This window comes from Crotalus tigris, unplaced genomic scaffold, assembly GCF_016545835.1.
Source record: "Crotalus tigris isolate CLP2741 ecotype Arizona unplaced genomic scaffold, ASM1654583v1 scf7180000024324.182252, whole genome shotgun sequence".
Taxonomy (NCBI): domain Eukaryota; kingdom Metazoa; phylum Chordata; class Lepidosauria; order Squamata; family Viperidae; genus Crotalus; species Crotalus tigris.
Genome location: NW_024100495.1, coordinates 111,670 through 182,252, shown reverse-complemented (window position 1 = coordinate 182,252; position 70,583 = coordinate 111,670). Strand labels below are relative to the sequence as shown.

At 45.3% G+C, this 70,583-nt stretch overlaps 1 protein-coding gene across 10 annotated transcripts; it reads left to right on the top strand.

The window, feature by feature from the left end:
• Positions 1-18,670: 18,670 nt before the first annotated feature.
• On the top strand, positions 18,671-65,983 carry ST8SIA5 (ST8 alpha-N-acetyl-neuraminide alpha-2,8-sialyltransferase 5). Of its 10 annotated transcripts, XR_005554508.1 has the most exons (10): positions 18,671-19,161; positions 19,790-19,828; positions 29,487-29,594; positions 32,575-32,667; positions 34,316-34,402; positions 35,585-35,729; positions 46,264-46,376; positions 53,520-53,612; positions 55,788-56,736; positions 65,253-65,983. XR_005554508.1 is itself a non-coding variant. In XM_039325303.1 (9 exons), exons 1-9 carry the CDS (start codon positions 19,031-19,033, stop codon positions 56,254-56,256), a joined length of 1,278 nt encoding a protein of 425 aa, XP_039181237.1. In that variant the 5' UTR covers positions 18,671-19,030; the 3' UTR covers positions 56,257-56,881. The 10 variants fall into 10 exon arrangements, 9 of the variants coding, with proteins under 9 accessions (XP_039181237.1, XP_039181238.1, XP_039181239.1 ...); XM_039325303.1 differs by lacking the exon at positions 65,253-65,983 and having other exon boundaries at positions 55,788-56,881; XM_039325309.1 differs by lacking the exons at positions 29,487-29,594; positions 65,253-65,983 and adding an exon at positions 31,752-31,918 and having other exon boundaries at positions 19,105-19,161; positions 55,788-56,881.
• The last annotated feature ends 4,600 nt before the right edge of the window (positions 65,984-70,583 follow it).

Here is a 70,583-nt window from a genome sequence, read left to right as displayed (position 1 = left end):
TCTTTTGTTCCTCTGCTATTGGGGCGGTTTCCTTTTTGCTCAGGTGGAAAGAGATTGTTTTCAACTAGATGCTGTTGTACTACATCAGCTACCACACCAGTTAGTAATTTGAAAGTTGTTGGTAAGCAGGTAATTGGCCTGTATTTACCTGGTGTTGCCCCTTTTTCTGGATTTTTCATTATTAGGTAGGTTTTCCCAGTTGTTAGCCACTTTTCAATTTCTCCTCATTGTAGTATATTGTTGAATTGCTTGACAATGAATGGGTGTATAACAGTTAGATGTTTCAACCAAAACCCATGCAGTTCATCTTCACCTGGTGCTGACCAATTTTTGATTTTCTTTGCTCTTTTTTCTACCATTTTTGTTGTTATTACTAGTTCTTTCATTTCAACTTCTTTTTTATTTGTATCCACCTCTTTTAACCAAGCTGCATCCTTGTTGTATTTCTTTGGGTTATCCCATATCTGCTTCCAGAATTGCACTGTTTCTTCCTTGTCAGGTACTGACTGATTCCTTGCAGTTTCTCCATTGATGTATTGGTAGAAACGTTTCTGATTGGATTGAAATTGGAGGTTCTGCCTATAGTTTGCAATTCGAGCTTCATATCTACTGATTTTCCTGGCTATAGCTGTTATTTGTTGCTTTATTATTTCCAATGCTTCCTTGATCTTCCTTGTGTCTAAGTGGTATTTCTTGATTAGGTATTCTTTGGTCTTCTTGTTCTTCAGCTTCTTTTCTTTCATCTGTTCTAGCTTGCTTGCATGTGATCTTAACTTGCTGATCTTATTTTCTAGTCTAACCTTCCATTTTTCTGGTGCACTGTTTGTTTGTTTTTCTTTTTGTTGATTTTGCATCCCAGGTATTCTGTTATAACTGCAGCTGTGCTGTACATTAGTTGGTTTGTTTCTTGCAGTGAATTGGTGCTTAAACTTGCTATTGCAGTATTTGCATCTTTTAATGCTTGTGCTAGCTGTTTCTTTGGAACAAGCTTCAATGCAGGTAGCCTTATTCTGTTGTTTTTGTGCTGTTCTAGATGCTCAGTTATTCTTTGTTTCAATTCTTTTATTTCTTTAGTTAGAGGGTTTTGTTCTTCCTGAGGAAGAGGTGCCTGGTTTCCAAATGAGAACATTTGTATATCTCTACTGGATTCTTTCACTGCCAACTCCCCCTGGTTTGCCTCTACATTCTGAATTACTTCTTGTAAGGCTTTGATTTCTTTGCCCTGGGTAAACCTTTGCAGTTCGTCCACTTCTGTTTCTGTGAATACTTTATTTTGTATTATAAATCGGCGTTGATCTGCTAGTCTCTGTTCTGTTATTTCTGATTCTGATGTTGTTCTTTCCAGAACTGGTGCATTCGTTTTAGATATCCTCTTCTTGTTGGACTTGATCTGTAGTAACAGATCATTATTTCTTTGTTTTCCATCACTGTGTATCTGCGACGGGTAAACACCTTTTCTTCCAGTAGTTCTGCAGCTGCTGGCCCTGGGTGCTCAGCCAACAGTCCTGAGTCCTGTAACCCATTTTTCACCAGATATCCAGGAACTCCAATATCTAGCGCGGACCTTGTTAACCCGGGCGACGTCCGAGCCGGTATGGCATTCTGCAATTTACGTCTCACCATATTTTTTTATGGGAGAGACACTCTTAACGCATTTTTCACCAGATATCCAGGAACTCCAATATCTAGTGCAGACCTTGTTAACCCGGCGACGTCCGAGCCGGTATGGCATTCTGCAATCTACGTCTCACCATATTTTTTATGGGAGAGACACTCTTTGTCTGACTCCTCTGATGAGACCTGTCCAGTATGGTTGAACCTCTGGCATAGCTCTCATCTTTCTCAGAGTACACAAGCCCCACAACCACGTCAAGGTAGTGCCTCACTGGGGGTTATTATTATTATTATTATCGATCATCGCACAGTCAGCCAGATGTTCAGACTGGATTTGGCATTTTGTCTACCTATCGAGTCCTTACCCAGGACCTGGGATAGGCAGATGTGGATGTTTGATGGTATTACAGATATCGTCACAGGATGGAAGCAGTTCCTAGTAAGGCCGCCTTTTGCAATTGACTAATGGCGAATTTGTCAATGCCGATGATGGTGTTTAAGTGGTGCTCCAGTTGTTTTGTGATGCCACCCAAGGTGCCTAGGACTATTGGTACTACTACTACTATTTCTTCTTCTTCTTCTTCTTCTTCTTCTTCTTCTTCTTCTTCTTCTTCTTCTTCTTCTTCTTCTTCTTCTTCTTCTTCTTCTTCTTCTTCTTCTTCTTTTTCTTCTTCTTCTTCATCATCATCATGTGAATCTTACCCTCCCCAGTCCTCTCATCCAACATCTTCATAGGCACCACGCCAGTTTTCCAATGCAGCTCTCTACCTGTGGATACCTGTGATTTAAAAAATGTTGTTGTTGTTATGGTGGATTGCACAGCCAGAGCTTTAGATAAGATAAGATAACCTTTATTGTCATTTTTTTTTTACTGTGGGCACAACGGCACACTTCAGAAATGAAATTTAGTTGCCCACTCTCGAAGTGAAACACAGATGGGATTTGGCCTTTTTATCCACTTATTCTGTCCTTGGGGAGAAGCAGATGTTGTTTGATGGTGTTAAAGGCATCATCGCAGGATGTAAGCTGTTCCGAGTAAAGCTGCCTTTTGCAATTGACCGATGGTGATTTTCTTAATGCTGATGGTGTTCAAGCGGTGTTCCAGGTGTTTTGGGACGGCACCCAAGGCTCCCATCGCTTTTGGCACTATCTTTGCTTTCTTTTGCCACATTTCTATTTGCAGGACTTTGCATTTTGTGATTTTTCTCTACTTCCTTCTCTTCTATTCTGGGCATTGCCACATTCCACGATCCAGACTTTGTCCTTTTTCTTATCCACAATGGTTAAGGCTGGGGTGTTACATGGCAGGTGTCTGTTGCTGGGGTTGTTATTATTAGTTTAAATTTATTGGTTACTCATCCACACTCCCAGCAACTCACTGGATTGTTTATGTTCCCTGTATCATGTCGTTGTCTCCAGTACTAGGCTGAGTCAATAACCAGGATACACAGGTTGATCAAGCAGCCCAGCTGTAGCTTACTCCGCAACCGCTTCTAGAATAGGAGGCAGACGAACGAGGGAGATGGGCTGATCAAAATCTTGGATCTAAGGATCTTCGGATAGGGCAGGTCCGAACAGCTTGACCGATGGACTTAATCATCTCACTCCGTAAAGAGGAGGTCGCATATTTCATCCTGGTGAACACATAAAGGGTTTGGAAAGCACCCAAAAGTGCCAGCCAAGATTGGCTCGCATTTATTTATTTGCCCTATTTATAAATCAAGCCAGATGCACAGGCGGTGAAGAACAAGAATATCTGACAATAAAATATCCTTCGAAGATGTCATTAACAGACCCCCCCCCCCAAATAAGGTCAGGGCCGCTAAAGAGCTTCTGCTAGAAAACCATTAAATCGCCGCGTATAAAGTAAAACCAGAAAAGTAAATAGAGGAGGTCATTAAATATATATATATATTCTACGTCCTTAAAAGCCAAAGGGCTATTATTTATTTATTTATTTAGCGTATAATGCGAACGCGACAGAAGAGAAGTAAACATACATTCACAATGCACGTAACTGTATACAATTTTTCAACAGGGGCCCCGTAACTTGACATCCAAGTCAGTTCTCCAGGCACATCACCTCTGGCATTGCTTCGTACAGATGTTTTAGGGCAGAGGTGTTTTAGGAGGTGTTTTAGGACAAAGATGATTAGAGGACTGGAGGCTAAAACATATAGGGAACAGTTGATGTAATTGGGTATGTCTAGTTTAACGAAGAGAAGGACAAGGGGGGAACAGGATAGCAGTCTTCCAGTATCTCAGGGGCTGCCCCAAAGAAAAGGAGTCAAGCTATTCTCCAAAGCGCCTGAAGGCAGGACAAGAAGCAACGGATGGAAACTAATCAAGGAGAGAAGCAACTAAGGAGAAACTTCCTGACAGTTAGAACAATGAACCAGTGGAACCACCTGCCTCCAGAAGCGGTGAATGCTCCAACACTGGAAGTTTTTAAGATTAAACTGGACAGCCATTTGTCTGAAATGGTATAGGGTTTCCTGCCTGAGCAGGGGGTTGGACCAGATGACCTCCAAGGTCCCTTCCAACTTTATTATTATGGATCAGGTCCCCAACCTTTTGGGGACCAGGGACCGGTTCCGTGGAGAGAGAGGGTTTTTCCACAGACCGGAGAGTGTGTGGTTTTGTGTGCTGCCTGCATCCCACAGAGGGGGCAAATTGGTACATAATAGCACAATAGTTTTTGAATCAAGGTAGCTTGAATCGGCTAACTTACAGAATGTGTCCAAAGTCAGGGACCCCTGACTCTCATGGGGTTGAAATTTGGCAAATTTTATAAAACGTTTTTATGACCTAAACATCTCTTGCTGTCTGCAAACCATAGTTTACATCTTTGCACAATATGTTGAAGTCAACAAATGTTGGTTATCCAAACGACATGATTAATGTAAATTGGCAGGGCGTGAACTCAGCCTGTAAACCATTTCTAGCATAAACTCAGCCTGTAAACCATTTCTGCAGCTCTTGATGGTATTTTATATAATCATCATTTACGTAGGACAATTATCTCATTTCATTCTCATGTTTGAAGCCTTTGCATACAAGACAGCTGCAAGAATCCCAAGTCTTCTTTTCTGTCTATTCATCCAAAACAAATTGTATTTTCTAAAGTAGAAGTGGCACTGAATAAACAGTGGAAACAGTAAATTGTTGTTAGTTGCGAAGTCGTGTCCGACCCGTCGCGACCCCATGAACAATGTTCCTCCAGGCCTTCCTGTTCTCTACCATCTTCTGGAGTCCATTGAAGCTCACGCCTCCTGCTTCAGTGACTCCATCCAGCCACCTCATTCTCTGTCCTCCCCTTCTTCTCTTGCCCTCCATCTTTCCCAGCATTAGGTCCTTCTCCAGTGAGTCCTTCCTTCTCATGAGGTGGCCAAAGTATTTGAGTTTCAACTTCAGGATCTGGCCTTCTAAAGAGCAGTTGGGGTTGATCTCTTCCAAGACTGACCGGTTGGATCGCCTTGCAATCCAGGGGACTCGCAGGAGTCTTCTCCAGCACCATAGTTCAAAGAATTCTTTGGCGCTCAGCCTTTCTTATGGTCCAACTTTCACAGCCATACGTTGCAACTGGGAAAACCATGGCCTTGACTATACACACTTTTGTTGGCAGGGTGATGTCTCTGCTTTTTAGTATGCTGTCTAGATTTGCCATGGCTTTCCTCCCCAGGAGCAAGCGTCTTCTAATTTCTTGGCTGCAGTCCCCATCTGCGGCGATCTTGGAGCCCAGGAAGATAAAATCTGTCACTAGGAAACAGTAAATAGTACTGAATAAAAATGGATGATGGTCCCTAGGGAAAATTGAATAAAAACGGATATTTTGTAGAAGTGGATTCTGATTATCACAGGTTCAATCTGAGTCCATCACCGGGACCAAAGATTTTGTCTTGTGCTGGAGCCCATCTTCAGGGAACGTCTCTAGCAGACTGTATGCTGTTGGGTATGGTATTTATAGTGCCTGCTATATGGGGCTTTTTAGATGTTGATTGGGGTGTGTTGATGGCTGGATTTTAAGTCGTGGGCTGTCATTTGTTTGTGCTGTCCAGCCCTCACATCCTAAGTATTTGATGGGCTGGTGGTAAATCAGCACTCCCATTAACAAGGGGCCTGTTTCCCAGGCTCCAGTCGCTTCCCTGGCTGTTTTTGTGCCTGCTCGTCCATCAATCTTAGTAATTGTGAAATGGAACGTGGTTTTCCTTGTTCATTGCAGAGCCAGGCTCCCAATGAGTTTGGGTGTCCTCTTCGCTTGTGTCCTTGCAATCTGGCTCTTGTGGAAAACGAAAGGACTCTTACGAATTCCAGAGGGTTTTAGCAGAGAGATTTATTGTGCAGGTTCAGAAGCAATAGCAACAAGCAATTCTGAACCCCAAGGGTGGGTTCAGACTTCAGTTTTATACTTTCCTTTTCTCAGGAACAAAGGAATACACATTGAAATACACATTGTAATACATTAGGTTCGTTTCTCACAGGTATACAATGGAGACTTTGCTACATACATTGTATCCAAGGGCAATGCACATTAGGTTAGTCACATACTACTAACACAGCACTATTCCAGTAATTATGCAGACACATCATTATTCTAGAGATTGTTCATTATTCCACATTATGGTGGTTAGCTTCCTCCCCGTCTGTCCCATATAGTCACAGAGAAAATCCATGCAGGGGGCTTGGTAGATTACACTGGAAGTATCTCCCACCTCCAAGTGAGCTTTACGATGCATAATTTGTCCTCATATAGTAGCCTCTGGGCAGTGTGCAATGCCCACTTGCAGATCTCGGCAACTGTGTTCTTTCTGATGATTATGGTCTTAGAATTCTGTGTTTTTTTTCCTGTACTTTCCTGCATTTCCTTTTCACCAGCATAGGGGTAGGCAACCGTGGCTCTTTTATGACTCGTGGACTTCAACTCCCAGAATTCCTGAGCCAGCCAGGCTGAGGGGAAAGGGAGAGGTTTCCAAGCTGAGCCATGGCTGACTCAGGAATTTTGGGAGTTGAAGTCCACGAGTCATGAAGGGGCCATAGTTCCCCCATGCTGGCTCAGGAATTCTGGGAGTTGAAGTCCACCAGTCATAAAAGGACCAAGTTTGAAGACCCCTGGTTTAAATATTTCAATATTTTTTCCTCACGGTCACGTGATCAAAATTCAGGCATTTGGGCAGGGGTAGGCAACCTTGGCTCTTTTATGACTCGTGGACTTCAACTCCCAGAATTCCTGAGCCAGCCACGCTGAGGGGAAAGGGAGAGGTTTCCAAGCTGAGCCATGCTGGCTCAGGAATTCTGGGAGTTGAAGTCCACAAGTCATAAAAGAGCCACGGTTGCCTACCCCTGCACTAGGAGATGCTCAAATATTAAGGACAAAAATCAGGATTTAGTCCCAAAACTGAAACAGGAAGAACCTCGCACAATTTGTAGCTCGGGAGGATGAGTCAAATGCAAGAATCTTAATATTGGTTGCCATGATATCAAAAAGATGCTGAGGCTCTAGAAAGACTGCAGAGAAGAGCAACAAAGATGATTAAGGGACTTGAGGCTAATACAGATGAAAAATGGTTGCAACAATTGGGTCTGTCTAGTTTAACGAAGAGAAGGACTAGGGGTGACAGGATAGCAGTGTTCCAATATCTCAGGGGTTGCCCCAAAGAAGAGGGAGTCAAGCTATTCTCCAAAGTATCTGAAGGAAGACTAAAAAAGCAACGGAGAAATAAGGAGAAATTTCCTGACAGTTAGAACAATTAATCAGTGGAACGACTTGCCTCCAGAAGTTGTGGGTGCTCCCAACTGGAGGTTTTTTAAGAGATTGGACATCCATTTATCTGAAAGGGTGATAGGGGTTCCTGCCTAAGCACGGGGTTGGACTAGAAGACCTCCAAGGTCCCTTCCAACTCTTGTTATTCTGTGAAGAGTTTAAAACCATAATATTAGTAAAAGAGGGATGCTGAAACTAAACAAACAAAACGTTTGTTTAGGAAGGAGTGGAAACTCAAGAGCTTCGCGGATAGATAAACATCATCTGATGGAATCCAACTTCTTAAGCAAACTCTATACACAGCAGCTGGCCTGTCCTTATTTCAGTTGATCCCAGTCTAAAAGAGTCAGAATGAGGCTGTGGGGAGGGGGGGCTCTTCCAGAACCGATAACGCTTTTCTTTGAGCTTCTGAGAGATTCTTCCAATATCTTCTCTGTCTTTTCCGGAGTCAGAAGCTTTTTTTAAACATGCAGCTGTTCAGTGCTCAGCCTCCGGTTGACGGGTCTGACTCAGCTCTGTCAGGCTTTCTTCCACGGCTAAATGCACAACCTTTAGAGGTTTGTCCTCAAGAGAGGAATCCATGTGTGGAGGGAGCTGGATGCAACTGGAGGGGAACAAATTGAAGAAGGGCTGACTTTTACCATGGAAAGCTGCAAAAGACCTGATGGAAAGCTGGAGGAGGCCTGACTTTCTCCATGAGAAACTGGAGAAGATCTGATATTCACCATGGGAAGCTTCTGAAGGCCTGCCTTTGCCATGGAAAGCTGGAGAAGATCATGTTCACCATGGAAAGCTGGAGAAGCCCTGACTTTCTCCATGGAAAGCTGGAGAAGATCTGATATTCACCACGGGAAGCTTGTGAAGGCCTGCCTTTGCCATGGAAAGCTGGAGAAGATCATCTTCACCATGGAAAGCTGGAGAAGCCCTGACTTTCTCCATGGAAAGCTGGAGAAGGCCCGATTTTCTCTATGGAAAGATGGAGAAGATCTGATATTCACTGTGGAAAGCTGGAGAAGCCCTGACTTTCTCCATGGAAATCTGGAGAAGGCCCGGTTTTCTCTATGGAAAGCTGGAGAAGATCTGATATTCACCATGGGAAGCTTGTGAAGGCCTGCCTTTGCAATGGAAAGCTGGAGAAGATCATGTTCATCATGGAAAGCTGGAGAAGCCCTGACTTTCTCCATGGAAAGCTGGAGAAGATCTGATATTCACCACGGGAAGCTTGTGAAGGCCTGGCTTTGCCATGGAAAGCTGGAGAAGATATGATGTTCACCATGGAAAGCTGGAGAAACTCTGACTTTCTTCATGGAAAGCTGGAGAAGGCCCGATTTTCTCTATGGAAAGATGGAGAAGATCTAATATTCACTGTGGAAAGCTGGAGAAGCCCTGACTTTCTCCATGGAAAGCTGGAGAAGGCCCGGTTTTCTCTATGGAAAGCTGGAGAAGATCTGATATTCACCACGGGAAGCTTGTGAAGGCCTGCCTTTGCCATGGAAAGCTGGAGAAGATATGATGTTTACCGTGAAAAGCTGGAGAAGCCCTGACTTTCTCCATGGAAAGCTGGAGAAGATCTGATATTCACCATGGGAAGCTTGTGAAGGCCTTTGCCTTTGCCATGGAAAGCTGGAGAAGATCTGATGTTCACCATGGGAAGCTGGGGTAGGCCTGGCATTCTCCATGGAAAACTGGAGAAGGCTTGCCCCATACCTTGTGTATAGTGAGAGGGAACTTTCTATTTATAAACACTTGTGTAAACTCATGCCTCAGCGGCTGAAAGTCTGTGAAGTCTAAAGGTCTCCAGAAGCCCAAGCAAGCCATTTTTTTGGTCATATGACAGAAAGAAAATATTATAATATGAAATGACAGGACAGTAATGTTAGCATCAGTATTTCAGTAATTAACTTCACATGCAATCAAGTCAAAGATTTTGTTCCGCTCTCTCAAGATTCCTGAATTGCAGTCCATGACATCCTTGGTCTAGCCCACGGGTAGGCCACCTTGGCCCTTTTATGACTGGTGGACTTCAACTCCCAGAATTCCTGAGCCAGCCATGCTGAGGGGAAAGGGAGAGGTTTCCAAGCTGAGCCAGGCTGGCTGAGGAATTCTGGGAGTTGAAGTCCACAAGTCATGAAGGGTGCCACCGTTCCCTCATGCTGGCGCAGGAATTCTGGGAGTTGAAGTCCACCAGTCATAAAAGAGCCAAGGTTGCCTACCTCTGGCCTAGTGGTTAAGGCACCAGGCCAGAAAGGAGGAAACTGTGAGTTCAGGTCAGCTGGGTGCCTTTGGGCCAATCACCAGGAGACTGTGAGTTCTAGTCCCGCCTTAGGCATGAAAGCCAGCTGGGTGTCTTTGGGCCAATCACCAGGAGACTGAGAGTTCTAGTCCCGCCTTAGGCATGAAAGCCAGCTGGGTGTCTGTGGGCCAATCACCAGGAGACTGAGAGTTCTAGTCCTGCCTTAGGCATGAAAGCCAGCTGGGTGTCTGTGGGCCAATCACCAGGAGACTGAGAGTTCTAGTCCCGCCTTAGGCATGAAAGCCAGCTGGGTGTCTGTGGGCCAATCACCAGGAGACTGAGAGTTCTAGTCCCGCCTTAGCCATGAAAGCCAGCTGGGTGTCTGTGGGCCAATCACCAGGAGACTGAGAGTAAGTAAGTAAAGAGAGACAGAGGGAGGGAGGGAGGGAAGGAAGGAAGGAAGGAAAATATAAAGAAACAAATAAGGAAAAGAAAGAAGAGAAAGGAAGGAAGGAAGGAAGGAAGGAAGGAAGAAAGAAAGAAAGAAAAAAGAAAGAAAGAAAGAAAGAAAGAAAGAAAGAAAGAAAGAAAGAAAGAAAGAAAGAAAGAAAGAAAGAAAGAAAGAAAGAAAGCCACTTAGGGGCTGGGGTGCCCTTGGTTTAAACAGTCCTGCAGCCTTCATCTCTCGTGACATTGTTAAATTTCGGTTTATTGCCGAGATGGCATTATTTATTCATGAAATGTCTCTCGCCACTGCTTCTAGTCACAAAGAACGCAGAAGCGCTTTGACCAAATTCTAAACCCGCCTAGAACATTTCGGGGGAGTGAAAACCTTTCAGAATGGAGAGCCAAACCAAAGGCTGGGGCGGACATCGCAATAAAAGCAATTGCCTCCACCCCCCATCCTGCCATAACTCATCAAAAGAGGACTGCTGGGGGAATTAATGGCCGAGGGAGACCCAAATAAATAAACAAATGGATGAAACAGGCCAGCATGAAAGCCCAGGGGAAGGAGGTCCGTTCACTTAGTGATATATCCCAGCAGCCCTTACCACAGAGGCCCCCAACCTTTGGGGCACCAGGGACCGGTTCCGTGGAGAGAGAGGTTTTTCCATGGACCAGAGAGCGCGTGGTTTTGTGTGCTGCCTGCATCCCGCGGATGGGGCTTTCCTTGTTTGTGTGGACCGGGTGCTGGCATGCCGTGGCCCGGTACTGGTCTACGGCCCGGGGGTTGGGGAGCCCTGCCTTAAAAGTTTGTTTTCAAATTTTGCCCCATTTCATGACTTCACTTGCCACGATTGTTAAGTGAATCACTGCTGTAGTTAAGTTAGTCACACAGTTGTTAAGTGACTCGGGCTTCCCCCCCCCTTGACTTTGCTTGTCAGAAGGTTGTAAAAGGGGAGTCTGTGTCCCTTTAAGAGCCCGAGTATAAAAGGGAAGGCTTTGCTAGTGTGTCTTTCTCTTCTCTCTTCCATTTTCCTGCTGTAACTGCTTTGTTGGATCCTGCTATATTAGCACGTGTATGTATATTATTCCTAGTGCATATTGTAGATAGTGTAAGATAAGTCACCAGCTTATGTAATGATGCAAGATGATGTAATGTAATGTAATATGTAATGATGGAAATGACTCAGCAGGGTCTGTGTCCCTTTAAGACAGTGGTTCTCAACCTTCGGGTCGGGACCCCATTTGGGGTCGAATGACCATTTCACGGGGGTCACCAAACCATGCTGTCCGCCATTTTTTTCCCTAGCTGTCCTACTCCCTCTTATTGGTGGCCACAGCCACTTGGGGGTCACCACAACATGGGGAACTGTATTATGGGGTCACGGCATTAGAAAAGTTGAGAATCACTGCTTTAAGAGCATCAGTATAAAAGGGAAGGCTTTGCTAGTGTGTCTTTCTCTCTCTTCCATTTTCCTGCTGTAACTGCTGTGTTGGATCCTGCTGTGTTAGCACGTGTGTGTATTTTGTTCCTAGTGCATATTGTAGCTAGTGTAAGATAAGCCACCATTTAATACAAAGCACTGTTTCCTGTGTTTACTCCTGGGTTATCACTGCGCAATAAGACTGTGCACGCTCTGACAAAAGTCAATGGGGGAAGCCAGATTCACAACAACCAGGTTACTAACTTACCATCTGCAGTGATTCACTGAACAGCGGTGGCAAGACAGGTCATAAAATGGGGCAAATGTCTCACTTAACAACAGAAATGTTGGGCTCAATCGTGGTTGTAAGCGAAGGACGACCCGTGCTTGTGAAAAAAAGCCTTGCCTATAAAAGAACTTATAGAGGTTTTCCTTATAGGGGGTTGCTCAAGTAATTTTTAGGTTCCCCATAAACTTTGCCAATTATCCAAATCGATGTTGTGCCCAAAATATTTACACCAAATTACCAACGTTTCTTTCACCTGTTCCTCGATCATAGCTTGCTCTAACAAATATCGATGTAGTTTACTTATGGTCTTGCCTTCCCTACTAAATACTGCATATAGTAACAACGGCATGAATAGCCTTCGCTCAAAAATGGAAAAAAAAAAGATATTCCAACCGAAGAGGAAATATTACTGAAAATTTTCAATTGGGCAGAAATGGATAGACTTATATTGGAACTCAAGGTTAAAAGTGAAACTATGTACTACAAAATCTGGGAACAATTTTATGATTGGATAGATAACAAAAGGGTAGCCAAGACAAATGTATAGTGTTAGATTAAAATTATAGATTACAGACAAATGTACCATATTTTCCAGTATATAAGACGACTTTCTAAAGCATGGAAATCGGGGGATGTCTTATACGCCGAGTCGTCTTATACGCTGGAAATTACGGTAGTTTCCGGCATATAAGACGACTTTCTAGGCATGGAAATCAGCACCGAAGTCGGGGGCTGTCTTATATGCCGAATCGCCTTATACGCCGGAAAATACGGTATATTTAAAAGATAAATAAATATACAGAAATAAGGGACAAAGTGTTAATATTATATTATAAACAGCGAGCAAGCTCAAGAACTATATGTCTATATGAGTACTAATATTACTGTAAAGCAGTGGTTCTCAACCTTTTTAATGCCACAACCCCCAACCGGTCGTAAGTCGAGGACTACTCAACTGGTCATAAGTCGAGGACTACTCAACTGGTGCAGCACCGTTTGCAGAATAGGACTTTTGGCGGGCTCAGCAGGGCAGAGACAGCCTGGACAATTCCTATTGGCTTTTGAAAGCCAATAGATTAGACTCTATTCAAGAGAGTCTATTCCAGTGGTTCTCAACCTTTTTAATGCCGCGACCCCCAACCGGTCGTAAGTCGAGGACTACTCAACTGGTGCAGCACCGTTTGCAGAATAGGACTTTTGCGGGCTCAGCAGGGCAGAGACAGCCTGGACAATTCCTATTGGCTTTTGAAAGCCAATAGAATTAGACTCTATTCAAGAGAGTCTATTCTATTGGCTTTAAAAAGCCAATAGAATAAAAGGAAGTAGCACAGCTAAGGAAAAGGGGAAAAAAATGGCGGACTGTGTTGTTTGGCAACCCCCGTGAAATGGTCATTGGACCCCAAATGGGGTCCCGACCCACAGGTTGAGAACCGCTGCTGTAAAGTGATGGAAGAGGTATGGAACCAGTGACATCATATCTATGTCCAATGTGTTTTTAATTTTGTATTATTAATAAAATTTAATTTAAAAAAAAAAAGCCTTGCCAAGCAAACTGCAAGGATTGTACAAAGGCAGCCTCCGAGAATCAGATGTGATTGAATGGGAGGAAAGAAAATGCATCAAACTAACTCACCGAAGTGAGTAATTGCTCACGTAAGCTCTTTACAAATCACGAGCATTACTCCAATTTTGGGCTCTGTCCCAAAAATTACGTTTGAACGCTGGCAAGGTGAGAAACACTGAACCTGAATACAGATGAGGAACACTGAAGGTGAGCGTGATGGGGTGATCATCATCAATCTATGGAGACTTGTCCGTCATCCAGGTCCTGGTTGTCCCAAAGGTGCTTTTTCACGAGGCAACTGGACTTCCTTGTTTTTCTTTGAAGGCATTTCACTTCTCATCCCAGAAGCTTCTTCAGTTCTGACTGGATGGTGGGGAACGGAAGGATTTATACTACTTGCAGACAGCTGGTCATTTGCATCCTTTTAGAGGGTCGTTGAGGCCACTTGGAGGTTTATCTGTGTCCTCAGGGTCACCTGAGTAGTGCAAAGGGGGGGGAGCCTTTTCTTTAAGACGTTTCCCTTCTCATCCAAGAAGCTTCTTCAGTGCTCCAATATCTCAGGGGCTGCCACAAAGAAGAGGTAATCAAGCTATTCTCCAAAGCAGGCAGGACAAGAAGCAATGGATGGAAACTCATCAAGGAGAGAAGCAACCTAGAACTAAGGAGAAATTTCCTGACAGTCAGAACAATTAACCAGTGGAACCACCTGCCTCCAGAAGCTGTAAATGCTCCAACACTGGAAGTCTTTAAGAAGAGACTGGACAGCCATTTGTCCGAAATGGTGTAGGGTTTCCTGCCTGAGCAGGGGGTTGGACTAGATGACCTCCAAGGTCCCTTCCAACTTTACTTATTACTATTATTATTATTATTATTATTATTATTATTATTATTATTATTACTATTATTACTATGCTGACTGGGTGGTGGGGAGTGGAAGGATTTATACGCCTTGCAGACAGCTGGTCATTTGCATCCTTTTAGGGAGTCATTGAGGCCACCTGGAGGCTTACTTGTGTCCTCAGGATCACCTGAGTGGTGCAAATGGGTGTGGAGCCTTCTTGGGACTGCTGAAAGGACGGGGTTGCACCATTCAGGTGGCCTTGAGGGCACAGACAAACCTCCAAGTGGCCTCAACAACTCTCAAAAGGACACAAACGACCAGCTGTCTCCAAGGAGTATAAATCCTTCCATTCCCCACTATTCCAGTCAGAACTGAAGAAGCTTCTTGGATGGGAAGGGAAACGTCTTAAAGAAAAGGCTCCACACCCATTTGCACCACTCAGGTGACCCTGAGGACACAGAGATAAACCTCCAAGTGGCCTCAACCACTCTCTAAAAGGACGCAAATGACCAGCAGTCTGCAAGGAGTATAAATCCTTCCATTCCCCACTATTCCAGTCAGAACTGAAGAAGCTTCTTGGATGGGAAGGGAAACGTCTTAAAGAAAAGGCTCCACACCCATTTGCACCACTCAGGTGACCCCGAGGACACAGAGATAAACCTCCAAGTGGCCTCAACCACTCTCTAAAAAAGATGCAAATGACCAGCAGTCTGCAAGGAGTATAAATCCTTCCATTCCTCCACCATCCGGTCAGAGCTGAAGAAGCTTCTTGGAGGAGAAGCGAAACATCTTCAAAGAAAAACAAAAAAAGTCCAAGTTGCCTCCTGAAGATGCACCTTTGGGACATGCTCCCGAAGACCCCTTCTTGACCCAGGTATCCCCTCTTTGCAAGACCTCTCTTTCCATCTTGCTTTCCCCCCCCCCCCCAAGGTCAATCTCAAGTCCTCCATCCAGGCCCTCAACTCCTTTCAGAGCATTTTTCGCAGGGGCGATCACTAAATGAATCAAGAGAGGCAGCAGCGAGGCAGGGACAAGGCCCCCGTCTTCTTTCTCTTGCGATTGCAGGCAGTCCTCAACTTAACGACCACAATTGACCCCACAAAATTTCTGTTGCTAAGCGAGACATTTGTTAACTTTTGCTCCGTTTTGCGACCTTTCTTGGCACCGTTGATAAGCGAATCCCTTGCAGTTGTTAAGCTAGTGACACCCTTCTTAACTGAATCTGGTTCCCCCCGTGGACTCTGCTCGTCCAAAGATTGCAAAGAACCGTCATAACTATGAGTCACTTTCCAAGTGGCTGAACGTTGATCGCACGACCCTGGGGGATGCTCCAACGATTGTTAAGTGTGAAAAACGGTCCAAAGTTACTGTTTTCAGGGCTTTGTAACTTTGAACGGTCACTAAATGAACTGCTGGTAAGTTGAGGACTATCTTTTTTAGAATAAAATAGAATAGAAAATAGAGAATAGGAAAGAAAATAGAATAGAATAGAATAGAATGGGATGGGATGGGATAAGATAGAATAGATATTGGAATATAGAATAGAATAATAGAATAGAATAGAATGGAATAGGATAGGATAGGATAGGATAGGATAGGATATATGGAATGGAATAGAATAGAAAATATGGAATGGAATGGAATGTGGAATGGAATGGAATGGAATAGAATAGAATAGAATAGAATAGAATAGAATAGAATAGAATAGAATAGAATAGAATAGATAATATGGAATGGAATAGAATGGAATGGAATAGAATAGAAAATATGGAATGGAATAGAATGTGGAATGGAATAGAATAGAATAGAATAGAATAGAACAGAATAGAATAGAATAGAATAGGAATAAAATAGGAATAGGAATAGAATAGAAAATGGAATAGAATAGAAAATATGGAATACACTAACTAGACTAGACTAGAATGAAGGAATGGAATGGAATGGAATAGAATAGAAAATATGAAATAGACTAACTAGACAAGACTAGAATAAAGGAGTGGAGTGGAGTAGAGTAGAGTAGAATAGAAATATATGAAATGGAATAGAATATATGGAATGGAATGGAATGGAATGGAATAGAATAGAATAGAATAGAATAAAATAGAAGCAGAATAAAATTCAAAATAACAGAATAGGAATGGAGTGGAGTGGAACGGAATGGAACAAAACAGAACAGAACAGAATAGAACAGATATTGGAATATAGAATAGAATAGAATAGAATAGAGCTGGAAGGGACCTTGGGGGTCTTTTAGTCCAGCCCCCAGCTCAAGCAGGAGAACAGTCCCATACCATCTCAGACAGGTGATTGGCCCATCTCTTCATAAAAATCTCCAGTGATGGAGCACCCACGATTTCTGGTGGCAAGCTGTTCCACTGGTCGATTGTCCTTACTGTTAGGAAGTTACTCCTTAACTCCAGGTTGCTTCTTTCTTTGGTCAATTTCTAACTATTGTTTCTCATCCTGCCCTCTGGTGCTTAGGAGAATAACGTGACCCCCCCCTTCTTGGTGGCAGCCCCTCAAATACTGGAACTCTGCTATCACGTCTCTCCTATTTCTTCTTTTCTTTAGACTAGCCAGACCCAAGTCCCGCAGCCGTTCTTCGTATGTTTTGGTCTCCAGGCCTTGGATCCTCTTAGTTGCTCTTCTCTGAACTTTTTCCAAGCTCTCAACATCTTTTTTGTGATATGGTGACCAAAAATGGCTTCAATATCCAGGTGTGGCCTCATTAGGGTTTTATTGTTGTTGTTAATTGTTAATTGTGAAGTCGTGTCCGACCCATCGCGACCCCATGGACAATGTTCCTCCAGGTCTTCCTGTCCTCTACCATCTTCTGGAGTCCATTTAAGTTCACACCTCCTGCTTCAGTGACTCCATCCAGCCATCTCATCCTCTGTCATCCCCTTCTTCTCTTGCCCTCCATCTTTCCCAGCATTAGGCTCTTCTCCAGTGAGTCCTTCCTTCTCATGAGGTGGCCAAAGTACTTGAGTTTCAACTTCAGGATCTGGCCTTCTAAAGAGCAGTCAGGGTTGATCTCTTCTAGGACTGACCGGTTTGGACACCTTGCAGTCCAAGGGACTCGCAGGAGTCTTCTCCAGCACCAGAGTTCAAAGGCCTCCATTCTTTGGTGGCCAAAGTTTTATAAAGCGGTACTAATACTTCGCCTGATCTTGACTCTATGCCTCTGTTTATACAACCCAGGATTGTGTTGGCTTTTTTGGCTGCTGCTGCACACGGCTGGCTTATGGTCAAGCGATCGTCCACTAGGACTCCGAGGTCCCTCTCCCAGTTGCTGTTTTTGAGCCAGATCTCGCCCAATCTGTACTTACCTGTAAAACACCTCAAACGTTGGACGTGGGGCGGGGGGAAGAGTTTCGTGTGGGAGTGGGAAAGCCTTGAAAGTCTCTCTAGTCTGACGCGGGTCCAGCCGGCGCCCTCCGAGCTAGGCGCCGTGAGCTCGCTCAGTTCCTCCGTGGCTGGATGGGCCGGCGGAGTCAAGGAAGGAGAGAGGAAGAAGAAGCGGGAGGCAAGGCGGGAAGCCCTGCGGAGTGGAGCCAGGTGGTGGAAGAGAAGCCCCCCCCTCCTGGCCTCCCTCTTCCCTGCTAAATGAGACCTTCCTCCCTCCCTCCCTCCCTCCCAACAAGACCCCCCCTGGCCTCTCTCCCTCCCAATGAGACCCCCACAGCCTCCCTCCCTCCCAATGAGACCCCCACAGCCTCCCTCCCTCCCAATGAGACCCCCACAGCCTCCCTCCCTCCCTCCCAATGAGACCCCCACAGCCTCCCTCCCTCCCTCCCTCCCAAGACCCCCAGCCTCCCTCCCTCCCAATGAGACCCCCCAGCCTCCCTCCCGAGACCCATGGCCTCCCTCCCTCCCTCCCTCCCTCCCAATGAGACCCCCAACCTCCCTCCCTCTCTCCCGAGACCCCCAGCCTTCCTCCCTCCCAACGAGACCCCCACAGCCTCCCTCCCTCCCTCGACCCCCGGCCTCCCTCCCTCCCAACGAGACCCCTAACCTCCCTCCCTCCCTCGACCCCCGGCCTCCCTCCATCCCAATGAGACCCCCACAGCCTCCCTCCCTCCCAAGACCCCTGGCCTCCCTCCTCCCAATGAGACCCCCCCAGCCTCCCTCCCTCCCAACTAGACCCCCCCCGTCCTCCCTCCCTCCCCCCACGAGACCCTCCTCCCTCCCTCCCCCGCCCACTGAGACCCCTCCCCTGTCCTCCCCCCTCCCTCCAAACCACACCCTCCCCCCGTCCTCCCTCCTTCCCCCCACCAGACCCTCCTCCCTCCCTCCCCCCGCCCACTGAGACCCCTCCCCCGTCCTCCCCTCTCCCTCCAACCAGACCCTCCCCCCCCGTCCTCCCTCCCTCCCCCCACGAGACCCTCCTCCCTCCCCCCGCCCACTGAGACCCCTCCCCCACCCTCCCCCTCCCTCCAAACCAGACCCTCCCCCCCGTCCTCCCCCCCCTCCCTCCCTCCCTCCTTTGGAACTGCGGCTCTCCGCGCCCGCCTCGGCCGGCCGACCGGCTCGCTCGGCACGCGCCGGCCCCGCTCGCCTTCGCTTCGGCCGCGAGCAGCAGCAGCAGCAGCAGCAGCGTCTCCGCCTTCCTCGCTCCCGCCGCGGCGTCTTCCCGGGAAGTTCGCGGCGGGGCCGGCCGCGCCGCTCCTCCGTCCCCGGCCAGGCTCGGCCATGCGGGGGCGCCGCGTCCTTGGCGGCGGCGGCGGCGGGGGCGGCCGCTGCTGCGCTCGGCGGGGCCGCCTGGCCGCCCCGACGGCCTCCCCCGGCGTGACTCGGGCTCCGGGCCGGGGCTGAACCGGACGGGTTTCTGCCCGGCTCGCCCACCCCGCCGCCGCCAGGATGGGCTACACGGACCCGACCTTCAACCGGGACCTGCTGGGGAACCGAACTTTGCTCTTCATTTTCGTCTGCGCCTTCGCCCTGGTCACCCTGCTGCAGCAGATCCTCTCCGGGAGGAACTACCTGAAGAGGTAACACGCGGGAAGGGGAAGAAGCTGGGCTGCCTTCCCACGACCCCCTGTGAACCCGGGTTACCGCATTCAACCCCCTGGCCGGCCGGCCGGCCTGCCTCCCCCGCCCCGCCTTCGCCCTGGTCACCCTGCTGCAGCAGATCCTCTCCGGGAGGAACTACCTGAAGAGGTAACACGCGGGAAGGGGAAGAAGCTGGGCTGCCTTCCCACGACCCCCTGTGAACCCGGGTTACCGCATTCAAACCCCTGGCCGGCCGGCCGGCCTGCCTCCCCCGCCCCGCCTTCGCCCTGGTCACCCTGCTGCAGCAGATCCTCTCCGGGAGGAACTACCTGAAGAGGTAACACGCGGGAAGGGGAGAGGCTGGGCTGCCTTCCCACGACCCTCTGTGAACCCGGGTTACCGCATTCAAACCCCTGGCCGGCCTTCCTCCCTCGTCCCCCCCCCCCGGGAGAGGAACCCTTCAGACTCAAAGGAGCCCCAAAGGGTGGGTGGGTGGTGGGCGCAGCAGGAGAAACAAACCCCATTTAGCCAGGGATGCTGGGATGCGTCTCCTTTTCTGCTTGGTGGCTGGTAACCTTGGTTTGTTCTCCTTCTTGTTCTTCTTGTTCTTCTTCTTCTGCGGTGCAGCCTGTGGTGTGAACGGAGCCTTGCAGGTCATCTCTCAGGGTAAGGCCGGGTTGGGGACGGAGAGAAAAAGCCATCTGGCTGGGGGACCCTTTTCAAGGGTCATCAATCCGAATTGATTCCCCCCCAATAACCTGGTTAAATTATACCAGCGTATCGCCCGAACCCGGAAAATGGGTTAATTCAGTAACTGAGTTAGTAGGCAGCTGTACTGCTGCGTGTGTTGTGCAGGTGCCTGAGTTTTATTTAAAATAAATAATAATAATAATAATAATAATAATAATAATAATAATAATAATAATAATAATAATATCATCATTATCATCATCTCATGTCCTTGGGAAGGACTCGATAGGTAGACAAAATGCCAAATTCAGTCTGAACATCTGACTGACTGTGCGATGATCCGTAATAATAATAAAGTTGGAAGGGAACTTGGAGGTCATCCAGTCCAACCCCCTGCTCATTCATCCCTAAGTCTTGTGGACAATTGCAGGCTGATCTAAAAAAACAAAACAAAAACCATGGATGGCTTTTGGGGTGCCTTACAACAGGGGTCCCCAACCTTCGGGGCACCTGGGACTGGTTCCGTGGAAAGAAGTTTTTTCCGTGGCCCGAGGGTGCGTGGTTTTGTGTGCTGCCTGCATCCCCAAAATGGGGCTCTGCTTGTTTGTGTAGTTGCTGGCATGCCGTGGCCCCGGTACCGGTCCACGGACTGTGTGTGTGGGGGGTTTGGGGACCCCTGCCTTACAAGACGACAGCGCGTCACATTGAGTGAAATAGTCCGTGGAAGCTTTGGCTGTCACAGACTTGACAAGATGGCACAAGACTTTACAGAGAGAGAGAGAGAGAGAGAGAGAGAGAGAGAGAGAGAGAGAGAGAGAGAGAGAGAGATGGCTGGATAGATAGATAGATAGATAGATAGATAGATAGATAGATAGATATAGAGATAGATAGATAGAGATAGATAGATATTGCTGCATATATAGATAGATAGAAATAGAGATAGATAGAGATAGATAGATATTGCTGCATATATAGATAGATAGAAATAGAGATAGATAGAGATAGATAGATAGACAGACAGACAGACAGATAGATAGATAGAAATAGAGATAGATAGATATGGCTGCATAGATAGAAATAGAGATAGATAGATAGATAGATAGATAGATAGATAGATAGATAGATAGATAGAAATAGAGATAGAGATAGAGATAGATATGGCTGCATAGATAGAAATAGAGATAGATAGATAGATAGATATGGCTGCATAGATAGATAGATAGATAGATAGATAGATAGATAGATAGATAGATAGAAATAGAGATAGATAGATATGGCTGCATAGATAGAAATAGAGATAGAGAGATAGATAGATAGAAATAGAGATAGAGATAGATAGATAGATAGATAGATAGATAGATAGATAGATAGATAGATAGATAGATACGGCTGCAGAGAGAGAGAGAGAGAGAGAGATCAGTGGTTCTCAATCTTCCTAATGCCGCGACCCTTTAATACAGTTCCTCATGTAGTGGTGACCCCCAACCCCCCATCCAGTTGGCTGGGGAGGGGGGGGCAGGAAGGCCACTCTGCCGGCTCCGCCCAGCCTGGTTGGAGAAGCGCCATTCCTCTCTCTCTTTCTCTCTTTCGCTCTCTTTCCTCTTTCCTCTTTCTCTCTTTCCTCTCTCTCTCTCTTTCCTCTTTCTCTCTTTCTCTTTCTCTCTTTCTCTCTTTCTCTCCTCATTCTCTCTCTTCTCTCTCTCCCTCTTTCCTCTCTTTCCCTCTTTCCACTCTTTTTCTCTTTCCTCTCCCCTTCTCTTTCTCTCTTTCCTCTCCTTCTCTCTTCTTTCTCTTTCTGTTTCCTCCCTCTTTCTCTTTCTCTCTTTCCTCTCTCTTTCTCTGTTTCCTCTCTCTTTCTCTGTTTCCTCCTTCTTTCTCTTTCTCTCTCTCTTTCCTCTTTCTTTTACTCTGCTTCTCTCTCTTTCCTCTCTCTCTTTCTCTCTCTTACGGCAGTATCGTCGGGGGTCCCCACCGCCCCCGGCCTCTGCGCGTCCTCAGCCAAACGGGCGGGGAGGGGGAGCAGGACAGGAGGCAGCGGCTCCAGCGGCAGCGACAGGGCAGCATCGTCGGAGTCCCGGCCGCCCCTGGTCCAGCCGCCGCCCCCGCTGGAACTCTGCGCTGCCCGGCCTCACCCTCCGCCCATCGATGGAGCCGCGGTGGAGGCAGCGCCCGCCCGAGGCGCCTGGGGGGCAGCAGGACGAAGGAGAGGAGGAGGGCGAGGAAGCGGTCGCCCTAGCCAGGACTCCGCGCTGCCCGGCCTCGCCCTTCGCCCATCCAATGGAGCCACGGTGGGGGCTGGTGCCGCGCGGCCCCTGCCAGCCCCTCTGCCAGCCCGGCTGCTCCCCCCCCAGGCACCCCTCTTGCCCCAGCGCCCACCTGAGCCGCTTTGGGGGCAGCAAGAGGAAGAAGGGGAGGAGGAAGAGGAGGGCAAGGAAGCCGCCACCAGTGCCAGGCCCCTCTTCTTTGGGGCAGCCCCTGATACTGGAAGGCTGCTATCCTGTCCCCCCCTCGTCCTTCTCTTCATTAAACTAGACCAGTGGTTCTCAACCTTTCTAATGCCGCGACCCCATAATACAGTTCCCCATATTGTGGTGACCCCCAACCACTTATACATCACTGGGTGCCAGGGGCGTGGCCAAAGAAAAGGGGAGAAAAAATGGCGGACAGCCTTGTTTGGCGACCCCCGTGAAATGGTCGTTCGACCCCAAATGGGGTCCCGACCCACAGGTTGAGAACCACTGAACTAGACAGACCCAATTCCAACAACCGTTCTTTATATGCTTTAGCCTCCAGTCCCCTGATCCTCTTTGTTGCTCTTCTCTGCACTCTTTCTAGAGTCTCAACATCTTTTTTACATCGTGGTGACCAAAACTGGATGCCGTATTCCAAGTGTGGCCTTACGAAGGCGTTGTAAAGTGGTAGTAACACTTCATGTGATCTTGATTCTGTCCCTCTGTTAATGCAGCCCAGCACTGTGTTGGCCTTTTTGGCAGCTGCAGCACACGGCTGGCTCCTATTTAAGGGATTGTCCACTAGGACTCCGAGATCCCTCTCACAATTACACAGTTATGAATATTCATTTCCTTGAGTTACTTATAAAGTAATAAAGGCAGGTTTTTACGTCATTTATGTCTTGTAATTATAACTGTTCGTACATTTATAATCTTTGTATATATTTTTATTTCTATTGCTTTGTAACCTGCCCGGAATGCCTCTGGAGAGTAAGACAAATTTAATGAATAAAGAAATCAAATAAATAAGCACGCAACCTTGTGCAGCTTTTTAAAGCAGCCGGATCTTTTATTGGAATTTGCCTGGGTGCTTCAAAGAGTTGCAGTCAGGCGCTGGTTCACCTCCCCCTAAAGCAGGGGGTCCCCTTTAAATCTGGCCACTTTAAGATTTGTGGACTTCAACTCCCAGAATTTCTCAGCCAGCCCTCAGGGCTGGTTGAGGAATTCTGGGAGTTGAAGTCCACAAGTCTTCAAAGTGGCCAAGTTTGAAGAGCCATGCATTGAAGTGAATCCAAATGACCCCTAATGAAATATAGCACAATGTGAAAAGCTAGCCTTACATTGCACTGTTTAGGATAGGATTCCCGTAAATGAAATTCTCGGATAGGTCCAGAAAACCACTCTTAAAAAGCAAAGAGCAGCGCTAAGCATTCTTTCAGATTTTCTCCCACTATAGCACGGCTGGTTCTTTCAGTCAGGCGAATGCAACTTACAGATGCTCCGTTCTGATCAGACAGACGGCTGTCACAGGCGCTGACAATCCAGCTGACATTTAATGATTTCTCTTTAATTGTCATTTCCGCAACTATGAAGCAAAGCCTGTCTCCAGATGCAGCAGAAAGGGAGTAAATTGAAATTTCAGTACAAAAGAGGCAGGGCTATAGCAATAGTAATAATAATGTCCATGTATGCCAACCTTTTTTTTTTTTAATACATCTGAGTCACTGTGTACAATTTTGGTCACCAAGATACAAAAAAAAAAAGATGCAGAGATCCTAGGAAGCGTGCAGAGAAGAGCAACAAAGATGATGAAGGCTAAATATGGTTGAGGGAGCCAGATATAGAATAGAATAGAGCTGGAAGGGACCTTGGAGGTCTTCTAGTCCAGCCCCCTGCTCAAGCAGGAGAACCTATACCATCTCAGACAAGTGACTGTCCAGTCTCTTTCTAAAAACCTCCAGGGATGGAGCGCCCACGATTTCTGGTGGCAAGCTGTTCCACTGGTTGATTGTCCTCATTGTTAGGAAATTTCTCCTTAATTCCAGGTTGCTTCTCTCTTTGGTCAGTTTCCATCCATTGTTTCTCGTCCTTCCCTCTGGTGCTTTGGAGAATAATGTGACCCCCTCTTCTTTGTGGCAGCCCCTCAGATACTGAAATTCTGCTATCATGTCCCCCCTATTTCTTCTTTTCTTTAGACTAGTCAAACCCAAGTCCCGTAGCCATTCTTTGTATGTTTTAGCCTCCAGGCCTTGGATCATCTTAGTAGTGGCCAACGTTTGAGGTTTAATGGCTAATAACACCATTTAGTTTTGGGGTAGTACCATAAAATTATATATCAATGGAAAGATAATGTAATCAAGAATGTAATGCAACAAAGTTTGTTCAATTATCTGTACTGTATTCTATGAAAAGTTATAGCCAAATAAGCAGAATAAGGAAACACAACTTGCTTAGGTTGATCTCAGGTAGCTTTCCTTCATCTGATGGTAGCCAATGAGCATGAGTGTTTAGAGAGCCAAAACAAGCTGTCATCTTGTTTTAGTCATGAGCCAATCAGATCACAGTAGGATCCATTTATTGATGTCCTGTATTGAAGCTGAGAGGAGGACATTTGTCAGTGTGTTATGTGATCGCTATCGAGTTGGTTGGAATTTTTTTTGTGTTCTTCCATTTAGTGAGCTTGCAAGATGTCATAAAATTAAAGCAATGGTGCAAAGAGTTGATTGGTTGCCCAGAAAGCCACGTAAAGTAGTATTATTAAGTGAACAAGGCTACAGTTATAAAGAAGTTAGAAGAAAAATTGGTGGAAACTGAACCAAAGGTGGCATTTCTAAGTTTTTGAAGAGATATAAGGAGACTCGGTCACTACAAAACCACACTGGTAAAGGCAGGAAAAGGTGCACAACAGCAAGTGATGATAGAAGAATTAAGAGACTGTGCCTACACGACAGGCGAAAATCATCTGGGTGCATACAGGATGAAATGGCGCAATGCATTGTGTGGTTGAGTGCAAGGACTGTTTGGCGCAGACTGCAGGAATTTGGCCTAAAATCTAGAATTCCGTGAAAAAAGCCACTTCTCTCTCTCAAACAAAGGTTGAAAAGACTAAACTGGGCTAAAATCCATGTTAACGGGACGGAGGGACAATGGGACAGTGTTATTTGGAGTGATGAGACCCAAGATCTCACTGTTTGGGAGTGATGGCATAAAATACGTAAGGACAAGAATCGGAGAAGATTTGCCTCCTGATTGCATTACATGTACCGTGAAACACCCAGTCAGTGTTATGATCTGGGGTTGTATGACATCAAAAGGTGTGGGCAGAATTGGTGTGATTAATGGGAATATAAATGACCAAAAATGTTGTTAAGTCGTGTCCGACCCATCGTGACCCCAAGGACAACGTTCCTCCAGGCCTTCCCGTCCTCTACCATCTTCTGGAGTCCATTTAAGCTCACGCCTCCTGCTTCAGTGACTCCATCCAGCCACCTCTGTCGTCCCCTTGATAATAATAATAATAATAACAATAACAACAACAACAACAACAACAACAACAATTGTCGATAAGAAAGACAAAAAAGTCTGGATAGTGGACGTGGCAGTGCCTGGAGACAGCAGAATAGAAGAGAAAGAGCTGGAGAAGATAACAAAATACAAAGACCTACAAATAGAAATAGAAAGACTGTGGCAAAAGCAAGCAAGGGTAGTACCAATAGTCATAGGCTCCTTGGGTACAATCCCAAAACAACTGGAGCACCACTTGAACACGATTGGCATTGACAAATTCGCTATTAGTCAATTGCAAAAGGCGGCCTTATTAGGAACTGCTTCCATCCTGCGACGATATCTGTAATACCATCAAACATCCACATCTGCCTATCCCAGGTCCTGGGTAAGGACTCGATAGGTAGACAAAAATGCCAAATCCAATCTGAGCATCTGGCTGACTGTGCGATGATCATAATAATGATAGTAAAGTTGGAAGGGACCTTGGAGGTCATCTAGTCCAACCCCCTGCTCAGGCAGGACACCCTACACCATTTCAGACAAAGTGCCGTCCAGTCTCTTCTTAAAAACTTCCAGTGATGGAGCATTCACAACTTCTGGAGGCAGGTAGTTCCACCGGTTAATTGTTCTCACTGTCAGGAAGTTTCTCCTTAGTTCTAGGTTGCTTCTCTCCTTGATTAGTTTCCACCCGTTGCTTCTTGTCCTGCCTTCAGGCGCTTTGGAGAATAGCTTGACTCCCTCTTCTTTGGGGCAGCCCCTGAGATACTGGAAGACTGCTATCATGCCCCCCCTTGTCCTTCTCTTCATTAGATTAGACAATATCTGTTAAGTCCTCACATTAATGGCGAATGATGAAGACACATCTTTCCTTGAATAACTCTTTACTTCGTTTTCCAACCAGAACTCCAACAACGAGCAAAGGCACGCAGGCCTCCTTTTATACGCCCAAATCCCCGGACACAATGGCAACAGAAAACAGGCACTTCTCCTGCCTTGCGCATGCGTGCAAAGCCGACGCCATTCAGTCTGGTCCCGGGCTGCTTCTGCAAAGCCCGGGACCATTGCAATGTCCCGAGCCTGCATTTGCAGGCTCAGGACACAACACCCCTCCCCCCCTAGCTTGAATCAATCCTGTCATTTTTTAAACATTTTTCTTTGGGAAAAGTGTCACACTTCCTCACAGCCAAACATGGAAGGGAGTGCCTGAGGTTGCTTCCACCCACACGTTTCTTCCCATTGCTTTGGTGAATAGCTATACCCAAAATCATAAATAAAACAAAATAACATTATCAGTCTATGACAGAGGTTCTCAACCTTTCTAATGCCGCGACCCCATAATACAGTTCCCCGTGTTGTGGTGACCCCCAACCATTTATACATCACCGGGTGCCAGGGGCGTGGCCAAAGAAAAGGGGGAAAAATGGCGGACAGCCTTGTTTGGCGACCCCCGTGAAATGGCTGTTCGACCCCAAATGGGGTCCCGACCCACAGGTTGAGAACCACTGGTCTATGACTTTTAAGGGCATTCCCCCTGGAACTGGACAGCAATGTCACAAAATCTGAAAGATAGTTATGCGGGCACTTGGCCCTTTGCGACCTCCTCAGACCGGAATAGTTTTCTTGATCCCTTTCCTCGCCCACCGGGTTGGATGATCCAAGATGTTGCTGCCCACTTGCCTCAGGAGACCCTGGTGTTGTTGCCTGACCTACCTGCTCACCTGCCAGGCTCACTAGATCAGGACTTTTGCTGTCCCCTGTACCTGGTCGATCTGCCCATCTGCTGGCTGGCTGAGCCCTCTGAGCTCAACCCAGCATCCCTTGGAGGGGTGGTATTCTCCGGATCCACAATGGACCTTCCTTGGGAACACCGTCCCTGGAACCCAAGGTCAGCAGATGGAGAGTCAGGGGTGTCTACAGGGCCCCAGTACCCCGTGGGCCCCAAGGTGCCAGAATCAGGAGTTGTCTCTCTGTTTGCCCCCTTTCCAGAGGACTTCCTTCTGGGAGCAGTTTATTTATTTATTTATTTATTTATGAGACTTATATACCGCTTTAAGTGCAAGCACTCTCTAAGCGGTGCCCCCAACAATCTGGGTCCTCATTTTACCTGCCCCGGAAGGATGGAAGGCTGAGTCAACCTTGAGCCGGTGAGATTTGAACCGCTGACCTGCTGAACACAGTCAGCTAACGCGGCCTGCAGTACTGCACTTGTAACTGCTGCGCCACCTCGGCTCTTGCGGAATTTGGCCAGCCCCCATGTCGTGTTGCCAGTTCTCTTGCCAAATGTGAGTTGTGTGGATACCCCCGGTCAGTCTCCCTGTCTGGAGCATTACTGGTTGTGCGTGAATAGTGTGGATACCCCCTGTGTGACTCCCTGGCTGGAGTGAGTATGGGTGTATGGGGTGACCCCCTGCCCCATGAATTCCTGTTTGGAATACTTGCGGAAACTTGAGATGGGTCACCAACGGCCTCCTCAGCGGCCAGTAAATGCCGGTGATACTGATCCTCAGAGTGCATATTATCATCTTCCTCCCCCCCCCCAAGAGCAGAGCCAGGAGCGGAAGGGTGAGAGTCCAGCCACCAACGCAGCTGGTCTATGTGCTGCCGAAGAACGCGGTCGTCCTCCAAAGTCGCCTCATAGGACAAAGGTCCAGAGCTCAAAATGCGGTCATGTCAGCTCTGCCTAGCTTGGCTTGGGGGCCCCACAGGCATCCTGTCATCAAAAGAAGGATGATAGGGGGAAGAAGAGGGGGGCAAAGAATGAAAGGAGGAAGGATAAGACAATGAAGCTTGGCATGTGATCCCGTTTGTACCAGTGTCCCAACAGCCAGGCATTCTGAGAAATATGTAAATTACCCTCCAACATCTCAAGAGTTTTCAAAACATCTTCCAGTTGGCTGGAAATGGGCTGGTCACGGGGAAGGGATGGGCTGGGGGCAGACCTACACCTTATTTTCATATCTAACGAGCACGGTAATTTCAGAGCTGGCTTGACTTTACTGCAACCAATATCCTTAGTAAAAGAATTCTTTGCTTTAACCCAGCGGTTCTCAACCTGTGGGTGGGGACCCCATTTGGGGTCGAACGACCATTTCACGGGGGTCGCCAAACAACGCAGTCCGCCATTTTTTCCCCCCTTTTCCTTAGCTGTGCTACTCCCTTTTATTCTATTGGCTTCTGAAAGCCAATAGAATAGACTCTCTAAAAGGTTAGACTAAATGATACTCAGAAACCTGCCCAAACTTGTGGCCCAAACTTGTGGAAACTTGCCCAAACTGGGTGGTCTCCTCTTAACAAGGTGTCAGCTGGCCCTTTCAAAGGAGGAAAAGATCTGCCCGTTACATATTCCACAGCTTAGTATTTATTTAAAAAAAGGTTGTCTGAAGCCCAGCAGCGATCCGCGCAGGATTCAGCTTTCCTCTATCTTGGGAAATAAGTGTTCACTACAGGTGGGCCATCAATTTATGACCACAGTGGCACCCAAAATTTCTGTGGCTAAGTGAGTGAGTTAACTGAGTTTTGCCCCATTGTGCAACCTGTCTTGCCCCCGTTGTTAAGGGAATCACTGCAGCGGTTAAGTTAGCAACACGGTTGTTAAGTGAATCTGGGCTTTGTTTGTCAGAAGGTCACAAAAACGGGATCACGTGACCTGGGGACGCTGCAACCGTCCTAAATACAAGCCAGTTGCCAAGTGTCTTCATTTCAATCACGGCCTTGGGGACGCTGCAAGTGTGAACGATTGGTCATAAGTCACATTTTTTTCCAGGACCATTGTAATGCTGAAGGGTCAGTAAACAAACTGTTGTTAAGTCGAGATCTACCTCTGTCTAGCTGATGCTGAGAAGGATGGTGGTGACCCATGATGATGTGAGATACCAATTGCCTTGTTTCTTTGCTAGTGAGCCGCACTTTAGCTGGCAGAGGGATGAGGAACGGGCGAACTGGACCAACAGCTCCAATTTCATGGATGGTGGAGTTCTGAGGAGTGGAAATGGCCCAGGCAGCAGGTACAGAGATGGGGGCACAGCCCTGGAAGGGTGCGGTCCTGCAACAGATCCTTAAGATGAGCTGGGAAGGCATCATAACTTGTGGATGCGGCACATTCTTTCCATCTAGAGCAGGGGTGTTCAATCTTGGACACTTTAAGACTTGTGGACTTCAAGTCCCAGAATTCCCCAGCCTCCAACTTTAAGACTTGGGGACTTCAACTCCCAGAATTCCCCAGCCAGCCATGGGCATAGAATCAAGATCACGCAAAGTACTAGTACCGCTTTACAAAGCCTTGTAAGATTACATCTGGAATACTGCAGCCAATTTTGGTCACCATATCACAAAAAAGATGTTGAGAGTTTGGAAAAAAATCAGAGAAGAGCAACTAAGATGATTCAAGGCCTGGAGACTAAAACTTACGAAAAACGGCTGCAGGACTTGGGTTTGACTAGTCTAAAGAAAAGAAATAGGGGAGACATGATAGCAGTATTCCAGTATCTGAGGGGCTGCCCCAAAGAAGAGGAGGGAGTCACGTTATACACCAAAGCACCAGAGGGAAGGATGAGAAATAATAGTCTTGGTGTGACCCTTGGTGTCTACACTAGCCTTTGTGTGACACTTGGTGTGACTCTCGCGCCAGTGGTAGCCTTGGCACAATCCTTGTGTCTGCGCTAGCCTCGGTGTGACCCTTGGTGTGACTCTCGCGCCAGTGCTAGCCTTAGTACAATCCTTGTGTCTGCGCTAGCCTCGGTGTGACCTTGGCATGACTCTCGCGCCAGTGCTAGCCTCAGTACAATCTTTGTGTCTGCACTAGCCTCGGTGTGACCCTTTGCATGACTCTCGCGCCAGTGCTAGCCTCAGTACAATCTTTGTATCTGCACTAGCCTCAGTGTGACCCTCAGCTTTGCATATTTATGAAAAATAAGTGCATTTGTATGCTCGGTTATTTTTTTCTGAGAGGGACGAATATTTAAAAAGGTGGGGAATGGAGGTTACTCGGACCAGATCCTGTTTGTATTTATCCATGCATCCATGTGCTAAACAGCGGTAAACGTTTCAAGATGGTTTTTGCTTTTCTGATAGAGCCGCAAGGAAAAACAGTCTCGGCTCTGTCTGGTTGAGTTTTCCCGGGATTGCTTTGGTAACGACCTACATTTCTGGCCTTCGTTCATTTTAATCGTGGAACAGGGTTGTACAATAGTATGTCTGTTCTATCGTGACTGGCCGATGTACGGCCCGTCAAACTTTGTCCAGCGCACAGATGAATTTGATGTGCGTATTTTTGTTTTGTGGGCACCCTCTACCCATTCATTATCCCCATTGCAATTTTGTGTGTATAATAAGCTTCGAACAGGAAAAAAAATAGATAAGAGAAGCTGGAAGCAAAATTCTCTTCGCTTATTCGTCACTGTCTGGGGCTCTCTCGTTATTTTTCGCCTTGTGCCAGTCGCTTTTCTTAAAAAAAAAAAAAATATGGTCCAATGTTCATTTTGTAGAACGCCTCAGCGGCTGGGCTCTTCGGATTTCTGTCCGTGGCTTGAAAGAGCGGCAGACTAACCTGGAAAAATTAAACATTTGATTTAACTTTAATTTCATTGAATGGACAGTGAGAGTTGGACATGATTGCACGGACAGGGAAAAAAAAATAGGTAAAAATAGCCCACCAGATTCTTCAACACAAGATTTCCCCAATGTCTTTAGCAGCAAAGACAGGGAATCCTTGACTTAACAACGATTTGTTTGACGTTACGACCGCGTGGAAAAAGAGACTTACGACCGTTTTTCACACTTAGGACTATTGCAGCATCCACCTGGTCACGTGATCAAAATATTTATGACGGTCGCAGTGTCCTGACGTCACGTGATCCCCTTCTGACAGGCAAAGTCAATGGGAAAGCCAAATTCGCTTAAGAACCGTGTGGCTAATTGAATAACTGCAGTGATTCACTTAACAAATATGGCGTCTCGCTTAGCAACAGAAATTGTGGCTCAGTTGGGATCACGCGTCGAGGACGACCCTGTAGGTTAATTACCTTTGTCAGGTAATTTCAGATGACTACAAAAGCATCAGACCGCAGAATTGGCTTTCCAAAGCAGGCAGAACTCCGGTTAGGGTTCTTGCTAACCTTGTGGTTCAGATCCAGCCCGTATTTATTCACTTATTTATCGATCAGGTTCATTTGCCACCCATCTCATCATCAAAACAATTCCGCATGGATTACAGCATTAAAAGATGGGATAGTCCTTCTGAAAACGGAGTCGTTCTGCAAACACCAGAAAGTGGGTTAATTTGGTAACCAAAGGAAGAACTCGTGTGAACAAAGCTGCTGCATTTTTGGAGGTGTGTGTGTGTATATCTGTTTCTTCATTGTGCAGCTTGTCTTTTCCTCCTTAACAGAATAGCAGGGTAACAGAGTTGGAAGGGACCTTGGAGGTCATCTAGTCCAACCCCCTGCTCAGGCAGGAAACCCTACACCATTTCAGACAAATGGCTATCCAGTCTCTTCTTAAAAATTTCCAGTGTTGGAGCATTCACCGCTTCTGGAGGCAGGTTGTTCCACTGGTTAATTGTTCTCACTGTCAGGAAGTTTCTCCTTAGTTCCAGGTTGCTTCTCTCCTTGATTAGTGTCCATCCGTTGCTTCTTGTCTTGACTTTGGGGGCTTTGGAGAATAGCTTGACTCCCTCTTCTTTGGGGCAGCCCCTCAAATATCGGAAGACTGCTATCGTATCCACCCTAGTCCTTCTTTTTCATTAAACTGGACATACCCAATTCCTCCAACCGTTGCATGTTTTAGCCTCCAGTCCCCTGATCATCTTGGTGGCTCTTCTCTGAACTCTTGAGTCTCAATGTCTTTTTGGAGACTACATGTTCTACAAACCACAGTTAGATGAGTGGGACTTATGGGATTGATCGACAAACGTATTTGAAAAGTGCACCCAGTCGTGTGAAGATGTTGCCTGACATTTATTTTTGTGTCTCATTTGTTCTTCCTCAGGTACTTTGAATATTATGACGGTCCTTTTGAGTACAACTCTACAAAATGTGTGGATCTAAGGCGGGAAATAATGGCATTGAAGGTTCTGACGGTGTAAGTAGGAGCTATCATCCCTTTTCTCTTAGGCCAGGGGTAGGCAGCCTTGGCTCTTTTATGACTCGTGGACTTCAACTCCCAGAATTCCTGAGCCAGCCATGCTGAGGGGAAAGGGAGAGGTTTCCAAGCTGAGCCAGGCTGGCTGAGGAATTCTGGGAGTTGAAGTCCATGAGTCATAAAGCCACCTAGGCCTAGGCCAGGGGTAGGCAACCTTGGCTCTTTTATGACTCGTGGACTTCAACTCCCAGAATTCCTGAGCCAGCCATGCTGAGGGGAAAGGGAGAGGTTGCCAAGCTGAGCCAGGCTGGCTGAGGAATTCTGGGAGTTGAAGTCCATGAGTCATAAAGCCACCTAGGCCTAGGCCAGGGGTAGGCAACCTTGGCTCTTTTATGACTCGTGGACTTCAACTCCCAGAATTCCTGAGCCAGCCATGCTGAGGGGAAAGGGAGAGGTTGCCAAGCTGAGCCAAGCTGACTCAGGAATTCTGGGAGTTGAAGTCCACAAGTCATGAAGGGGCCAAAGTTTCCCCCATGCTGGATCAGGAATTCTGGGAGTTGAAGTCCACGAGTCATAAAGCGGCCTATGCCTAGACCAGGGGTAGGCAACCTTGGCTCTTTTATGACTTGTGGACTTCAACTCCCAGAATTCCTGAGCCAGCCATGTTGAGAGGAAAGGGAGAAGTTTCCAAGCTGAGCCAGGCTGGCTCAGGAATTCTGGGAGTTGAAGTCCACGAGTCATAAAAGAGCCCAGGTTGCCTACCCCTGGCCTAGGCCGTTCTGAACCGAGGGCATGGCAGAATCCAGCCTTTTTGTCCAAAAAAGGCTGTTTTCAAGTTTACACTTTGCAGTGATGCTCCAAACGTCTTAAGGTTTTCCCGCTGGGGTTGGTGAGTAACGGTGAGGTGGAACCAAAGAGCAGGTGTAAGTCAGCTCCTAAGTAGTCTGCTCCGACTTTCAGAAGAGCTAGTGTGCACCCGGCATCTGCTAGGATTGTTAGCTTTTCTGGAACCACTGATGAGGTCTTGAAGACAAGATTGGCAGAAGAGTGTTTGCATTTCCCCAAGTTCTTCCAATGGGCTGGGGGTCAAAGGAGTGATGGAGAACCGAAGACCGTTGGACTTGCGGCAACCAACCAGTTGCCTGTGTCTAATCAGCAAGTTGGACTCTTGCCCGCCTGCTATGCGAATATTCTTTTGTTGACAGGGAAAAGAAGCAAAGAAAACCACAGGATATGAGATAGATAGATAGATAGATAGATAGATAGATAGATAGATAGATAGATAGATAGATAGATAGATAGATAGGACAGACAGAGACAGATAAATAGACAGATATAGACGATGGATGGATGGATGGATGGATGGCTGGAGAGATGGAGAGATGGAGATGGACATAGGTATATAGATATAGAGATAGATAGATAGAGAGAGAGACAGACAGACAGACATATTCTATATCCTATGGTTTTCTTTGCTTCAGAATAGTGTGTGTGTGTGTGTGTGTGTGTGTGTGTGTGTGTGTGTGTGTAGACACACACGCACACATGACCAGGACAAAGTTGCATTGTTGTTGTCAAAACTGGGATGTAGATTCTGCTACCTTTGGAATTCAGCTCTGACTGGACCGTTTCTTTCTGCCTGTTCTAGAGCGAAGCAGACCGAATTGTTCGAAAGATGGAGGAACCTTCAGATCTGCAAATGGGAGATGAATATCACAGAGGCCAAGTTCTTCAAGTAAGACGGTGGGGGGGGGGGAGCAACGTGGGGCTAAGAGAGTTTAGAAAACGCAATCAAATCCCTAGCCCCCAACTCTTATCTAGACAGCGAGAAAGGGTAATTGTTGATTGCAGGTTGATTGTTTTTCAGCTCCAGGCGGAGGTATAAATTATTTCTTTTTTTACTACTGTGAACAAATCTGCCCGGCTGTATTTTACTTAAAGCCAGTCAGACTATATAGGAATAGTGACCCAGCCAATGTGATGTGTTCAACAAACCATGCTTTAATCACAGGACCCAGCCACTGAATCAGATGATAGTTCCTCTGAACTGTGTCTCCTCCAACATAGCACATTTAAATGTGTTGGGGCTTTTGAATAGAATAGAGCTGGAAGGGACCTTGGAGGTCTTCTAGTCCAGCCCCCCGCTCCAGCAGGAGAGCCTATACCATCTCAGACAAGTGACTGTCCAGTCTCTTCTTAAAAACCTCCAGGGATGGAGCGCCCACGATTTCTGGTGGCAAGCTGTTCCACTGGTTGATTGTCCTCCCTGTCAGGAAGTTTCTCCTTAATTCCAGGTTGCGTCTCTCCTTAATCAGTTTCCAACCATTGTTTCTCATCCTTCTCTCTGGTACGCTGGTAAATAACCTGACCCCATCTGCCTTGTGGCAGCTCCTCAGATAGTGAAATTCTGCTATCGTGTCTCCCCTATTTCTTCTTCTCTTTAGACTAGCCAAACCCAAGTCCTGCAGCCGTTCTTCATATGTTTTAGTCTCCAGGCCTTGGATCATTTTAGTTGCTCTTCTCTGAAGTTTTTCCAAGGTCTCAACATCTTTTTTGAGGTATGGTGACCAAAATTATGGAAGCAAGGAAGGAAAGAAGGAAGGAAGGAAGAAAGGAAGGAAGGAAGGAAGGAAGGAAGGAAGGAAGGAAGGAAGGAAGGAAGGGAGGGAGGAGTAGCAATAGCACTTAGACTTATATACTGCTTCACAGCCCTCTCTAAGCGGTTTACAGTCAGCATATTGCCCCCCAACTGTCCAGGTCCTCATTTTACCGACCTCAGAAGGATGGAAGCCTGAGTCAACCCTGAACCGCGCCAGGATCGAACTCCTGGCAGTGGGCAGCAAATCAGCCTGCAATACTGCATTCTAGCCACTGCGCCACCATGATTCACGTGTATCCTTCCTGCTTCTTCACACAGGTCTACTTTGTCCAGATGTTGCAATGCACCAGCATTCCTCTTCACCACACAAAAGAACACACCCCTGGGAACAGACTTGAAATACGAAGTGGATACCAGCGGCATTTTCCATATCAACGTCGAAGTATTCAGAATGTTTCCTAAGGTGGGGTAGCTTTGTCGACTTAAAAATAATTCTCCATAAGTACAGCAGCGGACAAAATTGTGGAAACCTTTTGGGAAAAGTGTACAGTAGAAATACCACCTTTGGTTAAGTTTCCACCCATTTTTCTTCTAAGTTCTTTATAACTATAGCCTTGTTCACTTAATAATACTATTTTGCATCGCTTTCTGGGCGACCAGTCAACTCTTTGCACCGTTACTTTAATTTTATTACGTTTTGCAAGCTCACTCAATGAAAGAACACCAAAAAACCCAACCAACTTGATAGCCATTTATTTATTTATTTATGAGACTTATATACCGCTTTAAGTGCGAGCACTCTCTAAGCGGTGTATACCAGTAAGCAATGTATACATATATTTACATTGCCCCCAACAATCTGGGTCCTCATTTTACCTACCCCGGAAGGATGGAAGGCTGAGTCAACCTTGAGCCGGTGAGATTTGAACCGCTGACCTGCTGAACACAGCCAGCTAAAGTGGCCTGCAGTACTGCACTCTAACTGCTGCCCCACCTCGGCTTATCACATAACACACTGACAAATGTCCTCCTCTCAGCTTCAATACAGGGTATCAATCACTGGATCCTACTGTGATCTGATTGGCTCATGGCCACAACAAGATGACACCCGATTGGGTCTCTAAACACTTGTGTTCATTGGCTGCAATCAGATGAAGGAAAGCTACCTGAGGTCAACCTAAGCAAGGTGTGCTTCCTTTTTCTGGTTATTTGGCTATAACTTTTCACAGAATACAGTACAGATAATTGAACAAACTTTGCTGCGTTACATTCTTGATTCAATTATCTTTCCGTTGATATATAATGTTATGGTACTACTGCCAAAAAAAGTAGTGTTATTAGCCATCCAAGCTCAAAAATACACTTTTCCCAAAAGGTTTCCACAATTTTGGCCACTACTGTAGATCTGAACCCCCTTGGTGGGACACAAAGGCATTGCCTGGATTTTGTAGCAGCTATGAAAAGTGAGCAAAGGCGTGAAATATACCGTACTTCCCGGCGTATAAGACAACTTTCGAAAGCGTTGAAATCGGCGCCGAAGTCGGGGGTCGTCTTATACACTGAGTCATCTTATATGCCGGAAATAACGGTAGTTTCCAGCGTATAAGACGACTTTCTAGGCATGCAATTCGATGCCGAAGTTGGGGGTCGTCTTATACGCCGAGTCGCCTTATACGCCGGAAATAACGGTAGTTTCCGGCATATAGGACGACTTTCTAGGCATGCAACTTGGTGCTGAAGTCGGGGGTCGTCTAATACGCCGAGTCGCCTTATACGCCAGAAATCACGGTAGTTTCCAGAGTATAAGACGACTTTCTAGGCATGGAACTCAGTGCTGAAGTTGGGGGTCGCCTTATACGCCGGAAATCACGGTAGTTTCCGGAGTATAAGACGACTTTCTAGGCATGCAACTCGGTGCTGAAGTCGGGGGTCGTCTTATACGCCGAGTCGCCTTATACACCGGAAAATATGGTAAGTGAATCACCTTGCTGTGATTTGCTTCATAGTTGCTCTGATCGGTCTGCCATCTGCCACCTCACTCCTGCACATCAAGAGAGAGGCAGCATAATTTATATTTAGCACATCACATCAGAGAGCTATCCTATCCATGCAGAAAATGTCCAATCAACATAATTTAAATAAGGCCACTGAATCAGGTTGCGGCTGACGGGAGACTTGGCCCAGACTCTACATGACATGATAATGGAATTTGTTCATGTTCCATTTCGGTGTAGTGTCACCCCAGCCTACTGGGGGTTTATTTAGCAAACAGTGGATTGTTCAAACCAGGACTTTATTAACCCATCTGTTGTCTTCTGAAGAAGGTCTTTCCTTTGCTCTCCACCTCTTGCGTATTGTCAATTTTGAACTCGTTTGGAATTTCTCTCTGACTTTTTCCCCAAAAGTCTTTGTGAGTTATGTCAGGGGTCCCTGAACTTGGCAACTTTAAGACTTGTGGATTTCAACTCCCAGAATTCCCCAGCTAGCAGGATTGGCTGAGGAATTCTGGGAGCTGAAGTTCACAATTACTAAGTTTGGAGACCTCTGAGTTACTGTTAGTTAGAGCAGGGCTTTTCAACCTTTTCACCCATTGTACCACTTTTAGGATATGGCACTATCCGAGGACCACCAGTTGCCTAGCAAGGTGTCAAAAACTTAATGACAAAAAAAGGAAAAAAGTGATAAAGTACAGGTAGTCCTCGACTTACAACAGTTCTCTTAGTGACTGTTCGAAGTTACAATGAAAAAAGTGCCCCCCAAGCCACAGCCGAGCAAGACACCTGTCTGCCCGCCCGGTGGCGCTCTTCCTCCTGTCCGAGGTTTTCATTGCTGTGAGCATTTCTGTTGAGTATTGGCAGCGGGGGTGGGGTGGGGGGGTGTTTGTTTTTTATACCCCCCCATCTGCTGGGTGGTTGCAGCAGGTTTTGGTCTCTTCACATGACCCTGGGACACTGTGACCGTCATAAATATGAATCGGTTGCCAAGCATCTGAATGTAAATCATAAGACCCTGGAGAGGCTGCAACATTCCAGCTGATCGGTGCTTCTTCTGGGCTCAGCAGAAGCGCCAGGATCAGTGCTGAGCTCCAGCTGGAGCCTGGTGCTGATCCTGGGGCTTCCGCTGAGCCCTGACAGCCCTGCAGCTCCAGCCATCTCTCGCTCAGGCTTGTGCAGTGCTGCCACCGGTTCAGCTCATTCCCCTCCCCCGCTACCACTTTTCTAGGATGGTCGCGTACCACCTGCCAGGTGCCAATGTACCACAGGTGGTACCCGTACCACTGGTTGAAAAGTCCTGAGTTAGAGAACTCCCATCATTTTCCAGAATCTAACGTTTAGTTCTCAAACTTTCCCTCCCATTTGGCATTTGGGTTCTAGATTTCTTCTGCCTGGGGAAAGGATTTATTACCTTCCTTGTAGTTGACCACGTGGCAGAAGACTGACTAATACCTTTGCCTCCATGGTTAATGGGTGGCTAGAGAGGCAAGTTTATTTCTCCAGCTCTTGGAGAGCAGGGGATTATCCAGAAATGTTGCATATGTTAACTTTGTCACCTATTATGGGGTTCCAAACTATGGGTCGTGGCTCACTACCAGGCTGTGGTCTACTGGCCATTGGGCTGCACTCATTCCTACTCACACTAGCGCCCGCAGACCCGTTTGCACATATGCTAGTCCCTGCGTGTATGCACAAATGGGGCCGCTACTGCTGTGTGGGTTGCATGGCCCATTTTCGCATGTTCACAGTTGCTAGCTGCAGTGGCTTGTGCCTGCACGCAGGCACAAATGGGGGCGCTAGCCCTGTGTGGGTTGCATGGTTCATTTGCACATGTGCGTGGGTGCTAGCAGTGGGGGTGGCTAGCACCTGTGTGCATGCACAAATAGTTCATGTGCAGCTTCGTTCGTGTCACGGTTCTGACAGATGAAACTCTTCAAAAGAACTTCGAGGCATTGTTTACCTTAAAGAATCTTTTATTCGAGTAGCATAACATTGGCACTGCATAATCGAAGCCAAAAACTGAATTCCCCTCCCCTGGGCACCTAGTATCAAAGCACAATTCCCTCCTCCAATTAACAGTTATAAATCACATTCTCTAATTAGTTTGAAACGCAGGCTTCCTCTCCAGTTCCAATTCCTTATCAGCGCTGGTTACAATAACCTTGATTCTCTGCTAGACTTAGTGTTGCTATGTCTGACTGGACTCTCGTTCACATCCCCCCCTCCCGACATCATCTAACTCAATGTTTCTCAACCTTGACAATTTTAAGGCATGTGGACTTCAACTCCCAGAATTCCACAACCAGCATTGCTGGCTGTGGAATTCTGGGAGTTGAAGTCCACATGCCTTAAAATTGTCAATGTTGAGAAACACTGATCTAACTCTAAAAGCAAAAGGGAAAAAGATGGCTGCATTTCCCTTTGTTGTCAATGCAGAAACATCTGATGTTAGCAGCGTTGACAGTTCGCACATGCGCACACACACAAATTTCCCAGCTCTCTTTCCCTCGGGGCCGCTGGCATAAAAAGCTTGCTGACCTCTGACCTGTTATTTGCCTCTAACCGACCTACTATGCTGACCTCAGAGCTGTAGTGGACTGTTTGTTTTCCTTTATGAGTATCGCACCGTGCTTGCTTTAATCCTTTTCTTAAAATCACATTTGTTTCTATGTTGCAAACTTACTATTCATAAACTGCAGATAGTCCTCAACCTATGATGACAACTCAGCCCAAAATGTCTCTTGCTAAGCCGGACGGTTGTTGAGTGTTTTAGGTTCTCTTTTACAACCTTTCCTGCCACAGTTGTTAAGTTAGCAAACTGTTGTTAAGTGAATAGGGCTTCCCCGTTGACTTTGCTTGTCGGAAGGTCGTAAAAAGGGATCACACGGCCCCGGGGCACACTGCAACCGTCATAAATAGGAGCCATTTGCTAAACATCTGGATTTCGATCATGTGATCCTGGAGACGCTGCAACGGTTGTAAGTGTGAAAAAACTGTGATAAGACACTTTTTTGCAGTGCCGTTGTAATTTTAAACAGTCACTAAATGAACAGTGGTGAAGACTACAGTAGTGGCCAAAAATTGGGGAAACCTTTTTGGAAAAGTGTATTTTTGAGGTTGGATGGCTAATAACACCCTCTTTTTTTTGGAGTAGTGCCATAAAATTATATATCAGTGGAAAGATAATTTAATCAAGAACGTAATGCAACAAAGTATGTTCAATTATCTGTACTGTATTCTATGAAAGGTTATAGCCAAATAACCAGAAAAAGGAAGCACACCTTGCTTAGGTTGATCTCAGGTAGCTTTCCTTCATTGCAGCCAATGAGCATGTGTGTTTAGAGAGCCAATCGGGTGTCATCTTGTTTTGGCAATGAGCCAATCGGATCACAGTAGGATCCAGTTATTGATGTCCTGTATTGAAGCTGAGAGGAGGGCATTTGTCAGTATGTTATGTGATGGCTATCAAGTTGGTTGGGGTTTTTTGTGCTCTTTCATTTAGTGAGCTTGCAAAACGTCATAAAATTAAAGTCGCCCAGAAAGCCATGTAAAATAGTATTATTAAGTGAACAAGGCTACAGTTGTAAAGAAATTGGAAGAAAAATGGGTGGAAACCTAACCAAAGGTGGCATTTCTTCTGTACACTTTTCCCAAAAGATTACTACTGTATGTATTAGTAGCACTTTTATAAGGTCTTTCTGAATGTGCAAGATGCCAGCCATTTTTCTAACGCCCCTTGAGTCAAAATCTTGGCCCTTCTTAATCTGATACCCTCAGCATCCAAGGTCACAGGCAATATCTGTTTTCCCCCCAGCCGTGTGACATCAAATACAGCAGAGGTGAAATCTTAAGCCTCTAAACTTGTTGACGCTTTTTTCTAGCTGAAGAGACTCCATGTTGTTATATTTAGCAAATGATTTATAAAATTCTTTCTAATGCCATCGGCCTCTCCACTTTATGTACAAAACGTAAAGTGGAGAGGACAGTAAAAAGTTATTCAATTCAGTTCAGTTCAGTTCAATTTTGTGAAGCTGACAGTTCACAGTGCTTTACTAGCTAATTAAAAAATTCTACAAAAGGTTTATCTGGATGCAAGTAATCCGAGCTGGTTTTAGACTGGGTGTTACATTATGGGTTTTTTTTAATTTTTAAATTCCAACTTTCTTGAGCAGTGGCTGCCCTCAAATGCTCCGAATAGCGTTAAGATGTTTTTTTTATGAATTCTTGTTTTTAAGCCTTGAAACTTTAACTCGTTATCTGGGTTGTTCTTTTAATTTATTTGTATATTTCTTTTAATTAAGATATCAGCTGGTATAATAGCTTTTTCAATAATAATAATAATAATAATAATAATAATAGTTGGAAGGGACCTTGGAGTTCATCTAGTCCAACCCTCTGCTCAGGCAGGAAACCCTATACCATTTTGGACAAAGGGCTGTCCAGTCTCTTCTTAAAACCTTCCAGTGTTGGTGCACCCACAGCTTCTGGAGGCAGGTTGTTCCACTGGTTAATTGTTCTCACTGTCAGGAAGTTTCTCCTTAGTTCCAGGTTGCTTCTCTCCTTGACTAGTTTCCATCCGTTGCTTCTTGTCCTGCCTTCAGGTGCTTTGGAGAATAGCTTGACTCCCTCTTCTTTGGGGCAGCCCCTGAGATATTGGAACGCTGCTATCATGTCCCCCCTCATCTTTCTCTTCATTAAACTAGACAGACCCAATTCCAGCTACCGTTCCTTGTAGGTTTTAGCCTCTAGTCCCCTAATCATTGTAGCCTATCATTTTTAAATCCACGTCCAGATCAATCTTAATCCTGTCTAGTAAAGCTTATTCCTCTTTCATACACAGTCAGAATAGAACAGCAGACATTCTTAAAATTAACTTCTGGATCTATGGTTCACAAATAACTCCCAATAGATCCAGTGTTAAAAGTACTTCGCTTCCTTCTGTGTCAGTAAATCAACTTTAAATCTTCTGATCCTTTAACTGTGATCTGTAATTCCGTCTGGTTTCCTCTAGTATCCCAAGTTTCAAGGTCCAACTCTGTCATGTTTTTTTTTAAAGAAGACCAAACGTATTCCCATGAGAAGGATTCTTACGATTAATTTCAAAATCATATTTCAAGTCCATGTGGACCGCTTAGTCCATATGCAGCTTTCCAGAATTAACGTGTCATGGTTCCGACAGATGAAACTCTTCAAAAGAAAAGAACTTCGAGGCATTGTTTACCTTAAAGAATCTTTTATTCGAGTAGCATAATATCGGCACTACATAATCGAAGCCAAAAACTGAATTCCCCTCCCCTGGGCACATAGTATCAAAGCACAATTCCCTCCTCCAATTGACCGTCATAAATCACATTCCCCGATTAGCCTGAAGTGTGGGCTTCTTCTCCAGTTCTGCAGCCGCCAATTCTTTATCAGCTCTGGGCTCAATAACCTTGATTCTCATGCTAAGTTTAGTGTTGTTATGTCTAGCTGAACTCTCATTCACATCCCCCACTCAGCATCATCTAACTCTAAAAGCAAAAGGTAAAAGATGGCTGCATTTCCCTTTGTCATCAGTGCAAAAACATCCGATGTTAGCAGCGTTGACACAATGTTTTAATAGTTCTTAAACTCGTAGTGAAATTTTCTTTTCAAAAATTAAATAAACCAATAAGCTACTTCAAACTGATTTCCTAACTATCTGAAAAAATGCTTCAGAATGACTCTGAGATATACCAAGCTTTCCCCAACTTGGCTGGACTTGGCATTAAATGCTGGATGATTGATAGGTATCAGAGTTCAACACAGGTGACAGGTATCAATTATGGAAGACCGTAGTGGGAATTGAAAGGATAAAACTTAAAAGGCCTTTGGAGAATTTTGGATTCAATCTCAAATAGGATCTGGCGTCTGCAGGAGCACGAATAAAACTTCAGTTGGCAACCTCTTAAAGCGGGATAACAAAACAACATAGTTGAAAGGGACCTTGGAGGTCGTCTAGTCCAACCCCCTTGGAGACCGCCTAGACCAGTGTTTCTCAACCTTGACAATTTTAAGGCATGTGGACTTCAACTCCCAGAATTCCACAGTCAGCAATGCTGGCTGTGGAATTCTGGGAGTTGAAGTCCACATGCCTTAAAATTGTCAAGGTTGAGAAACACTGGCCTAGACCGTTTCAAACAAATGGTTGTCCAATCTGTTCTTAAAAACCTCCAGTGAGGGAACAGCCACATCTTTTTCTAAGATTGGGTCAGCTGCAGAAATCACCGACCAGAGTGATGACCTTGGAGGTCATCTAGTCCAACCCCCTGCTCAGGCAGGAGACCCTAAACCATTTCAGACAAATGGCTGTCCAGTCTCTTCTTAAAAACCTCCAGTGTTGGAGAAAGGAAGGAGGAAGGAAGAAAGGCAGAAATAACAAAATAACAGAGTTGGAAGGGACCTTGGAGGTCATCTAGTCCAACCCCCTGCTCAGGCAGGAAACCCTAGACCATTTCAGACAAATGGCTGTCCAGTCTCTTCTTAAAAAGAGAATAGAATAGAATATATGGAATGGACTAACTAGACTAGAGTAGACTAGACTAGACTAGAGTAGACTAGACTAGACTAGACTAAAATAGACTAGAATAGACTAGAATATAGAATAGAATAGAACAGAACAGAATAGAATAGAATAGAAAATATGGAATGGAATAGAATAGAATAGAATAGAATAGAATAGAATAGAATAGAATAGAATAGAATAACAGAGTTGGAAGGGACATTGGAGGTCATCTAGTCCAACCCCCCGCTCAGGCAGGAAACCCTAGACCATTTCAGACAAATGGCTGTCCAGTCTCTTCTTAAAAAGAGAATAAAATAGAATATATGGAATGGACTAACTAGACTAGAGTAGAGTAGACTAGACTAGACTAGAGTAGACTAGACTAGAGTAGACTAGAATAGACTAGAATAGACTAGAATATAGAATAGAACAGAACAGAATAGAATAGAATAGAATAGAATAGAAAATATGGAATAGAATAGAATAGAATAGAATAGAATAGAATAGAATAGAATAGAATAACAAGAGTTGGAAGGGACCTTGGAGGTCATCTAGTCCAACCCCCCACTCAGGCAGGAAAACCTATACCATTTCAGATCAATGGCAGTTCAGTCTCTTCTTAAGAACCTCCAGTGTTGGAGCATTCACAATTTCTGGAGGCAAGGAGTTCCACTGATTACTTTGACAGCTGGCTCTTAGTGATGATGTTTGCAGAGTCCCAGGGTCACGTGATCACCTTTGGCAGCCCCCCGACAGGCAAATGTCAACGAGGTAACCAGATTCAGTTAACGGCTCTGTTACTAATTTAACAACTGCAAGGGTCCACTTTACAGCTGTTGCAAAAATGTCCTAAAATGGGGCAAAAATCACTTAACAATTGTCTTACTTTGGGGCTTAATTGTGGTGTAAGTCAAGGGCTCCCTGTATACCAGTGGTTCTCAACCTGTGGGTCGGGACCCCATTTGGGGTCGAACGACCATTTCACGGGGGTCGCCAAACAAGGCTGTCTGCCATTTTTTCCCCCTTTTCTTTGGCCACGCCCCTGACACCCTGTGATGTATAAGTGGTTGGGGGTCACCACAACATGGGGAACTGTATTATGGGGTTGCGGCATTAGAAAGGTTGAGAACCACTGCTGTATACTGTCTTCTAGGTCAGAGGTCACCAACCTTTTCATGCTGGGGGCCTGGAGGGAAAGGAAGCAGCTGGGAAATCTTTGTGTGCATGCGTGCGCACGCACAAACGGAGCCATGGGCAAACGGGCCACGCAACCCGCACAGCGCGGTCCCATTTGTGCATGCGGGCAGGTGCTAACCACCGCCACTAGCAACCATGCACATGCGCAAACCCCCGCTTGCGCTAGTGGTCCCATTCATGCAGGCGCTAGCCCCACATGCATGCGCAAACGGGCCCGAGTGGGGGTGAGTGCGTGCACTGGCCAGCCTGTCCTGTGGCCCAGTGTCCAGTAGGCCACTGCCCGGTAGTGGGCTGTGACCCATAGGTTGGGGACCCCTGTTCTAGTCTCGGTTTGCTATTTTAGCTTGTGGTGTTGTGGCTCTTTTATATTTCTTGTTCATCTTGCTTTGTTTTCAGTCCTACTGTACATTAGCTGCCCAGAGTTGCATTTTGCAGGCCTATCGAAATAGAACACAAAAATTGATAATAACTCCTGTTAAGTGTTATTAATGTTCAATAATAATATGAAACTTTTTACACGTCTGTTTTGTATGCCCCCTCTCTCCTTCTAATTCAATATAAATTACAATTTGCAGCATTCAGAGTCAGCATCTCAAGCTACAACGAACACCCAAGTCCTCTCAGAAAAAGAGGCAGCTGCTTTAAAGAGTTTGTGTTTGGGTGTGAACTATGAGGTCACCAACCTTTTCATGCTAGTGGCCCGGAGGAAAAGGGAACAGCTGAGAAATTTGTGTGTGTGCGCGCGTGCACGAAAGGAGCTGCACACAAACGGGGCCGTGTGCACCTGTAGGGCACTAGCGGCCCATTTGTTTATGCATGCAGGGGCTAGCCACTGCCGCTGCTAGCCCCCACACACATGCGCCAACAGGCTGCCCAACCCACGCGGCTGTAGGAGCCGCATTTGTGCATGTGCACAGGCACTAGGCGCCACTGCTAGCAACCGCGTGCAGGCGCAAATGGGCCGTGCAAACCCCCGTGCGTGCTAGTGGTCCCGTTTGTGCAGGCGCTAGGTGCCACTGCTAGCCCCGGGCGCATGCGCAAACAGGTCCACGGGTGCACACTGGCAAGCCTGTCTCGTGGATCGTAGACTACGGCCTGGTACTGGGCTGTGGCCCATAGGTTGGGGACCCCTGCCCCAAAGCACATTTTTACCTTTGCAGAGCGCTGCCCAGCTGCTGGACCTGTACAGGGTTTACATCTCTCGTCCTTTCGCCCCAAGATAAATGTGAACAACTTTTCCAAGAATTGCTCCTAATTTTTCGCCTTCTTCCACTTTGGTCCAGGAGATGCCCTATTCTCGTTCCCAGTTTAAGAAATGTGCAGTGGTTGGAAACGGAGGAATTTTGAAGAACAGCGGATGTGGTCAGGAGATCGACAATGCCGATTTTGTGTTACGGTAATGGTCCAGCGTGATCGCCTTTGCGTTTTGTTTTGGTTTTATATAGATTTTATTAGTTTTTATAGGTTTGGGGATAAGGTGGGGTTGGGATTAGGGTTATGGTTAGGGTTGGGGTTTTTCCAAATAACATTCTCAATATTTAGCAAACAGCATAATGTCTGGGTGCATGTGTTTAACAAACAATAATACATAATAGTTAATCATCATAAACAATATGTTAATTCATCACTCAGTAGCCTTCTTCTTGCTAATATATATTCAAAATTACATATCACCTTCCTTTCTCTCTAACTCAGTGGTTCTCAACCTGTGGGTCGGGACCCCATTTGGGGTCGAACGACCATTTCACGGGGGTCGCCAAACAATGCAGTCCACCATTTTCCCCCCTTTTCCTTAGCTGTGCTACTCCCTTTTATTCTATTGGCTTTTGAAAGCCAATAGAATAGACTCTCTTGAATAGAGTCTAATTCTATTGGCTTTCAAAAGCCAATAGGAATTGTCCAGGCTGTCTCTGCCCTGCTGAGCCCGCCAAAAGTCCCAGTCTGCAAACGGTGCTGCACCAGTTAAGTAGTCCTCGACTTACGACCAGTTGAGTAGTCCTTGTCTTACGACCGGTTGGGGGTCGCGGCATTAAAAAGGTTGAGAACCACTGCTCTAACTCGTTTTTCTAGCCATTGATAGAAATTATCCCATGTTCTAAAGTAGACTGACTGAGTCTTCTTTCTCTTTAATCTTTAAAGTCAATCTATTCCAGCAGTTCTCAATCTATGGGTTGCGACCCCATTTGGGGTCGATCGACCATTTCATGGGGGTCGCCAAGCAAGGCTGTCCCCCATTTTTTCCCCTTTTCTGGTGGGTGCCTTACCTCCCTTGGGCTGGGCCAGCTGGTAGCCCAGCCGGTGGTCGGCCTGCTCCGTCTCTGCTGCTTGCCAGCTATGCCTTGGCCAGCGCAGGGGGCGGCACCACGCATGCGCGGCGCTCCCGGGCAGGTAAAGTCCTCGACTTATGACCGGTTGGGTAGTCCTCGACTTACGACCAATTTAGTCCTCGACTTACGACCGGTTGGGGGTTGCGGCATTAAAAAGGTTGAGAACCATTGATCTATCCATTTCTGCACACTCTAGAATTTTCTTAATTAATACTTCTTCAGTTACTAAGTTTTCATTTTTCCAATGTGGGGCAAATACCATTCTTGCTGCCGTTAATACGTGTAGTATTAGATATCTGCAGTCTTTCTCCTCATTAGCTCCTATTATTCCTAACCAAAATAATTCTGATTTAAAGTCTATTTGTTTTTTAGTCATTTTCTCCAACTATTGATAAATGTATTTTAACCCAAAATCTTTTTGCTTTGGGGCATGTCCACCAGATGTGATAATAAGGACCTGGTCTTTGTTTGCATTTCCAACAGTTGTTTGAAGTATTTTTAAACATTTTTTGCTAATCTCACTGGTGTCATATGCCACCTTTGTGTTTTTGTATATAGTGATTGTGTTGCTATTGTTGCTAATGATGGGATGGGCTATTTTTTCAGTCTTTTTTCGCTCACCTATTCACTGAGCTCTTACATCGTCAGAAGCAACTGGAAATGAATTCGTAAGAACTACCGCTCTTTAATGAAGGCAATCGGAATTTTTTTTTTCCAAAAATGAGCGACGATAAGAAAAGGTTGTGAATTGACATGCTTATTATGTCAATGCTTTTGACTGTTTTAAATAGTGGAAAACAGTAGAAAACTTTATAGCTGCAGATTGATTCATTCTTTAAAAGCAAAAGGGTGGAAAAAGAACAGTAAACAGCAACAGTAGATTACCTCTCACAGATTTTAACGTTTATTGCTTTTCTGCTTTCCTGCCTTGAGCCCCTTGATAAAAAAATTGGTCATTGAAAAAAACCCCCAAATATAAAATGTATGGCTGTGTGCAATGACTTCCAGTTGTTTTTTTTTTTTAGAAAAATATCATTAGCTTTACATCTCGATTTTTAGCTTTACGCCCCTCGTTTTTTCAAGATTGTTAAAGTAGAGATTTAAGACACAATTAAAGAAAAAAAAAACACAGGAAATAATTTCTGATTCTGCTGACTTAAGACAAAATTGATTCTTGGATCCATTTCAGGTCAGGTTACGCAAGAGGGATATCGCTTGTTTAGTTGGATTGACCGGATGGTTGACTATTGGCTCAGGATTATGGAGCCGTGAATCTCAGCAGGCTTGAACAGCTGGGACAGAATGTTAATTTAATCCTCTTTTTCTCTTTTTTCCTCTCCAAATCAATTTATTTTTGTGTTCGTTGGTTTTTTTTCTACTGAGATCAGTGGCTAATAAACAGGAGTGGACAAGGGAAGAAAAGTTCCAGGAATGTCCACATGCTAAAAATAATTTGGGAGATTATATTTGGACTGATGAATTTACCGTCCTGGTCAGTGTTGACCCTCTGATAATTTCATGCATTGTAGCATATTTTGTACAGTATGTGTTCCATATAGAACAGAATAATAGGTTTGGAAGATTTGCAATTACCGTCTCTTGGTGATTGGCCCAAAATCACCCAGCTGGCTTTCAGGGCTAAGGCGGGACTAGAACTCACCAACTCCTGGTGATTGGTCCAAAGTCACCCAGCTGGCTTTCATGGCTAAGGCAGGACTAAAACTCACAGTCTCCTGGTGATTGGCCCCAAAACACCCAACTGGCTTTCATGGCTAAGGCAAGACTAGAACTCACAGTCTCCTGGTAATTGGCCCAAAGTCACTCAGCCGGCTTTCGTGGCTAAGGCGGGACTAGAACTCACCGACTCCTGGTGATTGGCCCAAAGTCACCCAGCTGGCTTTCATGGCTAAGGCGGGACTAGAACTCACCGTCTCCCGGTGATTGGCCCAAGTCACCCAGTTAGCTTTCATGCCTAAGGCAAGACTAGAACTCACCGTCTCCCGGTGATTGGCCCAAAGTCACCCTACTGGCTTTCATGGCTAAGGCGGGACTAGAACTCACCGTCTCCTGGTGATTGGCCCAAAGTCACCCAGCTGGCTTTCATGGCTAAGGCGGGACTAGAACTCACAGTCTCCTGGTGATTGGCCCAAAGTCACCCAGCTGGCTTTCATGGCTAAGGCGGGACTAGAACTCACCGTCTCCTGGTGATTGGCCCAAAGTCACCCAGCTGGCTTTCGTGCCTAAGGCGGGACTAGAACTCACAGTCTCCTGGTGATTGGCCCAAAGTCACCCAGCTGGCTTTCATGGCTAAGGCAGGACTAGAGCTCACCGTCTCCTGGTGATTGGCCCAAAGTCACCCAGCTGGCTTTCGTGCCTAAGGCGGGACTAGAACTCACAGTCTCTTGGTGATTGGCCCAAAGTCACCCTGCTGGCTTTCATGGCTAAGGCGGGACTAGAACTCACCGTCTCCTGGTGATTGGCCCAAAGTCATCAGCTGGCTTTCGTGCCTAAGGCGGGACTAGAACTCACCGTCTCCCGGTGATTGGTCCAAAGTCACCCAGCTGGCTTTCATGATTAAGGCGGGACTAGAACTCACCGTCTCCCGGTGATTGGTCCAAAGTCACCCAGCTGGCTTTCATGGTTAAGGCGGGACTAGAACTTACCATCTCCCAGTGATGGGCCAAAAGTCACCAGCTGGCTTTCATACCTAAGGCAGGACTAGAAGTGACAGTCTCTTGCTTTCTAGCCTGCTGCCTCAACCACCAGACCCAACGGGCAAAACGATAAAGCAAAATAAAGAAGAAAAATGTGTTCTGCGTGGAGATGAGTGACCAAGAAGGATTTCTAATTATTTCTTGTGCTTTAGTTTCTGCAAATCTGGCCTGGCCTTGATTACAAATTCAGCTTCCAGCTGTTTATTGAGGATGGAAAAAAAGCAGACTGGCAGAAGACACTGCAATGGGTGTTAGAAAGACACAATTCAAATCATGCAGCTGAAAGGGCTGTGATAAGGAAATTATAATTACGAAGATGGAAAAAAAATAAGTAAATCTCAAAGCCTAGATTGTGAGCATTTTATCCAAAATACCTACGGTACAATTTCCCAGGGCAATGTCAATACTTTGAAGTATTTAACAATCTAAGGGAGATAGGTATTCCATACTGTAAATTGGGGATTTAATCAAAGTTTATTTAGATATTTTGAGGGGCTTAGATTCCATGTGGCTCTTGCTTGCAGGCTAAAAGCTAAAAGTGCTCCCAATTAGGCATTCCTTATATAACTGGGTGTCTCATTCGGGGTTTGGAAGGCATCCACGGACTGCCTGCTCTTTGGAAAAAATGTTCATTTTTTCCTATTGCTCTTTCTACTTCTTTCTTTGTTAGCAAAGAAGAAGAAGAAGTTAAAGAGAGAAAGATGGCCCTGCCTTGCAGGATCAAAGAAGCGTATTAGTGCAGGAATAATAGTAATAATAATAATAATAATAGTAATGATAATAATAATGGTGATGATGATGATGATGATGATGCTGGTAGCAACCCGTATCAATCATCAGCGCCAGCCAATTTGAATGTTCAATTGACTGAGGTTCATGTCTAATGAATAAAATAATGATGATGATGATGTTGATGTTGGAAGGGACCTTGGAGATCATCTAGTCCAACCCCCTGCTCAGGCAGAAAACCCTATACCATGTCAGACAAATGGCTGTCCAGTCTCTTCTTAAAAATTGCCAATATTGGAGCATTCACAGCTTTTGGAGGCAGGTTGTTCCATGGGTTAATTAGAATAGAATAGAATAGAATAGAATAGAATAGAATAGAATAGAATAGAATAGAATAGAATAGAATAGAATAGAAGTGGAAGGGACCTTGGAGGTCATCTAATCCAACCCCCTGCTCAGGTAGGAAACCCTATATCATTTCAGACAAATGGCTGTCTAATCTCTTCTTGAAAACTTCCAGTGTTGGAGCATTCACCGCTTCTGGGGGCAAGGAGTTCCACTGATTAATTGTTCTGACTGTCAGGAAGTTTCTCTTTAGTTCCAGGTTGCTTCTCTCCTTGATGAGTTTCCATCTGTTGCTTCTTGTCCTGCCTTCAGCTGCTTTGGAGAATAGCTTGACTCCCTCTTCTTTGGGGCAGCCCCTGAGAGATTGGAAGAGTTGCTATCATGTCCCCCCTCGTCCTTCTCTTCGTTAAATTAGACATCCCCAATTCCAGCAACCGTTCCTTATATGTTTTAGCCTCCAGTCCCCTAATCATCTTTATTGCTCTTCTCTGCACTCTTTCTAGAGTCTCAACATCTTTTTTATATTGTGGTGACCAAAACTGGATGCAGGATTCCAAGCGTGGCCTTACCAGGGCCTTGTAAAGTGGTAGTAACCCTTCACATGATCTTGATTCTATCCCTCTGTTAATGCAGCCCAGCACTGGGTTGGCTTTTTTGGCAGCTGCAGCACACGGCTGGCTCATATTTAGGTGAGCAGCAGAACCTGGGGGAGGAGTCAAAAGAGGGATCAGCCTAGAACAGTGGTGGCAAACCTATGGCACGGGTGCCAGAGGTGGCACCCAGAGCCTTCTCTGTGGGCACGCACAATGTCTCCCCAGTCCTCGGCCTTCAGCTGGGTTTTATAAAGCCTTTTCGCTTTAGGCCTCCACCGCCGTGTGCAAAAAAAAAAAAAAAAAAAAGGTTCAATCAGTCAATTTCAACTTCTCGCGGGAAAAAAAAGATGTTGCAAAGTTGGAATTGATTGATTGAACTTTTTAGTCCCACCCAGTCTGCCGTTAGCACCGCAGCCACGCCCACCCAATGGGCCACACCCACCCGGCACTCGACGATGCATAAGTGGGTTTTGGGTTGCAGTTTGGGCACTCGGTCTCTAAAAGGTTTGCCATCACTGGCCTAGAATCCCTACATAGCCACAAGCAGATTAAAGTCAACTCTCTTTGAATCCCACCGTCACTTAAGGAAATTTAAAATCTTGAACACCTGGCTCTTCCAGGCTTGAGGATAGGGTGGCTGTTGAACTCCCATTTTCAAAAAAATATGTTTTATTGATTTTTAACATCCCATTGGTTTTTTTTGGGGGGGGTGTGCGTTTTTATGTCTTTTTTTTTCTGGAGATCCTTCTGCCCCCCCCCCTCTATTTTAATGTTCCTTACAGTTTAAAATATAAGCTGTCCAGACTTGTCTGTAGTTGGTCAACTTCTAAATTGAAATAGATCAATTGGACTAGATGACCTCAAATGTCCCTTCCAACAACAAAAACAACAACAACAACATCATCATCATTATTATTCTTGTTCTTGTTGTTGTTGTTGTTATTATTATTATTATTATTATGGATCATTGCACAGTGAGCCAGGTGTTCAGACTGGATCTGGCCTTTTTGTCTACCTATCGAGTCCTTACCCAGGACCTGGGATAGGCAGATGTGGATGTTTGATGTTATTACAGATCTCGTCGCAGGATGGAAGCAGTTCCTAGTAAGGCCGCCTTTTGCAATTGACTAATAGCGAATTTGTCAATGCCGATGATGGTGTCAAGTGGTGCTCCAGTTGTTTTGGGATTGCACTCAAGGCACTTATTATGGATGATCGCACAGTCAGCCAAATGTTCAGACTGGATTTGGCATTTTGTCTACCTATCGAGTCCTTACCCAGGACCTGGGATAGGCAGATGTGGATGTTTGATGGTATTACAGGTATCGTCGCAGGATTGAAGCAGTTCCTAATAAGGCCGCCTTTTGCAATTGACTAATAGCGAATTTGTCAATGCCAATTGTGTTCAAGTGGTGCTCCAGTTGTTTTGGGATTGCACCCCAGGAGCCTATTACTATTGGTACTACCCTTGCTTGCTTTTGCCACAGTCTTTCTATTTCTATTTGTAGGTCTTTGTATTTTGTTATCTTCTCCAGTTCGTCCTCTTCTATTCTGCTGTCTCCAGGCGCTGCCACGTCCACTATCCAGACTTTTTTGTCTTTCTTATTGACGACGACAATGATGATGATGATTAGATCAATAAATCCCTTCATCTAAAACCCGAAGGCCTTGAAGTCCTCGTCCGGCTTGTGGCAGAGCCCGATTTCCCTGTTTTTTGGCCCTGTGTAAAACGGTGTTTGTTTTGGACAGGGAGGAGAGGGTAACAGCTGGAGAAACAAACAACAACACAACACCCTAAGATCTTTTCCCGCGCTCCCTTTTTCTCCTGTAGATGCAATTTGCCGCCCATATCGAGGAAGTACGAGGCAGATGTCGGTGTGAAGACTAACGTGGTGACGGTCAACCCGAGCATAATAACCGAAAGGTCAGTCGTTTCCCCAGCCTCCCTTTGCGCCGGAGTCTCGGTGAAATTCACAGTCCTCTGAAGGAGGAAGAAGCCGCATCTGGTGATGTGCTCCAGCGAAGCCGTTCCCGGCTCTGGACGGCGTAATTTCATAGCAACTGGAAACGAGAGTCAGTTCAGCCTCTTTGTTCTCCGGGAAAATAAATGCATGGAATTGAAAGGAGGCATGTGGGCTTCAGCCCAGGCGTGTTCTCTTCTCTTCAGTGTTCTCTCTTTCCTTTTCTTTTCTTTCCTCCCTCCCTCGTTCCCTCCCTCCCTCCCTTAGCTTCCTTTCCTTAGCTTCCCTTCCTTCTTTCCTTAGACTTCCTTCCTTCCCTCCCTCCCTCTTTCTTTTACCTTCCTTCCTATTTTTCCTTCCTTCCTTTCTTCCTCCCTCCCTCCATCCCTCCCTCTTTTTGTTACGTTCCTTTCTATTTTTCCTTCCACCCTCCCTCTTTCTTTGATCTTCCTATTTTTCTTCCTTCCTTCCTTCCTTCCTTCCTTCCTTCCTTCCTTCCTTCACTCCCTCCCTCCCTTTCTTTTACCTCCCTTTCTATTTTTCCTTCCTTCACTCCCTCTTTCTTTTACCTTCCTTCCTTCCTTCCCTCCCTCCCTCCCTCCTTCCCTTTCTTTTACCTTCCTTCCTATTTTTCCTTCCTTCCTTCACTCCCTCTTTCTTTTACCTTCCTTCCTTCCTTCCTTCCTTCCTTCACTCCCTCCCTCCCTTTCTTTTACCTTCCTTCCTATTTTTCCTTCCTTCACTCCCTCTTTCTTTTACCTACCTTCCTTCCTTCCCTCCCTCCATCCCTCCCTCCTTCCCTCCTTCCCTTTCTTTTACCTTCCTTCCTATTTTTTTCCTTCCTTCACTCCCTCCCTCTTTCTTTTACATTCCTTCCCATTTTTCCTTCCTTCCTTCACTCCCACTTTCTTTTACCTTCCCTCCCTCCTTCCTTCCTTCCTTCCTTCCTTCCTTCCTTCCTTCCTTCCTCCCTCCCTCCCTCCCTCCCTCCCTCCCTTCCTTCCTTCCTTCCTTCCTTCCTTCCTTCCTTCCAACCTAAGATGGCTCCATCTGTTCTGCGTTACATCCTCGTCTATATCTGGAACTATAGGAGAACAGTATGGAGATTTATTTAACAGCCTCTGGAACTGAAACTTGACTCAGAAGCCAAACCTTCCGACCCCAGAGGGTTCAGGAGGTTCCAGAACTGGATCTTAAGAAAAACAAACAAAAAAGAAGACCCTGCCATTTGACCAAAAAACAAAACAAAAAACATAATTGCTGGTTTTCCTTCCCCTTTCTACGCTTTTGAGGCAGCTGATGTTTAAATGAGGAGGCCTGCTTCCCCGATCCCAATAGAGCCAATGTAAAACTCAAACAATAATAATACTAATAATACTTATACTACTACTACTATTACTACTACTACTAGTTGGAAGGGACCTTGGAGGTCATCTAGCCCAACCCGCTGCTCAGGCAGGAAACCCTACACCATTTCGGACAAATGGCTGTCCAGTCTCTTCTTAAAAACTTCCAGTTTTGGAGCCTTCACCACTTCTGGATGCAGGTGGTTCCACTGGTTAACTGTTCTAACTGTCAGGAAGTTTCTTTTTAGTTCCAGGTTGCTTCTCTCCTTGGTTAGTTTCCACCCGTTGCTTCTTGTCCTGCCTTCAGGCGCTTTGGAGAATAGCTTGACCCCTTAACCCCTTTCTGGCAGCACTTTAGGACCTCTTAGTCCTTCATTCAAGGACCCTCATATCTGAATTCTACCATATACTGAATGCTGCCTGAATGGAATGGAATGGAATAGAATAGAATACAATAGAATAAACAGAGTTGGAAGGGACCTTGGAGGTCATCTAGTCCAACCCCCTGCTCAGGCAGGAAACCCTACACCATTTCGGACAAATGGCTGTCCAGTCTCTTCTTAAAGACTTCCAGTGTTGGAGCATTCACCACTTCTGGAGGCAGGTTGTTCCACAGGTTAATTGTTCTGACTGTCAGGAAGTTTCTCCTTCGTTCCAGGTTGCTTCTCTCCTTGATGAGTTTCCACCCGTTGCTTTTTAATTGTAACATGCTTTTATCAGGGGGAGAATCTCAACGTCGTGACAGATTGCTTGGATTTCTGACGTTCTCCCTCCTTGTGCACCTCATACCAGGTTCCAGAGGCTGGAGAAATGGAGGCGGCCCTTTTACCAAGTCTTGAAAGCGTACGAAAACGCCTCCGTGTTGCTCCCGGCCTTCTACAACACCCACAACACCGACGTCTCCATCAGGGTCAGGTACGTCCTGGACGACTTCGAATCCAAGAAGGCCGTCTACTTTTTCCACCCCAAATATCTCACCAACGTCTCGCGCTACTGGCTGACGCAAGGGGTGCGGGCCAAGCGGGTCACCACGGGGCTGATCCTGGCGACGGCCGCCTTGGAGCTGTGCGAAGAGGTCCACCTCTTTGGATTCTGGGGTTTCTCCATGAACCCCTCAGGGACGTTCATCACTCACCATTACTATGACAACGTCAAACCTCGGCCCGGGTTCCACGCGATGCCTTCGGAGATGCTCAACTTCCTCCGCCTGCACAGCAGGGGGGTTTTACGAGTCCACACGGACGCCTGCAGCTACTCCTGATCCCCCGTTCTCGACGGGTGGATTCGTGTTTCTTTTTTTCTCTCTCTTCTTTTTTTTTTTTAAAAAAAGAAAGTGAAATAATGGGTGTTTCGGGGGTCCTGGGCCACATCCCTGAAGCAGGAACGTCGCGGAGGGGGTGTGGGATACGTTGGGCCGGGCGCTCGGTTCACACGGATTTTAACGCTTCGAGGAAAATTACGCAATAATTTTCGAGCTTCGGTTCCTCGCCGGGTTTTGCTTCCCTTCGGAGTCGGGGGGGTCCCGCCGCCCTCCTCCACTCGCCAGACGTGTCGGGCTGTTTGTGGTCTCTCGGGGGAAGCCCCGCTCAGCGTTGTAGGAATAAGGAGCACCCCGCCCCGGAGCCTCCTACAAGTAAAGCACATTAGCTCAAGATTTTTCCAGTAGAAATAACAGCACATCGCTACCAGGGTTTGTGTGTATTTCGTCTCTGGGACAGGAGCTGAGAAACAGGAAATGCAGGTGGGCTGTTGATCATTTCTGTACTTCCTCCCTCCCTCCTTTAATTCCTTCTTCCCTTCCTTCCTTCTTTCCTCCCTCCCTCTCTCCTTTCCTTCCTTCCTTATTTAGTTACTTCTTTCCTTCTTTTTTCCTCCCTTCTTTCCTCCCTCCCTCCCTTCTTTCCTTCCTTCCTTCCTTTCTTCTTTTTTCCTTCCTTTCCTTCCTTCTTTCTTTCCTTCCTTTCTTATTTAGCTACTTCTTTCCTTTTTTCCTTCCTTCTTTCCTTCCTTCTTTCCTCCCTCCCTCTCTCCCTTCCTTCCTTTCTTCCTTCCTTCCTTATTTAGTTACTTCTTTCCTTCATTTTTCCTCCCTTCTTTCCTCCCTCCCTCCCTTCTTTCCTTCCTTTCTTCTTTTTTCCTTCCTTTCCTTCCTTCTTTCCTTCCTTTCTTATTTAGCTACTTCTTTCCTTTTTTCCTTCCTTCTTTCCTTCCTTCTTTCCTCCCTACCTCTCTCCCTTCCTTCCTTTCTTCCTTCCTTCCTTATTTAGTTACTTCTTTCCTTCTTTTTTCCTCCTTTCTTTCCTTCCTTCCTTCTTTTTTCCTTCCTTTTCTTCCTTCTTTCTTTCCTTCCTTCCTTATTTAGTTACTTTCCTTCTTTCCTTCCTTCTTTCCTCTCTCCTTTCCTTCCTTCCTTCTTTCCTCCCTCCCTCTCTCCTTTCCTTCCTTCCTTATTTAGTTACTTCTTTCCTTCATTTTTCCTCCCTTCTTTCCTCCCTCCTTCCTTTCTTTCCTTCCTTCCTTTCTTCTATTTTCCTTTTCTTCCTTCTTTCCTTCCTTATTTAGTTACTTCTTCTTTTTTCCTTTCTTCTTTCCTCCTTTCTTTCCTTCCTTCTTTCCTTCCTTCATTACTTACTTTTTTCCTTTTCCTTCTTTCCTGCTTTCCTTCCTCCCTCTCTCCCTCCCTCCCTCCCTCCCTTTTTTCTCTCCCTCTTTCCTTCCTTCCTTACTAGTTTCCCCACAAATAACACTGTTGTGAAGAAGATAGCCAGTGGTGTTTGAAATGATGCACATCTGTTCCCCCTTCCTCCCACCAACGGTCTTCTCAAACTGCCACCTGGCTCTTAGCCATATTCAGCTTACTTCCTGTATAAACCTTGGGGTGAATATCCCCAAATTCCTCCTCATCGTAGTATGAAATGTTCTACTAACATAGAACCAGGAAGTCATGATGAGTGTAGATGAAGTTCTCTGGAGCCAAAGAGCAGCTTTCAATGTATGTGAAAAAACTGGGATGGAAACAAACCCTTGGAGAAGAGAGATCAAAGCTGAGAGAAGAGTTTGTGGTAGGCTTGGTCTTTGATGCAAGTGACCAAGAGGTAAATGGAGGAGAGGGGATATCCCACTGCCACCATTATCCTGCCTGTTCAGAGCAAAAGTTTACCTGGTCCATAGTTTTTCTCTCTGAGGTTCCTGCACACTGTCCACAGAAGACATCATGAACCTGCGGAAACTATCCTAGTGGATGATCCCTTAAATATCAGCCAGTCGTGTGCTGCAGCTGCCAAAAAAGCCAACACAGTGCTAGGCTGCATTAACAGAGGGAGAGAATCAAGATCATGTGAAGTGTTAATACCACTTTACAAGGCCTTGGTAAGGCCACGCTTGGAATACGGCATCCAGTTTTGGTCACCACGATGTAAAAAAAATGTTGAGACTCTGGAAAGAGCGCAGAGAAGAGCAACAAAGATGATTAGGGGACTGGAGGCTAAAGCATATAAGGAACGGTTGCTGGAATTGGGTATGTGTAGTTTAATGAAGAGAAGGACGGGGGGGGCATGATAGCAGTGTTACAGTATCTCAGGGGCTGCCCCAAAGAAGAGGGAGTCAAGCTATTTTCTAAGGCGCCTGAAGGCAGGACAAGAAGCAACGGATGGAAACTCATTAAGGAGAGAAGCAACCTGGAACTAAGGAGAAATTTACTGACAGTTGGAACAATTAATCAGTGGAACAACCCACCTCCAGTTGTGAATGCTCTGTCACTGGAGGTTTTTAAGAACTGAACAGTCATTGGTCTGAAATGGTCTAGGGTTTCCTGCCTGAGCAGGGGGTTGGACTAGAAGACCTCCAAGGTCCCTTCCATTTCCTATTCTAGTCTAGTCTAGTCTATTCCATTCCATTCCATCTCTATTCTATTCTATTCCATTCTTTCTATATTCTATTCTGTTTCTATTCTATTCTAACTATTATATATTCTGTTCTATTTCATTCTTTCTCTATTCTATTCTCTATTCTGTTCTATTCTCTATTCTCTATTCTATTCTGTTCTATTCTGTTCCATTCCATATTCTATTCTATTCTATTCTATATTCTATTCATATTCTATTCTATTCTATTCTATTCTATTCTATTCTATTCTATTCTATTCTATTCTATTCTATTCTATTCTATTCTATTCTTCTCCTAACACCCTAACACACTCCGAATGATATTTTCCCCAGCTTCATTACCTCACCTCTGAACACTGCGCAGGTTTTGCTCAGGAATCAAAACTGTGGACCTCATAAACGTTTGCTCTAACCCAGCAGGAGAGTTGTCCAGGTGGAACACCCCTCCCCTCCCCCCATTTTGACTGTCCCGAGGACAGTAAGAGGTTGAAAAACACAAGGGTATCACAAAGCACAGCATGTGTCATGCCATAGCCCAGCTTAATCAGAGCACAAGCATGCCAATGCGAGTAGATTAATAGGTACCACTACCTAACCCTAATCACTTTGGCGGACAGCCACATTGGCCACCTGACCACGGATGTTTCTTCGGACAACGCTGGCTCCCTCGGCCAAGAAATGGGGATGGAGTACCATACCTAGAGTCGGACACAATGATTACTTTGTAATCAGTGTGCAAGGCAATCGCAAGATACAAACAGTCCATCTTCTAAAGCAGAAGGTGTGACAATAATAATAATATAATAATAATCGAGAAAGAACTGGAGAAGATCACAAAATACAAAGACCTACAAATAGAAATAGAAAGACTGTGGCAAAGGCAAGCAAGGGTAGTACCAATAGGCATAGGCTCCTTGGGTGCAATCCCAAAACAACTGGAGCACCACTTGAACACCATTGGCATTGACAAATTCGCTATTAGACAATTGCAAAAGGCGGCCTTACTAGGAACTGCTTCCATCCTGCAACGATATCTGTAATACCATCAAACATCCACATCTGCCTATCCCAGGTCCTGGGTAAGGACTCGGAAGGTAGACAAAATGCCAAATCCAGTCTGAACATCTGGCTGACTGATGCTCCATAATAATAATGATAATAATAAAGTTGGAAGGGACCTTGGAGGTCATCTAGTCGAACCCCCTGCTGGGGCAGGAATTCTTTTGGTGCAGGTGTAGTTTTTAGACCCGCCCTGGGCGAAATCTGCAGGGATGGGACAATAGGAACATAATGCTTTCCTGCAAAATTGGAGAGGCAAATGTTACGGATAGGAGGCGGCTGATCTGGCATACGGCATCTTTAATTTCTTTTTTGAAATGGGTGAGAATTACCTGCTGACTTTTCCATGAGTTGCCTTTGGACTTGAGCAATGTACATCTCAGGGATCCGAAGGTTCAGAAACTCACCTTGCTCCCAAGTGGGAATAGCCGTGACGTGAAAAAGAAAGTGTTTATTTCATTATGTTAAAAAAAACCCCAACCATTTCACTTAATGTGTTGTTCAGTAATTGGACAGCGTTTCTATCCATCCCGGATTCCTCCCCAGTTCTCAGAAGTTAAACAAAGTAGATGGAAATTCCTGATTTGAACGTCTTTTTAAACTATTTGCAGCTTTGGAAAACCATGGAGAACTTCCTTTGCACACATGGGCAGAATATTTTGGTCTGCTTCCTGAATCAAAACGCTCAACAGTAGAGCAATGCAAATAAAAAGGATATGTTTTTGTAGTTTTTACGCAGTGAAATTGAGCCATGTTGGGGATAGCAGTAGATGCCCCTTAGGACATAGGTTTACACCAGTGGTTCTCAACCTGTGGGTCGGGACCCCATTTGGGGTCAAATGACCATTTCAGGGGGTCGCCAAACAACGCAGTCCGCCATTTCCCCCCCCCCTTTTCCTTAGCTGTGCTACTCCCTTTTATTCTATTGGCTTTTGAAAGCCAATAGAATAGACTCTCTTGAATAGAGTCTAATTCTATTGGCTTTCAAACGCCAATAGGAATTGTCCAGGCTGTCTCTGCCCTGCTGAGCCCGCCAAAAGTCCCATTCTGCAAACGGTGCTGCGCCAGTTGAGTAGTCCTCGACTTACGACCGGTTGAGTAGTCCTCGACTTACGACCGGTTGGGTGTCGCGGCATTAAAAAAGTTGAGAACCACTGGTTTACACAGATATGTGCCAAAGTCCACAAGCATGTGTGGGACAGGACTCTGTATGTTCTGTGGAATATTTTCATGGAATCAACAACATACAGGTAGTCCTGGACTTATGACGACCTGAGTTGTTAAGTGAATCATACGACTGTTAAGCAAATCCAGGTCCCGCAATTGACTTTGCTTGTCATAAGCTGGCTGGGAAGGTCACAAATGGTTATCACAGGATTCTTCAACACTGCAGCCATCCTAAATACATGCCAGCTGCCAATCATCCAGATTTCAGTCCCGTGATCACAGGGATGTTGCTAATAGTTGTAAGGGCAAGAGCTGGTTGTAAGTCACTTCTTAAGTGCCGTTGTAACTTTGAACTGTTGCTAAATGAAAGGTTGTAAGGTTGAGGGTTACCCGCAATGTACAACTGAAAAACAACCCGTTTCTTGAACGATCAGGAATCTTGCTAAGGCTGCCTGCAGCCGCTATGCAGATGTTAGTTAACACAAGCATTGAAGTCGGCTTACTATGGTAGAATAGAAAAATCACTGCATGGGGGGAAAATAAATTAATTGCACAGCATCTTAAAACGGAAATTCCTCCACTGGCCTACTCAAAAGCAAATAAGGAGTGGAACCAACCTTAATTAGAATTAGAATAGAATGGAGCTGGAAGGGATCTTCAAGGTCTTCTAGTCCAGCCCCCCGCTCGAGCAGGAGAACCTAGACCATCTCAGACAAGTGACTGCCCAGTCTATTTTTAAAAACCTCCAGTGATGGAGCACCCACAATTTCTGGTGGCAAGCTGTTCTACTGGTTAATTCAATCAATGAATCAATAAATCAGAATAGAGCTGGAAGGGACCTTGGAGGTCTTCTAGTCCAGCCCCCCGCTCAAGCAGGAGAACCTAGACCATCTCAGACAAGTGACTGTCTAGCCTCTTCTTAAGAACCTCCAGTGATGGAGCGCCCACGATTTCTGAAGGCAACTTCTGTTCCACTGGTTGATTGTCCTCACTGTCAGGAATTAACCTCTCCTTAATTCCAGGTTGCTTCTCTCTTTGATCAGTTTCCATCCGTTGTTTCTCGTCCTTCCCTCTGGTGCTTTGGATAATAATGTGACCCCTGCCTCTTCTTTGTGGCAGCCCCTCAGATACTGGAATACTACTATCCTGTCTCCCCTACTTCTTCTTTTCTTTAGACTAGCCAAACTCAACTCCCGCAGCCGTTCTTCCTATGTTTTGGTCTCCAGGCCTTGGATCATGTTAGTTACTCTTCTCTGAATTTTTTCCAAGGTGTCAACATCTTTTTTGTAGTGCTCCAGTGAAAGAGAAGGAAGCTCCTTCAATATTTGCTCTGAACGCAGGCAGGTTTTTTTTCCCTCCCACGTCTGTTTCATGAGCACATCTCACTTTTTCTGAAGCACAAGAAAACCCGGAGGTCCAAACAAGTGACATTCACTGGGATCTCTTGTAAAAGCACAACACCAAGCCTTGACTGCTGGATAATCTTGCCCAAATAGAAAGGGGCATTTGAATTTGGGACAGGAATTCATCCATGGGATTTGAATTCCCTAATTTGAGGAGCCGTTTGCCTCGAGGAACTGATCTTTTCTAATCAGGAAGAAGCGCATCATACAAAGCCCGCGGGTCGTTTCCGGAACAGACGGTCGGATACGTAGATCACGGATCCATTGGAGATTAGATAACCTTTCTTGTCATTTTTTTTAATGACCATTTTTTCAGAGAATTCTCCGAAAGAATTTTTCAAGGAGGGGATTGTGATGAGCAAAAAGCGTGGAGTGCCGGTAATTCTCCACTTAGCGTCCACAACTGAGCTCGAAATTTCCGTTGCTAAGCGAGACAATTGTTAAGTGAGTTTTGGCCCATTCTACGGCCTTTCTTTCCACCGTTGTTAAGTGAGTCTCTGCAGTTAGTAACACGGTTGTTAAGTGAATCTGGCTTCCCCCATTGACTTTTAGACTTTCTGACAGTCAGAACAATTCACCAGTGGAACTCCTTGCCTCCAGAAGCTGTGAATGATCCAACACTGGGAATTTTTAAAAAGAGACTGGACAGCCATTTGTCTGAAATGGGATAGGGTTTCCTGCCTGAGCAGGGGGCTGGACTAGATGATCTCCAAGGTCCCTTTCAACTCTCCTTCTTCTCCTTCTCCTTTTCCTCCTCCTCCTCCTCCTCCTCCTCCTTATTATTATTATTATTATTATTATTATTATTATTATTATTATTATTTTGCTTGTCAGAATATTGCAAAAGGGGATTGCATGACTACAGCCATCAACAATAGGTGGCAGTTGCCAAGCGTCCAGATTTTGATTGTGTGGTCCTGGGGATGCTCCAGTAGTTGTAAGGGTAAAAAATTGTTATAAGTTACTTTTTGTAGAGACTTTGGACAGCTACTAAACCAATAGTTATAAGCCAAGGACTGTCTGTAGATGTAGAGCTTCTTTAGCGATCGCAGTTGAGACCGGCAACTCAGCCATTATCTCAATAATACGAAAGGATCCAATAAAACCAGACCTTAGATTAATTATATTGCGCCTGCAGCTGGAGTGATGCAGGGAGAGAAGATTTAACTGGATTCATTTTGAAGAGACCTTGGGGACAAGCCAGTCCAAAGAGGAAAAGGTTTTAACTAAATTAGAAGCGTACCAGTTAAGAGCACCCATCTAATTCTTGACATCTACCATCTTCCTCCGTGTTCCCTTAAACAGGAGCTAGGAAGCTGCATGCTGTAAGTCAGGGATCTTCAAACGTGGCCCTTTGATGACTTGTGGACTTCAGCTCCCAGAATTCCTCAGGTAGCATGCCTGGCTCAGGAATTCTGGGAGTTGAAGTCCACAAGCAGGGTCTTCAAATTTGACCCTTTGATGACTTGTGGACTTCAACTCTCAGAATTCCTCAGCCAGCGTGCCTGGCTCAGGAATTCTGAGAGTTGAAGTCCACAAGCAAGGGTCTTCAAACTTAGCCCTTTGATGACTTGTGGACTTCAACTCCTAGAATTATTTGTAAGAAAATAACTAGCTTCTAGAAGCAATTCTCATAGGTGCTTTTCCAAAAGGCAACTAGACTTTTTGGGGGGATTTTTTTTTCTGCGAAAACATTTTGCTTCTCCTCCAAGAAGCTTCTGCAGGACTTGCTGGTCAGTGGACGTTGTTCTGCATGACCACTGCAGGCAGCCATCTTGGGCTGTGCTCACCTCTTTCTCTCAAAATTGTCCGGACACCCCAGGCCTCTGTAGGGATTACTTGCCCTTGAGTTAGCGGAATCATTTTTGATGACTGACATAGGACGTAATTGTCAGAGCATGCACAGTCTTCTTGCGCGAGATAACCCAGGAGTAAACACAGTAAACAGTGGTCTGTATTAAATGGTGGTTTATCTTACACTATCTACAATATCATACACCAGGAACAATATACATACACCTACTAATACAGCAGGATCCAACACACCACAGTTACAGCAGGAAACGAAAGAGAGGGAGCACACCAGCGGAGCATTCCCTTTTATACAGAGGCTCTTAAAGAGACTCAGACCCTGCTGAGTCATTCCCATCATTACATCTTAAATCTTACATTACATAACGTAGGTTAGCTGTTAAATCAATACCTTGACAATAATTCATAATTCACTCTTCCCTTTGCTAGGGGAGAATTCATTTCACTCCTTCCAGCTTCTTTCTTTCCTGCTATCCAAAGCGAAATGCTTCTTTTCCCCCCCAAATAAAGCATTTTGATTAATGCTTCTTTCCCCCCCCAATAAAGCATTTCGAGTCATGCTTCTTTTTCCAAATAAAGCATTTTGGTTTGAAGGATCCCTGAGAAACTCCATGGTTCCTCAAAACAAAACTGGGAAACCCCCCCCCCCCATCAGAGAGACATGCATAAGCACTTTGACCTTTATATATAGAGTCCGGGAAAGATGAAAATAGATATCAGTAATATTAAAGTTTATCAGGGTGTCTTTTCCTGCATGTTCTAGAAAGCCATAAAGATTCTTACTATGTGTTCAAGGATTAGTGTTATTTATTTGTTGTTAATCGTGTTCACTGTGAAGCATAGCCAGCCTGTCAAAGAGATTGTGTACGGCTGCAGAGGCAAGTTGATAAATATGGAATAAGCACAGTTCCTTTTATTTTGAACGTGACCAGCCAGTCCTATTCATTCACCTGTTGGGATTATGCACCACTTCGCCTCCAGTGAATTGAGCTTTAATCATGGAGCAAAAGGCCACCAAGGAGAAAACTACTATTTATAAACAGGGAGAAAACCCTACACTCAACTGACACTGATGATGTTACCTAGTTGGGTAACGAGATGTCTACACATAAACAACCAAGCTCAGACAGCACTAAGGACTCTGCAGATCAGTTCTGAGCTACATGATGTCTATTCTACCGTGTTTTTGAGTGTTTGTCAGAAATTGTTCATGAAAATACAGAAAGGAAACAGAAAACAGTAATGGGAAATACGGTGTCTTCTGTGAGAGAGACTGTTTAGTCTTGTGTTATTAACATAGCTTAAGATGCAAATCAAAAAATGCAATATACATGTACAATTGATTGTATTTGTCTGGCTTGGATCCAGTTAAGGTATTTGGAAGAAGGGGAAAAAAATATTTTGCAGTTGATAGATCCATTCATGGTCCTGTTTTTAACCCACTATTCCTTTGCTCAAACCCTCAAAACTATAATTTGGATTTTTTTTCCTCTCTCTCTCTTTAATGTATTGTACGATGCGAACAAAAGCCTATAATTTGATGTAAGCCATATCTTTTGAAAAATAGCAAATCAGGGTTATTTTCATCAGCTACTGTGTTAACTATGCTTGAGAGACAAACATTTAATAAATAAAACCAGTTCTGTCAATTCCATTTGAAAAAGAGGTACAATTGAAAAAGTGTGTGTGTGTGTGTGTGTGTCTCTCTCTGTGTGTGGGGGGTATTTTTTCCTCCCAAGCAACTTTCTGTCTTCCCTTATGGCAGTGGTTCTCAACCTTTTTAATGCCGTGACCCCAACCGGTTGTAAGTCGAGGACTTTCCCTGCCCGGGAGCGCCGCTCATGCGTGGTGCTGCCCCCTGCGCTGGCCAAGGTGTAGCTGGCAAGCGGCAGAGATGGCGCAGGCCGACCACCGGCTGGGCCACCAGCTGGCCCAGCCCAAGGGAAGTAGGGCATCCGCCGGGCCCCACGTGCGCCAGCAACCCTCCCTGCGCCCACCGGCCTCCCACCTCCCACCCCTGGTCCTCTTTTACTTACATTTTTAGTAGTTGCTCAGCAGGGAGGGTGGAAACTTCCAGACAGCTCGCCTTCGCTGCAGACAACTTGCAGCACCGTTTACAGAATGGGACTTTTGGCGGGCTCAGCAGGGCAGAGACAGCCTGGACAATTCCTATTGGCTTTGGAAAGCCAATAGAATTAGACTCTATTCAAGAGAGTCTATTCTATTGGCTTTCAAAAGCCAATAGAATAAAAGGGAGTAGCACAGCTAAGGAAAAGGGGGGGAAAAATGGCGGAGTGCGTTGTTTGGCGACTCCCGTGAAATGGTCGTTCGACCCCAAATGGGGTCCCGACCCACAGGTTGAGAACCGCTGGCTTATGGGAAGTGCACCATAACTTCGTACGATGCTTCTCTTTATAAAAAGCATTTGTTTTTATCCTATGCTCTTCTTAGCCAACTTTTAGGATTGGAAAGCTTCCAAGTCAGCTTTCCTTCCAAATACTTCAGTATCAATGCAAGGAGTTCTTATCCATTTTTTTTTTAGCCCATTTTGAAGCGAGCTAATTGAAAATGTTCAGCAAAATGAGTAATGATATTTTGTTCATAAGATGGTGTCAACTCTCAGAAAGTATTAAGAAAACTCTAATTCCCACCAGGATCCCCTCCCCACATTCTCTGCTTCCCCTGCCCATCTTTTAACCCAGTGGTTCTCAACCTGTGGGTGGGGACCCCATTTGGGGTCGAACGACCATTTCATGGGGGTCGCCAAACAACGCAATCCGCCATTTTTCCCCCCTTTTCCTTAACTGTGCTACTCCCTTTTATTCTATTGGCTTTTGAAAACCAATAGAATGGACTCTCTTGAATAGACTCTAACTCTATTGGCTTTCAAAAGCCAATAGGAATTGTCCAGGCTGTCTCTGCCCTGCTGAGCCTGCCAAAAGTCCCATTCTGCAAACGGGGCTGCACCAGTTGAGTAGTCCTCGACTTATGACCGGTTGAATAGTCCTCGACTTACGACCGGTTGGGGGTCGCGGCATTAAAAAGGTTGAGAACCACTGTTTTAACCTAATATTACTGAATTTCCACTACTCTTGAGGTTTACCCGTCTTTTCATTTCTTGGTTTTTAACCGTTGTAAGAGACCTAGAGTAGCTCCACGGAAAGATAGGCAGAAAATAAATGTTAACGAATTAATAAATACATAAAATTCTACAGCCAGCTTTAGGAATCCACACTGTTGAGAACTTTTCGATCAAAATATATTTTATTCCTTATACTGTTTCCATCTTCCCTTAAAACATTAACGGAATCCACAATGGAATGAGAATCAGCATCTCCCCTAGATAATTGACAGTCTGCCTGAAACTAAATTAATCAAGTAAAAATAGGAAATGAGAGAATTTTTTTTTTATTCAAACGTCCTCAAACACCTAGATAAGTTACCCAGACCTAATCCACATATCAAAGGAGAAGGTCTGTAAACACGGTAATTCAATGAGGTCTCTCAACGGAACTGCGTGTTCACAAGAATAAACATATCTACACACACACATGCCTTTCAAGTGTCACTTCCACACCCAGGACAAGCTCCCCTATTTAACCATCGCTTTACTCCATTTTTCTGCAGCTGCCCCTAAAGGCAAACTCCTTGTTTTTAGGAATAAATGTTTCTTTCCTCACAGCTGTCTGGATCTCATTTTTATTTATTCTTGCGCAACCCCAGCTCCAGTTGGAGCCCCACATTATTCTTTTGACAACATCCTGACAACACAAGCACCTGAGGTAGCCTCCTTGTGAGGATTATAAAAACACTGAAGAAGTGACAACACAACACACTGTTTAAGGAGACTCTCTATCATAGGTTCTTCTGCTTGAGCAGGGGGCTGGACTAGAAGACCTCCAAGGTCCCTTTCAGTTTCTATTCTATTCTATTCTATTCTATTCTATTCTATTCTATTCTATTCTATTCTATTCTATTCTATTCTATATTTTCTTTTCTATTCTATATTTTCAATTCTATTCCATAGTTTTTATTCTATTCCATATTTTCTATTCATTTTTATTCTATTCATTTTTTATTCTATTCTATTCCATATTTTCTATTCATTTTCTATTCTGTTCTGTTCTGTTCTATTCCATATTTTCTATTCTATTCCATATTTTCTATTCATTTTTTATTCTATTCTATTCCATATTTTCTATTCATTTTCTGTTCTGTTCTATTGTATTCTATATTTTCTGTTCTATTCCATATATCCTATTCTATTCCATATTTTCTATTCATTTTCTATTCTATTCATTTTTTATTCTATTCTATTACATATTTCCTATTCATTTTCTATTCTATTCATGTTTTATTCTATTCTATTCTATTCTATTCTATTCTATTCTATTCTATTCCATATTTTCTATTCTATTCCCATATTTTCTATTCATTTTCTATTCTATTCATTTTTTATTTTATTATATTCCATATTTTCTATTCATTTTCTATTCTATTCTTTTCTATTCTTTTTTATTTATTCCATTCCATTCTATTCTATTCTATTCTATTCTATTCTATTCTATATTCCAATATCCATTCCATTCCATTCCATTCCATTTTTAAAAGTCAGCTGGACTTTCTTGGTGGTTGTTTTTCCCCTGAAAATGTTTTGCTTCTCATCCAAGAAGCTTCTTCAGTTCTAACTGACTGATGGAGAATGGAAGGACTGATATTCTTTGCAGAACGAAATCCTTCCATTCCCTACCAGCCAGCTAGAACGAAAGAAGCTTCTTGCTTGAGAAAGAAAACTTTCTCAAGGGGAAAAAAAAACCAACCAAGAAAGTCCAGTTGCCTTTTGGAAAAAGCACCTTTGAGAAACACAAAATAGATGGTTTGCTGCTGGACTGGCCAAGGAAATGTCATCATTGCCCCTCTGTTTTTATTTTTTTTTTTATTTTGACGATCACATAATTGTCCCTGAACAAAATAGCTATCCAAATGCAGAGGATATACATATTCTGAGAACGTGCTACGTTCACCTACCCCAGGGGTAGGCAACCTTGGCCCTTTTATGACTGGTGGACTTCAACTCCCAGAATTCCTGAACCAGCCAGGCTGAAGGGAAAGGGAGAGGTTTCCAGGCTGAGCCAGGTTGGCTCAGGAATTCTGGGAGTTGAAGTCCACAAGTCATGAGGGGGCCATAATTTCTCCATGTTGGCTCAGGAATTCTGGGAGTTGAAGTCCACGAGTAATGAAGGGGCCATAGTTCCCCCATGCTGGCTCAGGAATTCTGGGAGTTGAAGTCCACGAGTCATAAAAGGCCAAGGTTGCCTACCCCTGGCCTAGGCCTAGGCCGCTTTATGACTGGTGGACTTCAACTCCTGGAATTCCTGAGCCAGCATGAGGAAACTGTGGCCCCTTCATGACTTGGGGACTTCAACTCCCAGAATTCCTGAGCCAGCATGGGAGAACTATGGCCCCTTCATGATTGGTGGACTTCAACTCCCAGAATTCCTCTTGGAAACCTATCCCTTTCCCCTCAGCATGGCTGGTTCAGGAATTCTGGGAGTTGAAGTCCACCAGTCATAAAATGGCCAGGGTTGCCTACCCCTGGCCTACCCTGTTTGGAACGTGAAGGAATACAAATGAGATGGCTGTGCAAAGACAAAACTGTCATTAAATCAGGGAAAATAGATTTTGATGGCAGCTGCTCAGCCACGCAGCCGTTTCCAGGAACACAAGTACATTTGCTCTTCGTAGCCGCTGGTGGTAATCTCATACTATTCATCCCTACACACAAAAAAAGTGTGTGTGTCTGTGTGGGGGGGAAGCTTGAAGAGAAGAATGACTAAAACGGTTCACATTGTGAGGTATGAGTCAGTAGAAAAAACACCAGTTTTTTTCCCCCCCCCCCTAACTAATACATCCAATCCTCTCATTTATTCAGTCAGCAATTTGGATTTATTGCCTCTACCCCCCCTACTTCCAACAAATAAATAAATAACTATGGAGATTTGGATCGTCCCAAAAGTGCTCATCTATCTATCTATCTATCTATCTATCTATCTATCTATCTATCTATCTATCTATCTATCTATCTATCTATCTATCTATCTATCTATCTATCTATCTATCTATTTCATTGGACTTTCTTTGTTTTTCCTGGACGACATTTCGCTTCTTTTCCAAGAGGCTTCTTCAGGTTCTGACCGAATGGCGGAGGATGGAAGGGATTCATCTGTTCTCCACCGTTCGGTCAGAAGCGGAAGAAGCTTCTT

Bases quoted from the DNA above. Each gene is read 5' to 3' on its own strand.
- ST8SIA5 (XM_039325303.1), top strand. From the start codon at position 19,031: ATGGGCTACACGGACCCGACCTTCAACCGGGACCTGCTGGGGAACCGA. The intron at 19,162-19,789 runs GTAACACGCGGG...TCTGCGGTGCAG, and splicing joins GGGAGGAACTACCTGAAGAG to CCTGTGGTGTGAACGGAGCC. The intron at 34,403-35,584 runs GTAAGACGGTGG...TTCTTCACACAG, and splicing joins ACAGAGGCCAAGTTCTTCAA to GTCTACTTTGTCCAGATGTT.